The following is a 72,089-nucleotide window of genomic DNA, read 5'->3' as shown; positions in this document are numbered from 1 at the left end:
CCCAGGGAGGGGCATAAGTAGGCAGCGACCTCCTAGCTGGCCAGCTCGGGTGCAGTGGTACCAGTTCCTAAGTGCCTGAGCCCTTTGCTCACCGGCAGGCTAGGCTTGCTTATGTTCTGGGTCAAACCTGACTCTGTGGCAGCATGCAGCCACCTCCCTGCTATGGATTGCTGGGCCAGTCTTGTTGGATATTGGGGAAGTTCTGGACCAGCCCAGTCTCTCTGCAATGTCTTTCTTTTTCCAGCACATGGCCTCTCTTTTCTGCAGAATGTGGCTTCCTGAGCAAAAAGATTGGTTACCTTTTGTTGGGACTCCTCTTCCCTCCACAACACATACTACATATATGTGTGCACATGTGTGCATGCACACACACATACGCATTCTTGGGCTATTTTCTAACTGGCTTTATTGTAGACAAAGTAATATTTTCCTAACTGGTTTTATTGCAACCAAATTAGAAGAGGATGACACATTTTATTGTGCTCATTCCTTCATTCAACATCTATTTATTGAAAACTTGCTATGTCCCAGACACTGTTATAGGTTTTAAGAATATGGTAGTTTAGACAGATTTTTTTAAAGCCCATAGCCCCAAATCTGACATTTTACTGGGGGGACACACGCAATGAGCATATAACAAATAAAATAAATTTTAAAGATTTTATTTTTTATTCCACAGAGATCACAAGTAGGCAGAGAGCCAGGCAGAGAGAGACAGGAGCAGAGAGCCCGACTTGGGGCTCGATCCCAGGACCCTGAGATCATGACCTGAGTTGAAGCAGAGGCTTATCCCACTGAACCACCCAGGTGCTCCCCAAATACGTTTTAAACTATCAGGAATTTATAGCTGCTCCGAAGACACCTAAACCAGGGTGAAGGAGGACGTGGGTTCACACTTGATCTTAGCCAAAAGGGCTAGAAGTGATAGGACGTGGGTTCAGAAACATTATATCCCTGAAGAGGGCAGACTAGCAGATGAGAGACCTGGGGGCCAGGGCACACAGGACTAATGGCCCAAGGACATATTAATGTTCAGTGACATCCAAATCAACTGGTTTAGCAGATGGATGTTCTGTTTGAGAATGGGTAATAGCACAAAGACACTTAAAGAAAAATGAATTTCATCAACAGTGGTGGGGGACTCCGGGGAGGAAAGGAGGAGCCCTGCATGGGGCTGTCAGAAAGGCCAGGGTCTCCAGGGAACTGGTTTCTGGCATGAACCCCCCCACCTGGCCCACACAGTCCTGCATTCCCAGCATCCTTGCTCTGGCTGGCTTCCCCTTCATAGGCAGCCACACTTCCTCCCCTCCCTTTACCTCCTGAGTTTATAATCTATATTTGCCATCTTCACTCTTGAGTCACTTACTCCTCAGATCCTTGCAATCTGGGAGTAATAAGAATGTCCTCTGAAGCAAACAACCTTTCTCTCTCCATGCTTTGGTTCTGGAAAAGACCTTGTGTAACAACAGTCAGGCAGTACCCATCTGTGAACTCTCCAGAGATGGCACTGGCCCACCTTCTGCCCCTGTCCCACTGGACAGGAGACTTCCTAAAGAAGGACAGTGCTTTGAGGATAGCCTCTCCCCACAATACCCAGTGAACCAGCCTGGGGTCTCACTTCACAGGTTGCCATGAAGATGGAATGAGACAGCACAGTGCCTGGCACACAGTAAATGTTGCTTAAATATTAGCTGCCATTGTTATTTGTTATTATTAAGTACAGGGTAAGCACCTGATATATTTGTGAATATTTTATAAAAGTTCTTCTGATTTCATCCTCACAAATACCTTAAAGTGTGCATATTTTGTATCGTTCCATTTTTATAGATAAAAAAGCTGAGGCTCAGAGAAGCTGAGTGAATGTCATAGGTCACACAGCAGTTATGAGGAGGAATTGAAAATCCATGCCAGGTCTGTGTTGCCTGGTGTGTGCTCCTTCCTTTCTGGGCATGGTGACCAATAGGAGGAGTGGAGGATGGAGAGCGTTCCATCTTCTCCATGGATAGAGACCCTGGTGTCTCTTTTCTCTCTTCTGTTGGTTGTTGTTTTCTCTTCCAGGGAGCTGGGGAAGGGGTATTGCAGGAGGCAGCATTGTACCATGAGTTATGAAATTATGCCTTGCAGTTAGAGCATAGTTGGATGCAATGAAACAGAGTTTGTATTGGAATCTATTATGGTCCCAACATAAATTAATTATAACCCTTCTGCTTGAGGGAAGCTTCATATATAATTAATGTTTGTTGGGTGGAAGGTGGAGGGAGCCAGGAAGTGTAAAGGATCTGCCACCTTCAAGAGGGGCCCAGCAAGGGTGGGGTTAAAATGATTCTCTTTGTTGAGGTTCATATTGTCAGAGACCCTGTCAGTCCTCCTGTTTGCTCTAGTAATGGTGCCACTGCCCAAGCCCTCCCAGGTGCTGGGCACATCATATACATCACCTAGTTCAATCTCCAAAATAGTCTCATAATGTCTCATTGGCCCCAGTTTACAGACAAGGAAACTGAGGTTCATAGACTTGCTTAAGGCAATGGAGCCAGTGAGGTCTCTGCTCCAAAGCCAGTGTGACTGCTTCACCTCCCACTTCTCAGCCTTGGACACTGGACACCGTGGTCCATACTTTGACGCTTTTTGCTGAGTAATTTCGATTAAATCATTTAGTCAATTTTCCAAGGCCCAGCTCTTCACTCTGGAAAGAATATCTAAGAAGAGCTGCCTACTCACAGTAAGCTGGAAGAATCCCAGTTGGGTATGCTCTTTGCTCTCATTGCTCATTCATTGTGTGCCCATTGTGAAAAACCAGAGAGCCTGTCCCAGGAATGGGGTTTCAGCTCTGGTGCTGGTGATGGGCTGTGCTGGCATTTAGGGAGTGCTGGCAGCTCAGAGATGGGTGCATGTAGAGCTGGCTGCCCATTTTGACTGGGAAGGCCCCTCTTGTTGGGACCATCTGGGCCTGGGGAGCTTCCCAGAATGCTCCCTTAACGCTGAGTGACTGGGACATGTGATAATAACTGTGAGAGCCAACACTTACCCAGTGCCTTCCCTGTGCCAGGCACTGCATCAGAGTTTTACAAGCACAAGTTCTGATTCTCATGAGTAACCTATGGGTGGGCATCCTCACCTGAGCATAGAGATGTTAAGCAGTTTGTTCCAGCCACACAGCAGGCACATAATGTAGCTGGGACCTGGGTGCAAACAGTCCCAGCCCAAAGACTTACCAAAGTTATATTGAACTCTGACACCATGATCCCATGGTTCACCCATTACGATTATGGGTCATGAAAGGTACTGTCATGACATTGTGACCTGCACAGTGGAGGCAATCTTTTCCTCCATCCTGACGTTATCTGCTCTAGAAGAAACATGCCCTTTTCCTAATCGTTCTCTACTGCATTGATGGCTCTTATGAGTGCAGTTTTTCCTAAAAAAAAAAAAAAAGGAGGAACTCCTGCCCCACATTACTGTCTTACTCTCTTGCCTGAATCATTGGACTACTCTGAAGATGTCATCATCTGAGAAATGGGGGCAATGACATCAACCTCAGAACTGCCAAGGCCATTGCACAACAAGCAGGCAATAGATGGCAACTGCTGGTCATGGAAGGTAGCATCCATATGGGCTGGGGGAGGTTTGAATGTGACCTGTGACAATGAGTAAAAGCTGCTTACAGAATGACAAGGAGAAGCCATCAGGTGTGCATGAGGATGTGGTGTGTGCACATGCATAAGTGTGCATGTATATGTGGGTGCATGTGTGAGAATGTGTGCACAGACATGTGAGTGTGTCTATGTGTGTCCATGTGTATGTATGCACACTTTTATGTGTATACATGTAAGGAAGGGAGCACTGAGGAGAAGCTGAAGTACTCAGGTGGGTAAGGAGGTGGAAAAAGGACACCAAGCCCATTTTGTATCTAGGGGAATAGGCTGGGAGAGGAGTCTGAAGCCTGAATACAAGGGCCTGGGTGCCAAAAGTCCTTTCTCTGCCTCCCTCTCTCTACTAACTGCTCTGTGAGTTGAAGCAGAAGCCCACACACCTCATTTGGTCCCAGCTGGAGGGAGGTTGGATTTAATTACATGAGGCTCAGCCACTGGAAAGTGTACATTCCTTTCCTTCCTCTCTCTCACCTCCCCTTGCCCACCCAGGGCCACTCTGATTTCCATGAGCACACCAGGGTCAGGCCTGCGGGCACAGAAGCAGCCAACCAGGGTGTGTGCAGAACCACATGTGAGGATGTGAGGACAGAGTGCCTGGAAGCTAAGCATATCCAGGTAACATCTGTTTGCCCTTTGCTCTGGAAACTGCAGCTCTATTAAGTTTTAGGAGGCTGAACACTGAGCTCAGGAATCAGAAATCTGACCTACTTTCACCTCAAAGCATCCTCATATACGCTTCTGTCATCCCAGCTCCTGGGCCTTGTTTCATCTGCCTCATTGGCAGGTAACTTTGTCCTTGCTGACTGCAGGCTACATTTTTTTTTCCAGCTGTGAGACCCTTCATTTCTCCCTCCTAAACATGGCCTTTTCAGAGATGCAGAAACTCAGGCCTCAAAGATTTTTTGATAGCCTCCAAACACAATGTACAAATCTCTATGACTGCCCTGATTCTGTCCATCAACTTGTATTAAGTAAAGACACATAAGAGACATGGTGTCTTATCTTGAGTAAAGCAAAATCTGATGAAAAAAAAAAAAAAAACACAACTCAGTGGAAGCAACACTGGTTTAACCACTCTTCAGCTCCCAACTTTGGGCCGTTGCATGTGCTTGTCTGCTGACCTGAGTACAGTTCTCTCTGCCTAGCTTGCCTACTGACATCCTTGGTATAGACTCTGGGACACAGAGAGGCTTTCCTGTCCCCCTTTATTTCTCCCACTTTCCTGTCCTCTGCCTCACTGCTTTCATGACCACCGCAATCTGAGTTTATTTTGTGTTTGCTTATTTATTTAGTACCTGTCTGCCTACTAGACTGTAAGTTTCCTGAGGACAAGGACCTGGTTGGCTCTGTACTTGATAGCCAGGGCTAATTATCAGTTCAGGCACACAGTGGAAAGCAGATAAATGTTTGTTGAATAAATGGATCAATGAATGAATGAGAGTGATTGAAGGCATGTGGTCCACTGGTCTGCCTTCTCCTGTGTGGAAATGGGAAGGAAAGTACTCTCTGAGAATCTTGAGTTGGAACTGAGACATTGGCTTTTTCTTGCCTTCAGTCTCCAGCAGAAAAATCAGCTCTTCCTGATTCTTGAACCTGCAGGTTTTCAGACTGCAATTACACCATAAGCTCTTCTCCTTCACAAGCTTTCAGACTTGAACTAGAACTACACCGATGGCTCTCCTGGGTCTCCAGCTTGCCAATTCTAGTATGTTAGCCTCCATAATCACATGAGCCAATTCCTTATAATAAATGCCTGCACAGATTAAATAGATAGATAGATAAGCCTGCCTATCTATCTATCTATCTATCTATCTATCTATCTATCTATAATCTATCATTATCTATCATCTATCTATTTATCTATCTATCATTATCTATCTCTATCTATCTATCTATCTATCTATCCATACTTGGGTTTGGCAATGACTTTTTAAGATAGAATACTAAAAGCGAGGTCCATAGAAGAACAAATCGACAAGCTGGACTTTAAAAAAAAAAAACAAAACAAAAAAAACCCAAAACTTCTGCTCCATGAGAGGTACTGTTAAGAGAATGCAAAGACAAGCTACATACTAGGAGAAAATCTTTGCAAAACACATATCTGATAAAGGACTGCTATCCAAAAATATAAATGACTCTAAAAACTCAACAATAAGAAAATAAACAGCCTAATTAAAAAATAAAGCTAAAGACTAGAACACATACCTCACCAATTATGATATGCAGATGGTAAATAAACATATGAAAAGATGGTCATCATCACATGTCATTAAGGAATTACAAATTAAAACAATGAGATACACCTATTGGCTAAAAGCCCAAACATGACCATGCCAAATGCTGAAGAAGATGTGGTGGAGCAACGGGAACCCTCAGTCATTGCTGGTGAATAAAAAAATGGCATAGCCACTTTCAAGATAGTTGAGAGTTTCTTGCAAAACCAAACGCACTGCAACCACATCATCAAGTTATCATGTTCCTCAATATTTACCCCCATGAGTTGAAAACATGTCCATACAAAAACCTGAACATGAATGTTTATAGAGCTTTATTTGTAATTGCACAAATCTAGAAGCAACTCATTTGTCCTTCAATAGGAGAATGCAAAATAAGTTCTTGTGCATCCATATAATGGTGTGTTATCCAGTGATTTAAAAAAAGGGGGGGCACCTGGGTGGCTCAGTGGGCTAAGCCTCTGCCTTCAGCTCAGGTCATGATCTCAGGATCCTGGGATTGAGCCCCGCATTGGGCTTTCTGCTCAGCAGGGAGCCTGCTTCCCCCTCTTTCTGCCTGCCTCTCTGCCTACTTGTGATCTCAATCTCTCTCTCTCTCTCTCTGTGTGTCAAATAAATAAATAAAATCTTAAAAAAAAAAAAAAAGAATTAGCCAGCCATTTTTAAGAGATGTGGAAGAAATGGAAATTCATATTACTAAGTGAAAGCAGACAATCTGAAAAAGCCACTATATGTGATTCCAACTATATGACATTCTGGAAAGGAGCAAACTGTGGAGACAATAAAAAGTTTATAAGTTGCGGAGGCTTGGGGGGAGGAAGGGAGGGATGAATGGGTGAGGCCCAGGGATTTTTGTAGCAGTGAAACTATTCTGTATGACACTGTTGATAGGTCCGTGATCAAAGGAGCAAGACTGATACAAAGCAAAGGTCAAGCAAAGCTTTATTTCTTGCCAAGCATCGAGAATCAAACCAACTGGTCGGGGCCGCCTCTTACAGAGAGGGCGACCCCTCCTTGCCTTACAGACTAACTTTTAAAGGGCAAAGGCCATGTGGTTGAGCCTGGCCATGCACAGTTGGCCAATGAGATTGTAAGGCACAGAGAAAGCTGCACAGTCATGCTAGGTCACACACAGGTGGCCAACTGAATTACAATTTACCTTATAGTAGATATTTGAACTAGCCTATCACCTTGGTCAGAATTGGTGCCCAAAAGGCACCCAAAAGGCGGGGCGCATACTCCTTGGTAGCTAGGGAGACAGTATGCTCGCCCCACTGATTGGATGTCTCCACCTGGCCTGACCCACCCTTGTATTTGGGCTCTGTTACCTGGGACTGGTTGACCATATTTTTTACTAGTTTCCCAGACTTGCTTTTAAGTAAGTCCCCTGGGTGGGGGCCGTGGGCAGGGTCAGTTTAAGTTTTACTGCATAAACAACAAAATGGCTGTTCGACCGAGATGAAATTGCTCTGGCTAAATAGACCTTTACACCGTAATTGTGGATGCATGTTGTTATACATTTGTTAAAAACCCATAGCATGACAACATAGAGGGACCACTAATGTGAACTGTGGACTTTTAGTTCATAACAAGGTATCGATTCTGGTTCATCAGTTGTAACAAATATACCACATCAAAGCATAATAACCCAAACTGGTGAGGAGGGGGACAGCATAGATGGGAACTTCCTGTATTTTCTGCTTAGTTTGTCTGTAAACCTAAAAGCTGCTCCAAAAAGTTTATTACTTAAAACAAATAAAACAAAAATCAAACAGGAAAACCTGCCCATATGATTCTCCCTGCTGCCATGGCAGAGACTCTCCTCCACTCTCCCAAGTGAATATTCATTCTCCCTCTAAAGTTAGGGAATGAGTGACAAGGAAGGTTTCGTGGTCTCAGCTAATGGTTCCAGTGACAGATATGCAGGGCTCATGCATCATTGTAATGCACTGAAATCCCTGGCACTTTTGATCAAAGGCTGAATAGTGTGTGTGTGTGGGGGGGGGGGGGTTGTATCTGACAACTGGCTTGAAGTTGTGGGTATTTGGTTAGGCAAACACATGGCTTTCCTGGGGAGGGAAGTTCTTCTGTGTTGACCTAAGCACTGAGATTCAGGATGTCTAGGCAGCATGGGATTTGTAATCAGAGACAGAGGCTTTGTTTGGTGGGGGGGGTGGGGGTGGGGGTGGGGGAAGAAGGAAAGAAAAGAAAAGAAAAGAATGCCCCAGGGACTAGAGAAAAAGCCTCCACATCCACTGTGACTGCAGCTCAAGAGAAGATCCAGGCCTTAGACCCATTGTTCATTTGGAATTTATTGTTTCTCTTCTTCCTCAACTCTTATTTATCTGCTACTTGAACAGCTTTTTTTTTTTTTTTTTTTTAAATCTAACATGTCCAATTTTGTATCACTGTATACTGGATTTGGACCTGTCCACCTGGACCCAGACTGTGACTTCTTTGCTTCTGCAAACCTCTAATGTGTGGTGCATGGAACCATGCCCTCCCCACTCAGACCACAAGGATGCACCCATTTTGGTTCTCCTCAGGCTCCCATTATCCAGGGACAGGGCGGGGGTAACACAGTTTGTAGCAAAGCTCAACACACAGAGGCTTGACCCCTGAGGCTGACATAACAGAGTTTAACAAGCCTTTAGGTTATTGTGCAGGTGGAAGTTTGGGTCAGAAGGTTGCAATTATCACTTCTTTCTTTCTTTCTTTCTTTCTCTCAATAGCATAGGTCTGCAAAGAGGCTGGATCACAGAGACTGAGATTTGGGAGGAATAAATGTATGAGACTTTTTTAAAAAGCTCATTTGCATGAAAATTTTAGGAACAAAGCAAGGTAATCAAATACTCAGGATAGTTTGGTGCAAATAAGAGGGTAGACTCCTAATTGACCCCTAATGTGATCATTTCCAACTTGGTTCCTGGCACTCTTGTTACCAACCACAGATAATTCAAGCTAACAAGGCCTCTAAGACCATCCCCTTTCACTTTCTTTTACAGATGAAGAAATTAAAGGCTGGAGAATTGAAGGGACAAATCTCAAGGAAGCACAAGCAAGTGGAAAAACCAGGGCTAGAATCTAGTGTCTTCTGGCTCCCACCAGTACTCCCCAGGCTACTGCTTGGCCTCTTGAGTCACATGGTCTCTCAGGAGGGGAAGGAACAGAGCTTAGCTCAGGGCAGGTGAGGCAGACCAGGATGTGGTCTGGTCAGAGTCCCATAGCCCAGAAGTAGGGTTCTATAAAACAAGATGCTGTGATCATCTCTATTGATGTAAGTGTCAACTAAGTGGGAATAGAGGGCAGAAACTTTGGCTTTACAGGTGACACAAACTGTGGTCAAAGAACCTTGAGATTTACTGCACTGAAACATATTTGATCTTGTTGAGGTCAGGAGCAAGGTTCAATACTAAATTACATAACACTGGGATGTGCTGGCTCTTTTTGCATAATTTGTATGAAAGCTCTATGAACTCGAGGTACAAACGTAGATACAACTAATTCATTTTTTTTCAATCAAATATTGACACTTGAAATATTGTTGGTAGGAAATTAAGTCTACCATTTATTTTTTTAAAGCTTTCTTTATGAATTGTCTGAGAATTCTCTAGGGCATTTGAAGCTTATAAAACTAAGTTCTCTTTCCACACAGCCGTTAGAATGAAGGCGTGATCTCTGTGCCTCACTGCCACATGGTGTCGCTGTTGAACACTGGTTCTGTGTTGTTTTCAGCCTGAGGGTTGCTGCTGTGGTCGTCCGGCTGGGAGCCTGTGTGGTCCAGATGTTTATACCTGATACAACCATCTTCCCCAGGGAGAATGAGCTATCCTCTGGGGTGAGCCTGACTTGGGCTGTCTACCTGGCTCTGCAACTTCATGCCTGGAATCCCAGGGTACATGGTGTCATCTGGGGTGCCAGCTAGTTCCAGAAGGTCAAGGGCAGAACTCATCCATGGACTCATGCATCTAGAACCACAGCCTCCTTCTCAGAGAGCCATCTTAGGGGTTAGGTAGTTTTCCTTTTTAAATTATCAAGCACAAACAACAACAACAATGCTCAGATAGGGAGCCTAAATTGGAGATAATTGATCTGGAATAGGAACCAAGTATCAGCATGGAAAGATTTCCTTGTAATTTCAGGGAGCATTTCAGGTTTCAGATCATTGTTGTCAGAGAACAGAAAAAAAAATGGGTCACTCTACTTAGTCTAGAATGTACCCCCACATCTTACTCCTTATCCCTATCAAGAGGATTTAAGAATGGGGTAGATTTCCAGCTAGTTCTCTTGCTTTAAAAGCCTGGGTCAGATGAGAGACTGTGGACTCTGAGAAACAAACTGAGGGTTTTGGAGGGGAGGGTGGGAGGTGGTTCGGTGAGTGTGGTGGTGGGTATTATGGAGGGCACGTATTGCATGGAGCACTGGGTGTGGTGCATAAACAATGAATTCTGGAACACTGAAAAGAAATAAGCAAACAAACAAACAAACAAAAAAGAAAACGTGGTATAGATACACAATAGAATATTATGCAGTCATGAAAAATAATGAAATCTTGCCATTTGCAATGACCTGGATGGAGCTAAAGAGTATTATGCTAAATGAAATAAGTTAATCACAGAAAGACAAATGCCATGATTTCACTCATATGTGGAATTTAAGAAACCAGACAGATAGACAAAGAAAAGAGAGAGAGAGAGAGATAAACCAAGAAACAGACTCTTAACTATAGAGAAAAAACTGATGGTTACCAGAGGGGAGGTGATGAGGGTATGGGTGAAATAGTTGATGGGGATTAAGGAGTGCACTTGTCATGATGAGCAGTAGGTGATGTATGGAAGTGTTAAATCACTATATTGTACACCTGAAACTAATATAACATTGTATGTAAACTATACTCAATTAAAATGAAAGAATCCTAAAAATAAATAAATAAATAAATAAATAAATACATACCTGGGTTGGTGGGGCTATGGTGTTCAGATAGCCAACCAAGGGAGACACAGGCCTTGGGTGATGGATGAAATCATTAAATACATAGAGGTGTTTTATCAGCTGCCTGACTAGTTAAGGAGGATCTTCTTGTTTGCAAAGTATTTAAGTAGCTTTCTTATTAGCATACATATTATTTTCTATTATCATTATTAAACTAACATGGATGTATTTTTTCCCCACAAAATGTGCTTGGGAATGAGCAGCTATGTATTAATTCAGAGGCTGGTGGAGGAGCTTCTGGACCTGTCTCCAGACACTGCTCCCCTCTCCAGCAGGCAGTGGTGACAGGCCCAGTGGAGTTGTAATGGGGAATGGAGGAAGGAGAGAGGAAGGAAGAAGGACTTGTAGGGAGAGATGGGGTAGCTCAGGAAAGAAGAGAAAGAGAGAAGGGGAAATGGCAAGATATAAAGAGAAATAGAGAAGAAAAAGATACACATACAAACTAGAAGAAATAATAATACCCAAGTTTGATACAGCATTTTGCAATCCTGCCAAGTTTATGATTGTATTTGACACTGGCTGGGCCTCTAAGATAGAAAGGTCAAGAAAGGCATTTCTCCTGTTATTCTTATGAGGGAATTGGAACTGTGACAGGACATGCAATCCTTTTCCATGAAGTTTGACTCAGAGGAGCAAGGGGAGGACATGATTGTCTTCTATGGCATTCAAGGGCCTTTCGTTGAGAAGGCTCAGAGTTAGCATGGATCATCCTACTATATGCCAAGTGCTTTACAAACATGATTTCATTTTATCTGCCCTTTGAGATGATGATGACCCTTCCTGTTGCGCAGATGAGGACAGTGAGGTGGGACAAGAATTAACCAGTGTTGGGAGCACCTGGCTGCTGGAGAGTGTGAGTCCAGCCCCTGACTCCTGTTCTTCCCAATGAGCAACATGACCTCCTCTGATAGGAGGGTGGAGACCCGTTGCTCCAAGCCACTGGAAGACCCATTTCCAGCTAAGGTGATGACAGAATTTTTATCCTTAGAGCTACTCATGTATGGAAGGAATGTCTTGGGGAAGCAGAGGGTTCATAGAAGGATTTAATCACAGGCTGGCAAGCACTAGCCTGGAATGGGCAGTAAAATGTGTGAAATTCAGACAGGAGGATGACCAGATGACTTTACCTCCAAGGCTGGGACCTTTTGTCTTTGAGAAACATCATGACGTACTTTCTTCCTGAATTCTATTAGCCATCTGAGCTGGGAGTAGAGGTGGGGTCACCTGACTTTCAACTTCATCTGGATGCTTTCATGAAAGTAGAGAAGAAAAACAAACAGTAAGGGGCTCAAATGAAGGAAAACACAGAAGTGAAAAATAAAGTGCCAAAAAAGAAATACAGGGGAGACATTTGCCTTATAGACCAAGCCATCCTCTCTGATGGGGATATTTGTGCCCCTCTCTGATATCAAAATATTTTGAATATTCTTTTTGTAAAATTAGTTGTTATTCCACTAAAATTTATTCTACAGTAAAAAATCCAACTGTTAGATATTCATTTTTTGGACTATACAATTTTCCAGCCTAAATGTAGATACTTCTGAGAGAAATAATACACAATTGTAATCTGGAGGAGTTGGTTTATCAGGTCCTCTCCTCAAAAGAGAGCAAAGTGGTCTGGAAGTGGAAGGTAGACTAGAGGTATGGGCTAGAGGGGACAGGTGTGGTGATAAGGCAGGGAGACGGCTACCGGAGACGTGTTGCCAATTTCTAAGCATCACTTCCAAGAAGTATTTCTGGTCTCCTGTCTCTGAATAAAGGTGACCTCCAGTCAGCCAGGGCTGTGAAGTTCTGATAAGACTCAAGGGACATGAGCAGAGGGTATCAGAGAAACCAAGGTGAGAAGGAAGGACAGAAGGCAGTCAAGATTGTTGTTCCCATGAAGAGAAGCCTGAGGAGATACTGAGTGTCTTTCTTTAAGTATGTGAAGGATTGTTCTGGAGAGGGGAAGGTGAAGAGATTTTATTTAAAACCATGGATCAAGAACTAAAGTCAGAAATAATGAAGGACTTCCCTAATCACACGGGATGTGAATGCTGGCATGGCAGCTACTCACCAATTCTGGGACATGGTGGATGCAGGGAAGTGTCTGAGCTCTGTCAGATGACCTGGCACATCCTTGCCCTGGGAGGGACGAAGGATGTGAACTAGACAGCCTCCAACTTTGGGGAGCCTGTGATCCATGACCCTTCCTGGACCCAGATGCTGGCTACTGCTATTCCAGGGGTGAGTTGTCAGAAATAGAGACTGTTTCTCTGTGGGGATCTGCACAGGGATCAATGACAGGCTGGCTGAGTAGAGGGGAGGAAGGAGGATCAGAACAGACAGCATGAACTTTGTAGTCAGACCATGCTTTGCTCTGTGACTCTGAGCAAGTTACAGACCTCTGAGAGGGTTTTCCCCATGTGTCAGATAAGGACCAGGATAGCCCCTGCCTCCCAGGGCTGTGGTGAGAGTAGAATGAGGTCCCACTTGGAAGGTCTTCAGAGTTCCGTCACTGAAGCACCACTACTGTTGGACATGGCATTCCCACAGCATCCACAACGCTTGGTCCTCTCTGGACTCCGGTCTGTGTTCAGTGTTCAAGCCCTTCCACCATCCCCTGGCTCTACCTGTCCCTGTCATGAGCCTCTGCTGGGCTTATAGCCATCAGGACACTCTTCTCTGTGCCCCTGAAACTAGGCTACAGGTCCGGGCACCCACGTTTAGCTGCCTCCCCACCATCACATGCCTCACTATACTCCTTTACATTATGGGGAGGAGCCATGCTCCTGCCCTGCTCTGGGCCCCCTGCTGTCCCATTGCCGCTGGTGGCCTTGCCATTTTGCAAGTAACTCTGATCTGAATTCTGCCTGCCACTGCTGAGCACACTGGGACCAGCCCCATGTCCTCCTCCTCCCAGGTGACTGGACAGGACTTATTTAGATCAGTGTGGCCACTGACAGCACAGTGGCTCAGAGAGAGATGACATTCAAGCAGCTGTCCTCTTGACCCCCTTCCCATGCCCCAAACAAGCAGCCCTCAGGAGGCACTAGATCTTCCTTTCTACCTCCTAAAGAAGAGGGCATAGGGAAGGAGGCAGACACCACCACCATCACCACCCCTCCCCAATTTCCCTTTCTTTTCCATTTGGGGCATATAAAAATAAAAATAAATACATAAATAAATAAATAAATAAAAGACTAACCTTCTGGCCAATCGCAGTTTAGCTACCCTGCAATTAAACAAATCCACAAACCCGCAACACATATTTACATCTCATTAGCAGAAGCCAAATGCAACAACGGCATTAAAATTAAGAAATTAGGCCCAATTATCCTGTCGGCAGCAGTTGGGGGAAGTTGTCAAGGGCTGGTTTATTCATTAGTTTGCACAGAAGTTCAACGGCTCCCTAATTGTGTGCTGCTATTTTTTACCCCCTCCTCCTCTTGCTTAAAAAAAAAAAAAAAATCATTTGAGGTTTTCATTTCTCTGCAGTGCAGCAGCCTGCAAGTGTTGGCAAGGCCAAACCCAGGGCAGGCCTAGGAAGGGCTTGTGCCCTCTCTGGATTCTGTGTCATCAGGGCCCAGCCAGGCTGTGGCTGAGCCACAAGTGACTAGGAGGTTAGGAAGGCCAGGACACATGCTCAGATGCTGTGTCCCCACAGATGCCCTCTGGGTCCCTGGGGAGGGCTTTTGATGGGCCAGCACAATTCCCCCAGGCTTACTGCCTTCAGTGCTAGACCTATGGGGCTGGAGTCCACTGGGCCACTGTGTCCAGGAACGCAACATCCTCCTCCCCTTGGGCAGGCAGCTGTCAATGACCTCAGCTCTCAGGTCAGTCTCTGCTTGATCAGAGGGGGCACCTCATGAATGTTTGGTGAATTAATGGAAATCTTGACAAAGCTCTTTACTTCAGGGGAGAAGATTTATTTTGCTCCAGGCTATGCCCAGGTAGGTAATCTTGGGCTCCAAGGGTGGTTGCAGGGTCCTGGCCAGCTTCAGGGAGATGTTTTGATTGGTGTGCCCTTCTTTTTGGAAGCTTCTGCTCTCCTCTATTAACCTATACCCTTTTGGCTTGCCTGTTGGGGACTCTGTTGGCTTCTCCCTCTCCTGGAGAGTTGACTGGTCTCCTCTGACCACCTTGGGCCTTGAGGAGCTATTGCTGTCCCCACCCCCACCTCAGGCCCCTCTGCCTCCTGTGCTGTCTATGGGGATATGGTGCCTGTGGTCCACTGCCTTCTGCACTCTTCTGTGCCCTGGGCTGGGGCTCCTTTGTCAACATCAGCCTGTTAGGTTTGGCTCATCAGTGGAGTTACAAGAAGTAGAGCAAAAGAAAAAAAGGTTTGCTCGAATTTCTCTTTTCAGGTGGGCACTAACATACTTCTTAGAATACTCCCAGCAACCTGACTGCTCCCTGAAGCTGGGCTCTAGCTTGGGGGTAGCATAAGGGGCCCAGATTTGGAGTTCAGAGAGCTGGTTCTATTCTTGCAGCAGCTGGAATTTAAATCCTATGGAGCCTTTCTTTCTTCCTTTTTCTTTCTTTTGTGTTATGTTAGTCACCATACAGTACATCATTAGTTTTTTTTTTTATTATTGTGTTATGTTAGTCACCAGAAAATACATCATTAGTTTTTGATGCAGTGTTCCACGATTTATTGTTTGTGTATAACACCCAGTGTTCCATGCAGTCTGTGCCCTCCTTCATACCCATCACTGGGCTCACTCATCCCCCCACCCCCCTCCCATCTAAAACCCTACATTTGTTTCCCAGAGTCCATAGTCTTTCATGGCTCATCTCCCACTCCAATTTCTCCCCCTTCATTTTTCCCTTCTCCTAATGTCCTCCATGTTATTCCTTATGTAAGTGAAACCATAGATAATTGACTTTCTCTGCTTGACTTATTTCATTTAGCATAATCTCCTCTAGTCCCATACATGTTGATGCAAAAGTTGGGTATTCATCCTTTCTGATGGCTGAGTAATATTCCATTGTGTATATGGACCATATCTTCTTTATTCATCCATCTGTTGAAGGGCATCTTGACTGTTTCCACAGTTTGGCTATTGTGGATATTGCTGCTATGAACATTGGAGTGCATATGGCCTTTCTTTTCACTACATCTGTATCTTTGGTGTGAATACCCAGTAGTGCAATTCCTGGGTCATAGGGTAGTTCTATTTTTAATTTTTTGAGGAACCTCCACACTGTTTTCCAAAGTGGCCACACCAACTTGCATCCCCGCCAACAGTGTAAGAGGGTTCTCCTTTCACCACATCCTCTCCAACATTTGTTGTTTCTTGCCTTATCCATTTTTCCCATTCTTACTGGTGTAAGGTGGTATCTCAGTGTGGTTTTAATTTGAATTTCCCTGATGGCTAATGATCATGAACACTTTTTCATGTGTCTGTTAGCCATTTGTATGTCTTCTTTGGAGAAGTGTCTGCTATGTCTTCTGCCCACTTTTGGACTTGATATATTTGACCAAATCATAGCCAAGAACTTCCTTAATCTGGGGAATGAAGCAAGTAGTCTTGTCCTAGAGATAGAGAGAACAATCCCCAAGATCAATGAGGGAAGATCAACCCCCAGGCATGTAATAGTAAAACTCACAAATCTTAGAACCAAGGAAAACAGTTTCAAGGGCAGTCAGGGGGAAGAGATTCCTTATGTACAGAGGGAGGAACATTAGAATAATGTCAGACCTATCCACAGAGACCTGGCAAGCCATAAAGGGCTGGCAAGACATATTCAGGGTACTAAATGAGAAGAATATGCAGCCAAGAATTCTTTATCTGGCAAGGCTGTCATTCAGAATAGATGGAAAAATAAGAAGCTTCCAGGACCAGGAAATACTGAAAGCCTATGTGACCACTAAGCTGGCCCTGCAAGAAATATTAAGGGGGGTCCTATAAAAGGAGAAAGACTCCAAGAGTGATACAGAACAGAGGTATTCGGAGACAATCCATAGAAACAAGGACTTCACAGGCAACATGATGACAATAAAATCTTATCTGTCAATAATCACTCTCAACCTACACAGCCTAAATGTTCCCATAAAATGGCATAGGGTTGCAGATTGGATAAAAAGACAAGTCCTGTCCATATGCTGTCTACAAGAGACTCATTCTGAACTAAAGATACATCTAGACTAAAAGTGAAGGGATGGAGAACTATCTTTCATGCCAATGGATGTCAAAAGAAAGCTGGGGTAACAATATCAGACAAATTAGATTTTAAGCTAAAGACAGTAGTTAGAGATACTGAAGGACACTATATCATTCTTAAAGGGTTTATCCAACAAGAAGATTTAACAATTGTAAATATCTATGCCCCCAACGTGGGAGCAGCCAACTACATAAACCAACTGTTAACCAAAATAGAGACATATTGATAATAATATGCTAATTGTAGGAGACCTTAACACTCTACTCTCAGCAATAGATGGATCAACTAAGCAGAAAATCAACAGGGAGCCTCACTTTTCTTAGCTGGCAAATGGTACTAGTGTCCTACCTTCCTCAGGGTCATTGTGAGTGCTTCACAAATATTCTGGGCCTACACTGTTGTTGTCCAGCTCTTGGCCCCCATGAAAGTTGTTAATGTGTTCTCAAGGTGAGACCCTCAACAGAGAAACCAGCATCAGTTTGTCAACAACATATGATCTCTGGGTGGTCCACCTCTCCCTGTCCAAATGGAAATTTTTCACATGTTTCCAAGTCACTGAGTCCATAGATTTTCCCACAGTCTCCTCAAAATTCTAGTCCAAAGGGTTCAGATCAAGAATTTTGTAAATATTCTACTACTTTATTTAGTATCTTTTTAAATCAGTGCTTGTAAACACATGCATTTCAAACACTACTGGAAATAAATTAAAGTATTAATCAATAAAACACTAAATTTAACATTTGTCTAGTGACTGTTACAGGAATTGCAAATATGCCCTCTCCCTCCCCACAGTGCCTCTCCCCACACTTAGATATGTGCTGCCATTTTGAATGGCTAATAATGAAAGAACTTTCACTGCTAGCATTTTCTCCTCCTGGGGCTCTACTTTTTATCTGTCTAATTTTATCCTGAAAATTCACTCATTCATTCATTCATTCACCTATCTAATATTTATTGAACATCTATTATTTTTCTGTACCATGGTCAAGGCTAGAACTAGTCAAAGTCTACACAGTGCCTGCATTTGAGAACCTTACAGCCCAGAGGCAGACACAGAGAATGGCAGTAAAGTATGGGAAGTGTGGGATGGGGGTAAGTCTGTGTGTTGCTACTGGGGAGAACAGAAGACAGACCTCTTTTTCCTTCTACTGAGTCAAGGAGGGCATCCAGTAGAAGAAAAAGTCTCAGCTAAAACCTGTCCTCTCTCTATCCCACCAGAAATCTGCAGGACACACTGTTGTACTCATCAGTGTTCATCCTGTCTCTAGGTTTGAGTAGCCAGTTTCTGCTCTGTACTGGAGAGCAGGGATGGGGACTGAGGGTCATAGGGATTTCTGGAGTTTAATATAAGATGAAGGCAAAAACAGTGAAGAAGAAGTTGACCCTCTTCTGTGCATTAAATGTGTAACAATTGCACCATCAAAACACTCTTTTTAATCACCTTCACTGTGGTGATACTACCCCATTGCACAGGACCCCTTATCAAGGACAGAAATGCCAAATACTAGGATAGCATTTGATATATATCTAAGACTTATCTTTCTAATTTACATATAACAGCTCTTAAATCCTCCAAAAACCCTATGAACAAGGTCCATTATTATAATAACCATTGGAAAGGTGAAACAAAGTTCCCAAGAAGCCACTTAACTTCCCCAAGGTCACAGAGTGGGGAAGCCATGGGTCTGGATAAATTTTTCTCTAGAGCATACACCCACCACACCCTACTTGGCTTCCTGCTTCAGACTGCTACACACAGAGTAGCAGTTACTGTTGATTTGCCATAGCCACAAAATCCCTTGGGTTCGTGCTCATGGATGCTGAGTCTTCTTCAGGGAAGAAAAGGCCATTTATGAAGGGGGAGAAGGACTAGTCACGAGGAGAGTGGTTTCTGACCCTGACAGTGGCCTTATTCCCACTATACAATGAGATCTCCCTATTTGGTAACCATGGGGCATTGAGCACACTCTACCTACTCTCTAGCTAGATTGTTATGTCTATGAGTTTCTCAAGGATGGGAACACAATTACTCATGTCTGTTGTCTCAAGCCCCATATTAAGGACTCAATACATTTTAATATTTTCAATGAATTATCTCAGATGGAATTTTAGAAAAGAAGACCAAGGACTCCTCATACACTGCTTAAATTTCTGGACTAGTCCTTTATAAATAGAGTGGGATTCCCACTGTCTTCATAAATAAGGATTGAAGTTCTCCTCTGTGAGATGCCACTCATCCCCATCTTTAAGAAGCTCACAGCCTATGGACAGAGACAGCATGGTGTTAAGAGAGCTACTCCCATTGACCTACAATAAAATCACAGTGTATCTGGGCTTGAGACTTTGGATACATTATTTAACTTATGACTTATTTTCATCATCAGTAAGATGGGTTTGATCATGGTACTTGCCTTGCAGGGTTGCTGTGGGTATTAAATTATATGAACTCTTTAAGGTACTTAGCATGTTTTATACAGAGTAAATGCTTAAAAGTTGGGAGAGTGATAGAGAAAGAGAGAGAGAGAGAAAGAAAGAAAGAGAGAATCTTAGCCTATGGAAGCATAGCAAAAGGAAGGACCCAGGAAAAGAAAGGCTTTTTAGAAGATGGGGCTTCTAAGCCATGTCTTGAAGGAAGAGATGGACCAGCAGAAGCCAGGGAAAGGAAAGAGTGCCCAGGAAAGCTTTGAGGCACTAAATAGCATGGATCTTTCAAGTGTTAGAGAGCAATTCTGTGTGGCAGTGTGGGGGGAAGATAAGCAGGAAGTAAGGCTGGTGACATAGGAGGGGACCCTGTCTGCCACACTAGGAAGGTTGATCTTACCCAGCTGACCATGTGTAACCTTCAGGAGTTTGGAATGGAGCAACATGATGAGATTTCCTGGAGCCAGTGTGACAGATGGGTGTGTGTGAGTGGGGAGGGTGAAGGTCAGTGTGATAGTCAATGATGAAGGACATGGGGAAGCAGAAAACACGGATTTAAGTGGATCTCATGAGATCAGCAGAAACAAGGGCCTGTGGCGGTGGTGGGGGATGACTGCAAGGCTTCTAGCTTGGGTGAATGGTGTGAAAATGAGCCCTGAATGAGAAGTAGGTTTTGGGGATAGGTGATGAGTCTAATGCTGGATGTGTTTGTTCTGGGACTTTCTTAGATCATCTAAGTGAAGGCTTCATCCTCCATCCCTTCACATTCTTCCCTCCTCCAAGTGTTCAAATTGACACGATGTTGCTAACAAGAATTATCTGGGGTAGGGAGAGAGGTGCTACAGGGGGAGAGAGTAGACGAAGGTGTCAGAGAGGTTTGACTTTGACCACCTAGGAGCTGGCCTAGGAACCCCACACTTGTCCTATAGCTGCACTTTAATCCCTGGTTTGTTGGCATGAATGTTTTTGTCCCCAGGAATTGGACCAAGAGAGACACATAGCTCCTTTGAGCTAAATCTCTTCCATGTGCTGAGGAAAACTCCAGGTACCCCAGCTACTGGCACTAGAATTGAGTTGCTTTTTCTATGAGTTGTTATAAAGAATTTCTAATAGTTTCTAGCCAATGAGAAAGAACACAGAAACCTCTTTTCTCTTTCCCTTTGCCCACATAGCCCCTACTTTGTGACCTCACCTGGAGCATTCACTGGCCAAGGAGTTCAACCCTCACAGCTGCACCAAATCATTTGGCATGTGGCCTCGCATAGAAGATTGTCCCTTAGGGTACTAGTGCTGCTCAGGCATCCTACCAGACTTTGGAGGGTACAGGAGAGAAGAAAGGAGAAATTACAAGTTTATAAGAGTCTTCTTTGGCTCCATAATAATTAAGAACCTATATTTCTTATCTACTTTATTTCACTTTCTGCTCTGAGCTTGGAGCCCAGGTAAGCTGACAGATGCAGGGACAGGGAGCATGTCCTATGGACACCCAGTGTGAGATGCCAAGAATGGTAAGCCAGAGAGCAGAGATACTACCATCTTTGTATTTATTTATTTTCTATTTTGGGGAGAATTTTGATGACTGCTTCAATCTTCTTACTGGTTATGGGTCTGTTCAGGTTTTCTATTTCTTCTTGATTCGGTTTTGGCAGTTTATATATTTCTAGGAATGCATCAATTTCTTTCAGATTGTCAAATTTGCTGGTATAAACTTGCTCATAATATGTTCTTATAATCGTTTGTATTTCTTTGGTGTTGGTTGTGATCTTTCCTCTTTTATTCATGATTGTATTAATTTGGGTCCTTTCTCTGTTCTTTCTGATAAATCTGGCCAGGGGTTTATCAACCTTAATTCTTTCAAAGAAACAGTTCCTAGTTTCATTGATTGGTTCTACTATTCTTTTGGTTTCTATTTCCTTGATTTCTGCTCTGCTCTTAATTATTTCTCTTCTGCTATGTTTAGGCTTTCTTTGCTGTTCTTTCTCCAGCTCCTTTAGGTGTAAGTTTAGGTGGTGTATTTGAGTCCTTTCTTGTTTCTTGAGAAAGGCTTGTATTGCTATATACTTTCCTCTCAGGACCGCCTTTGCTGTGTCCCAAAGATTTTGAACAGTTGTGTTTTCATTTTCATTTGTTTCCACTAATTTTTTAAATTTCTTAGTTGACCCATGCATTCTTTAGTAGGATGCTATTAAGCCTCCATGTATTTGGGTTCTTTCCAAATTTCCTCTTGTGATTGTGTTCTAGCTTCAGAGCATTGTGGTCTGAAAATATGCAGGGAATGATCCCAATCTTTTGGTACCAGTTGAGACCTGATTTGTGGCCCAGGATGTGATCTATTCTGGAGAATGTTCCATGTGCGCTAGAGAAAAATGTGTATTCTGTTGCTTTGGAATGGAATGTTCTGAATATATCTGTGATGTCCATCTGGTCTAGTGTGTCATTTAAGGCCTTTATTTCCTTGTTGATCTTTTGCTTAGATGATCTGTCCATTTCGGTGAGGGGGGTGTTAAAGTCCCCAACTATTATTGTATTATTGTCTATATGTCTCTTTGATTTTGTTATTAATTGGTTTATATAAGTGGCTGCTCCCATGTTAGAAGCATAGATATTTAAAATTGTTAGATTTTCTTGTTGGACAGGCCCTTTAAGTATGATATAGTGTCCTTCCTCACCTCTTATTATAGTCTTTAGCTTAAAATCTGATTTATCTGACATATGGATTGCCACCGTAGCTTTCTTTTGATGTCCATTTGCATAGTCACCACCCCCTCCCCCCACACACACTTTAAATCCGGAGGTGTCTTTGGGTCTAAAATGAGTTTCTTGTAGACAGCATATCGATGGGTCTTGTTTTTTAATCCATTCTGATACCCTGAGCCTTTGGGTGGGGGCATTTAGCCCATTTACCTTCAGGGTAACTATTGAAAGATATGAATTTAGTGTGATTGTATTGCCTGTAAGGTGACTGTTACTGTATATTGTCTCTGTACTTTTCTGATCTATCTTACTTTTAGTCTCTCTCTTTGCTTAGAGGACCCCTTTCACTATTTCCTGTAGGGTTGGTTTAGTGTTTGCAAATTATTTTAGTTTTTGTTTGTCCTGGAAGCTTTTAATCTCTCTTTTTATTTTCAATGACAGTCTTGCTGTCATTTTCTTGGCTGCATATTTTTCTCATTTAGTGCTCTGAATATATTATGCCAGTCCTTTCTGGCCTGCCAGGTCTCTGTGGGTAGGTCTGCTGCCAATCTAACATTTATACCATTGTTACAGACTTCTTGTCCTGAGCAGCTTTCACAATTTTCTCTTTGTCACTGAGACTTGTAAGTTTTCCTATTAGGTGATGGCATGTTGATCTATTTTTATTGATTTTGAGGGGGGTTCTCTATGCCTCCTGAATTTTTATGCTTGTTCCCTTTGCCAAATTAAGGAAATTCTCTGCTATAATTTGTTCCAATATACCTTCTGCTCCTCTCTTTCTTCTTCTTCTGGGATTCCAATTATTCTAATATTGTTTTCTCTTATGGTATTGCTTATCTCTCAAATTCTCCCCTCATGGTCCAGTATTTATTTGTCTCTCTTTTTCTCAACTTCTTTATTCTCCATCATTTGTTCTTCTATATTGCTAATTCTCTCTTCTGCCTCATTTATCCTAGCAGTAAGAGCCTCCATTTTGGATTACACCTCATTAGTAGATTTTTTTTTTTAATTTCAACCTGGTTAGATTTTAGTTCTTTGATTTCTCCAGAAAGGGATTCTTTAGTATCTTCCGTGCTTTTTTTCTAGCCCAGTTAGCACCTTGATAATCATCATTCTGAACTCTAGTTCTGACATCTTATTAATGTCCATATTGATTAGGTCCCTAGCCATCAGTACTGTCTCTTGTCTTTTTTTTTTTTTTTTTGAGGTGAGTTTTTCTGTCTTGTTTTTTTATCCAGTTAAGAATAGATGAGTGAAGGAACAAAATACCAAAAGGGTAGCAATGACCCAATAAAAATATATACTAACCAAATCGGAAGACACCCAAAAATAGGGGGAGAAGAGATGAGGATATGAGGAGATATATATATATATATATATATATATATATATACACACACACACACACACACACACACACACATATATACAGGTGAATAGAACAGAGCCACATACTTGATTTTGGTTATATTTTGGTTGTTAGAAGAAACTCCTTCCCAGAATTTTAAAGAAAGAAAAAATATATATATATATACACACACACACACGAAAATAAGGGTAAATGTGATGAAGGGATAGAATATGACTGTAAAGATGAAAATTTAAAAAGATTCTAAAAAAGGAATTGATAAGAAGTTGGTTGAGAAAAAAAAAAAAGAGGAAAGAATGGATCAGGCTGGAAACTAGAACAAAGCTGTGTGCCAGAGTTAGGGTATATTTTGATCTATTAGAAGAAACTATCCCAAAATTTTAAAGAAATTAAAACCTATATGTATGCAAAAAATAAGTTTAAATACAATGAGGGAATAGAATATGGCTATAACAATGAAAATTTAAAAAGATTTTTTTAAAAGGTATTGATAAGATAAAAAGAATAAGGTAAGATAAGATAAAAATAAGATAAGATAAGATAAAATAGGGTAAAAGAGGAAAGAAGAAAAATTTAAAAAATAAAAAAAGAAAAAATTAACTTTGAAAGGCTAAGGAATCACAGTAAAAAAAAAAAAAAAAAATTCCATGAATTCTATGTGCTGTATTCCCATAGCTCTGAAGTTTTGCAGTTCTCGTTGACCAGTGAATTTGGTCTTGGCTGGATGTTCTTGTTGATCTTCTGGGGGTGGGGCCTGTTGTGTTATTTCTCAAATGTCTTTGCCCCAGGCAGAATTGCACCACCCTTCCCAGGGACTAGGCTAAGTAACCTGCTCGGTTTTGCTCTTGTAGCTTTCGTTTCCTGAACACTTTCCATACAGCTTTGGAGGATGGGGATGAAGATGGTAGCCTCCCAATCTCCAGCCCCATAGGAGCTGAGAGCTCAGGGCCCCACTCCTTGGTGCACCCTCAGAGAAAAGCAGTCAATCACTCCCGTCTCCTTGGTCTCTGGCCGCACTTTGTGCTCACCCAGGCTGTGACCCAGCATTTTTATCTCTGGTGCACAGCCCCATTTGGAGTCTCCAAACCCAGCACATTCCTGCAGCGTGCTTCCATGCTGCTCCTTCCAGAGGATGAAGGAGGGGGTCTTTCCAGATCTGCCACTTGCAGGGTCCCTGCTGAAAGAGCAGTGGCCCCACTGTGCCTCAGGTCACGGTTTAGGGTAACCCTGAGCTGAGAGCCCACTCCTTGGCTCTGACTCTTCAGCCAGCCTCCCTGCTCCAATACTTGGGAGCTCTGTCTGCCATACTCAGACACTCCTGGTCTTTCTGTGACCTCGCAGGTCCTGAGACCACACAGTCCCTAAGAGGGCTCTACCCCCCGCTTAGCCTCTGGAGCAACGTCCCTTAGTTGAGTCAACATCTAAAAGTTCTGATTTTGTGCTCCACTGCTCTATTACTTGCCAAGAGCTGGTCCCTTCCCCCATGGTCCATCTTCCCATATATCACCTCAGATTCACTTCTCCATACATCCTACCTTCCAGAAAGTGGTCGCTTTTCTGTTCCTAGAATTACTGCTCTTCTTCTCTTTGATCTCCTATTGAGTTTGTAGGTGTTCAGAATGGTTTGATAACCATCTAGCTGAACTCTTGGGACCCGATGATATTTAGGTCTCCTACTCCTCCATCATCTTGTCAATTATAAGCATTTTAAACCTATTAAATGTGTCCAGCATGCCTCTTGATCTCTGGATGTATTCTCCGCTCTTTTTTCTTCATGTATTTTTCTTTGACTTCTTTTATAGTTCACTAATCTTGTATTTGGCTATATGCAATATGATTTTAAATCTATCAGTTAAATATTAATAATAAATACCTAATAACTGATTAATACTCAGATATTGCATTTTTACTTATGTATAGGTTCCAATTACACATGTCAAAATAACTGTTTTCATTTAAATTGTTGACTTTTTCCACTATTCATAGCTTTATTATCCAGAGTTTTAAAAGTTTTTGCTGCTAACTCCAATACCTGAATCATTGGGCTGTTTTTTCTGTTTATTAGGAAACTTTTTTTTAGTGATTTTGTGTTTTATCCTGTGCTACATATTGTACATAAAGAAGTTTAAAGACTGTAGGTGATGTTTTGATTTTTTTAAGTTGTTGTTTCCATTTTCCTCCATTATGCAGAAGGGGAAAAGACTCTCTCTTCAATAATGGAGTAAGTTGAATTTGGGCTAGATTATAGTTTAAATAAGACCCAGTTTTCAAAAGACTGGAACAGAGAGACCTATATTGGGAGGTGGCAAAAATATGTGGGGACTTTCTCTGAGCTCTTTTCCAGTCTGGAAGGCTTACAGAGGGTAAGAAGTGGATGGAACTAAAGGGTATTATGCTAAATGAAATAAGTCAATCAAAGAAAGGCAATTATCATATGATCTCTCTGATATGAGGAGTTTGAGAGGCAGGGAGGGGGCTCATGGGTGTAGGGAAGGAAAAAATGAAACAAGATGGGACCAGGGAGGGAGACAAACCATAAGAAACTCTTAATCTCAGGAAACAAACTGAGGATTGCTGGGGGGTAGGGATGGGGTGCCTGGGTTATGGACATTGGGGAGGGTATGTGCTATGATGAGTGCTGTGAATTGTGTAAGACTGATGAATCACAGACCTGTACCTCTGAAACAAATAATACATTTCTATGTTAATAAAACAAAAAATCACTTGGTGGGGGGAGCTATGTTGGTATGCTGAAAAATATCCAATGGGTCAAAAATAAAGCAAAAAGGGAGCAATTGAGAAGCAAAACCCAGAGGGAAAAATGGAAAACAAGGGACAAAGTGGCATATTTAGGCCTGACCATACATTCAATGTCAACAGACTAACCATTCGATTAGAAAACAGAGATTGTTAGACCAGATAAAAAGACAAAACTCATACTATATAGAAAGCATAAAGTCTAAATTAAAAAAAAATAAGCAGAAAGAAAAGGGAAGGAAAATGTACACTTAGCCTCCCTCTGTTTTGCTCTTGTCCTTCCGGGGTGTCCAGTTCTGCCCTTCAGTGTTCCAAAGCTTCTGATGCCAGCCTAGGAACCCAAGAAAACTCAAAACCCACAAGTGTCTTATGGGGGAGAATGGCAGTGTTTTCAGGAAGGCCTTGCTCCTTCTGGCACGCCTTCATTTCCTGAGTTTAGCAAGACTTCTTCAGGAGACTTCACTCTGATTTTTAGAAGATTTAGGCCTATCTCTGAATGACCACAGTCTCCATCACTGACCTCAGCAAATGTCCAGGTGTGGGTTCACAGTATCTCAAATATCCAACTTGTTGTATCAGCCTTGGGAGCTGCTGAAAGGCTTGCTAGATATTCTTTCTTCCAGCAGGTCTGGGCCAGGCCCTGCCACTAAGCCATGCCCATTGGGAAAAAGACCTTGTGATCCTTAGCTCACCTAGCAGGGTTCTTTTCTCTCTGGAATTTTGGTGCCTTAAAAATATATTTGTAATTTATCTTGTTCTTTATTTCTAGTATTCCTGCTTATTTCACTCATTGCAGAAGAAGTGTTTTCCCATGATGACCTGCTACAAGTGATCCCATTGGAGTTCACCACAATATTGAGGGTTGAGGGAACTGGATAGGTATGGATGAAGATGTGAGCTGAAGACCTTCACCTACAAGCACAGGGTGAGGTGGACATATTTCAGCTCAGTGCATGGAATCCTTCCAGAATCTTCCAGGGCATGGCAGGATTCCAATTGTTAAACAGATTCCAATTGTTAAAGTTCATGTTCCATCCACAATGCCATGCTGCCTGCCTCTTGGATGAGTCCCCAGGGGAGAGTTATCCTACTGTAGAAGAGAAGTTATTTCTGGTTAGTGTGATGTACACAGCCAATATGAGATTTTGAACATAGAATGGGTTCAATCCGTGGCTCTGCCATTCACTAAGATGTAGTTTGGGATAAGGGATGCAAGCTTCTGCATCAGTTTTCCCAACTGTGAAATGGAGAAAATAGAGTTAGGTATCTATCAGGGTTGTTGTAAGAATGAAATGAAGAAGAGTGTGGAGAAGGTATCCTGTCAGTTGCAGCCCTGGTCCAATGGGAGCTCTGTCCATCTTTATAAAAGCACAGATATTGCTGTTCCTTAATCTGGTAACCATAGGAGTCTTAGTCTGGGAAAATGACAATATCATTCTTTTTTATTCTGAATTAGTAATTCATTTACTGGTTCCAACAGTTTTCTTCTTGGATCAAAATGGTATTCAGAGGTTAGGTCTTTCAGACTTAAACATTGTAAGGAAGACTGACAGGGGCTGATGGACCAGAAGCAGTATTTTGGACTTGGATCATTGGGAAAGTCTGAGAAGTCGAATTCAATCTCAAACTGGTTTGAGAAGCAGGGTATCTACCATGTTTGGGCATTTTCCTGGAAGGCACATCCTGAGGGGTCCCTGGGGAGCATCAGAGGGAGAGGTCCTGCAGCCCCACCACCGAGCAAACCTCAGCAACTCCAGACCATGGTTAGAATTGCTGAAATGAGCCCTTTCCCTACTGGATCAACAGCCCAGTTATTTTGTCACTGAAATAAAGTGTCCAATTTCTCCTGCAGTTTTTAGGAAGCTGTTTTCAGCTGAGTTTCCAGCTGGATTTATTTTTAAAGCTTATTCGTCAGGTCATGGCTGGAACATGCTGAAAGGCATCCTGGGCAATTTTTCCTCTGGCCCATGCTTCTCCACTCTCCTCATCCCAAGGTACTGGGCTGCATGGGAGGCAATGGAGAACTTGGGGAGGCTGAGCAGGTCCCAGCCAGTCAGGCCAGGCCTTGCCAGATGTTCTGTGCCAAGACTCAGGCTCAGAGCATGACCTGTGAACTGCTGATAGGGATGGATCCAACGCATCACGGTTTCCTGCTTCAGTCACTGAAGTTGGCTGTGGGGAGGGCATAGACATGGCAGCCGCACCCGCACGGAATGCTTCTCCCACACCATTTGTCTGTCCTGTCTCCTCATATACCCAAGTGCGGCTCTTCTGGGAAACAGTCTGTGCCCTGGGTCCAAGTGTCCACCTGCCCACTGACACCCATGCTGCCCAGGCCTCCAAAATCAAGGGGTAACTGCACAGTGCTGAGCACCTTGCTCCAGTCAAAGTCATGTGCTCTAAATGATGGCACTGTGTCACACCAGTGCTTTGATACTTTTCATCACCCCTGCTTGGGGCTGTCCTTATTCTCAGACTTGAGATAAGAGAGAAGATGTAGTAAGGCTGAAACTGCTTAAAGTAGACAGTGGATTTCCTGCACCTCTTTCTGGGCCAGACTTAGCAAATTAAGGGCCAGATAGTAAATATTTTAGACTTTGTTGGCCATATGGTCTTTCTCACCACTACTAAACGCAGCTGTTGTAGAAAAATCAGCCATAGGCAGTCTACAAAAGCATGGGTGTGGCTATGTTCCCATAACACTCTTTATAACACAGGCAGTGGGATGGATTTTATCTGAGGTGTGGTGTGTGGAGCCCTGCTCTGGGCCTGCACCAGCCCCCTCACACTGTTTGGTGCAGAGGTTCCCAGGAGGTGCCCACCCCATGCTACCGGTCGAAAGCCTGTGGCTCAGGCCTTGGCCACCCACACTATCCTAGGGAGACACATATTGCAGGATGGATGCCACTGTCTGGGAGGGTAAAGAACCTGTTTTTCTGATCCTGGCTTGTGTCTCACTTCCTGGTACAGAAGATTCTCTGAGACCTTCAGGGTTTATGGCCCTGAAATAGAAGGCCCATGGCAGGAATCATTTTCACAAGCTCTTCCTTCTGCTTTGCTCTGGCTCTCTTCCTATCAACCCCTGCTCTGTCTACATCCAGAAACTGGCTTCTTTAAATTTTGTTTCTTGTTTAATTGTTTATGGGAAATTTAACTTGATATGACATGCACTTATTAAACATCTGTCTTGTGCAATGCATCAAGCTGTGTAGTCATGGACCAAAAGCAAAACAACAGCAGTGAAACAACAGTGTAAGGACAGTAGTGAGAGGCTGGCTGAAGACAAGAGAGTGCACACAGAAGGGTGGAACTGGTAGATCCAGGCTAACCCTAACCCTCTCTCACCAGGCCTTGAGTCACTCTATCCAAACAGAGTGAGTTACCTGCAGGTGGGTCAATGGGCAGCCAGGGCTCTCATGGGAGCACCCATCTATGTGATCCTTGACCCTATTGATCCTTGACCCTCCCATTGGTGAGGATCTTCTGATGGGGATTTCCCATTTCCAATTATATCCACACACCTTGTTCTCTTGAGCCTAGCCCTGTTGCATAACTCACTAATGATGTGGCCTTGAAAATTCTATTCAATCTCTCTGTGCCTTGGTTTCCTACTCTGTACTGGGGACAATAACTCCTGCTTCATAGGTTGTTTTGAAGATTAAGTGAAATGATGCTGTGGAGTGCTTACATGGCTCAGTAGGATCCTCAGGGTGTGGTTACTGCTCTTTCAGCCCAACAGTTATCCTGCGAGACAGGCAAAGCAGGTTTCACTTTCACCAGATGACAGAAGAATGATTCAAGACTCAAGAATAAAATGACTTGTACAAGTGAATTAGTAGGTGAGATTCTCCCCAAATCTGTTCCATCAATAGATAAACCAACCATGTTATATCCATCAAATAACATACTTCTTAGCTATTAGAAAGAAGTGAGTTAATACTCTGCAGGTACTGATCTGGAACAATCTTTATGAAATTGCAGAGAACAAGCATCTAGGGTACTCATGCCATGCTCCAACCATATCCCCAGTGCACCCAGTTGGATACAGGCCTCCTCTATGGGTCTGGCTTAGGGACTATTTCAGGGGTTGCTCTTGGCACAGAGGATAGAAGGGGCAACAGTGGGGTGGCCAGCTCTGCTGGGAAGGAGGGGAACAGTCTTGAGGACAACCAATTAAACCTAATTTAATCTGTGGAAATATTTGATTACACCAATGTAATTTATTATGCAAAGTTGCCCTTTCTGACAAATGGAAGCTGCTTCGGTAAGTAGGATTGTAACAGAAGGGGTTTCAGCAGGCAAACAAACGCAGCTGGGAGCCTGCCCATGGCTCTCTTCTCTGCATCATGTGCATCAGGCAGACTCAGGGAGAATGCCCTAGAGGGAGTCAGAACTGCACCCTGTGTGACCTGTGTGACCCCTCCTCATCGCCTTGTTGGCCGGCACGGCTTAATAAGAACAGGGTCTATGTTTGCCCAACATTTTAACATTCACAGCAATCCTTCACATCCAGTCTTTACTGATTCTCACAATAAGAAATCCCCTTATAGTAACCGATCTTTCCATTGAATTGGTATTTTTATATTTTAAAGCCTTTTCATATTTACGCTCCTGCTGGTGCCTCACAATACATCTGTGAAGTTAGTGAGACAGGTATTCTTATCCTTGTTTGACAGATGAGGACAGGAGGCAGGGAAGGGTTAAGTGTCTGCCAGGTCACCCACTGAAGTCACCCAGCTGTGTTGTTGACTCTGGAACCCAGATTTGAGCCCCCAGTCCAGTGCTCCCCCTTTTGCCTCATGCGAGTTCACATCACTGTCCTTTAAAAAACATGGAGGCCTATCCCAGGAGATGAGGGGGGCAAGGCCAGATCTAGTTAGATCAGTGGAGGAAGGCTACCCCTCTCCTCCTCAAAGGAGGAGGACTTCACAAGGCATATGAGGTCCAAGTATTACCAGAAGCCTCTGCCAAAGCTGGTCCTCACCCCTTAGTAGTATCTAGGGGAGGGAGGAATGCTGTCTTTTTCAGAAATAATGGATTGCAATAGGAAGAATATGGGTCTTGCAAGCAGGAAACCTGGCCTGGCTGTGGTGTCTAAAATACCCATCACTTTGGGGTGCCTGGGTGGCTCAGTTGGTTAAGCAACCAACTCTTGATTTTGGCTCAGATTATGATCTCAGGGTCATGGGACTGAGACTCCCATTAGGGACAAGTCTGCTTGTCCCTCTCCCTCTGCTTCTCCCCTCCACTGCCTCAAAAAATAAATAAGTAACATCTTTAAAAAATTAAATACCCATCACTTTTTTAAAAAGATTTATTTGTTTTAGAGAGAGAGTGTGTAAGCCAGAAGAGCAGTAGAAGCGGGAAAGAGAATATCAAGTAGACTTGTAGTGAGTGGGGAGCCTGATGTGGGGTTCAATCCCATGACCCTAAGATCATGACCTGAGCTGAAACCGAGAATCAAAAGTCAAGAATCAAGATTCTGTCCCCCGGACACCCCAATACCTGCCACTTTTGAATATGTATTGTTTGGTGTGATATCTGTTTCTTAATTCTTCCTCACAAAACACCATGAATAAGTGATACAAAGCCCATATTCAGGTAGGAAAACTGAGTCCCTGAATGGCAAATGATGTGCTCAAAGCTCCCAACCTCACAGTTGTAAAAGCTGGGGTGAGTCATATCTCCTTTCTGGGCCAGTTTCCTCATCTGTACTGAGACTGGATGTGCTTCTTTGTTCTGGGAGGACACTTGGAGCTTTAGTTGTTGTGCTCTGGGCCTCATATTTCCCAAGAGGAAACTGACAAAAGTGACCACAAAGGGCAGGCAACCTTCCGCTTTATGTTGGGGGGATGGCAGTGAGGAAAGCAGGGATGGGGACCAGTATTGGGGCACGTCCTGTGACACTTGGACCCCATGTGGCTTATAAAGTCCTTTGAGGAGGAGAGGGGCAGTCTTCCTCCCCTGGAGTTAGCCAGGTTAGGCCTTGTCCACGGAGCAGATAACGGACCTTTCTGAGTTGCCCATCTCCTACTGTCAAAAAGATAAAGTCTTCACAGATTGCTTTGCAAAACCTTTCCTGATGAGGAAACTAAGGCCCAGAAAGGTTAATTAACTTGCTCAAGGTCACACAGTAGGTTAATAACAGACCAACAGAAACAACTCCAGACTGAGGTGTCTTGATATCTGGTCAAAAGATGTCTCTATGACTCAACTTTCCAGGATCCTCTCTGGCTGTCATTTTTCTGGACAATCACATTGCTGGTAGAAGAAGTGAAGCTATAAAAATATTGGGACAATTTGATTTAAGCAGAGGTTTTTGGTGTGGAATTTTTAGAGAAAGTCATGGATAGTGCTGTCCAAGGCTAACAACTTCATGCCAGCTTGGGGTTGTCAGTGTTCTCAAAGCATCCCCAAGTGCCCTCTTCTTCCAGGATCCACAAAGCACTTCCAAGCCTGCAAAGCCTGCAGCAGGGACCAGACCCTCATTGCCTCTAGGATAAAGAATGTCCCCTGTTGGGGCAGCTGCAAACACCAGGTAGAGAGAAAAGAAAGCAGACCCCTAGGAATGGAACTGTATGAAATTTGCCATAAACAGGAAGGAGGGGGAGCCTTCTGACAAGTTTGGGAACCAGTACAATCCATGGACTTAATTGTTTTCCTTTATCTCCATGTGTTGATGCTTATTATTTGGCTTATTATCTGATGGTTATTTAATCTATATTTTATAATTACTTCCTTTCTGTCTTCACTCGGATGGTCATGCTTTTTTCTTGTTGCATTGAAGTACTGACCTACATTTTGCAGGCACAAAAGTCAGTTACATTGCCAGCATTCCCAGTGGTGTTTTGTGACATGGCTCAGTAGTGGTCTGGATGCCTAGACCCCCCAACCTCCTGCCTTGGTAACTCTCCTGTTCCTGAGTTTTGCCCATTCCTTGTCTGCTAGGACCCGAGAAGCTGAGGAGGCCAGAGAAGAGGGAAGAGAAGCCTTCCTTAGGAGGTTTGTTTCCTAGGGAATGGGAGGTCTCTGGGGGGTGGGCGGAATGGGAGGTGGGGGATAAGGTGGGCAGTGTGTCTGGCATGGGGTGGAGAGTAGTGGGGCAGGGCATTGTATTGGAATGGTTTCAGGGGCTAGATTTCACGGCATAATCAGAAGTGACCTGGTACACAACATGCCATGACTGCTTGACCTGTGCCTTGGACAAGTAGAAACCACACTCTCTAAGTGGTAATTAATTGTGTAAGAGCCTGACAAGTTCTAGGGTACACTTATAGGCAAAATGGGAAAAGTAGTTAAAATCAGGGCTTTTTCAGAAAATTCAGGCCATGCTGTTGCTATTCTTAGGCAGTCTCTTGGGTTTCTATAGCCAGCACAAAGGGAAAGAAAATTCTGTGACTGAGTTCCAAGTCTGGTTTCGCTATTTCCATGCTGTGTATCATTTGGCAAATCACTTGACCTCTCTGAACCTAAATTGTTATTTATCATGGGGATGATAATGTCTGAGAGGATTATTATGAAGATCCTATCAGCTAAAGCGTAGATAACCTTTTCTATCTGAACTTAGGAACCAGGAAAATTATCTAAGAAGATAATTGTTGATCTACTTTAAAATCTGCACTGTCAGTAAGTGCTATGTCTAACTCGAGATGGAGCAGATTCAGATCACGCTGTCCCTTTTGCTGCTACAGCTGTCGCTGAACCTAGGAATCAAACAGCTCTGGATGGTGAGGGACACTTGTCTGTGAATGTGTTTCATAAACTCAAAGTGCTAACAAACATTAGCTCATCCATTCAGTCATGTAAATGCATGTTTATCAAGCTCCTGCTGTACGAGGAGCATTGTGGCGGGAACTGGGAACATAGCGGCCAATGAGATCCAAGCAGTCCTGCTATGTGAAGCCCCAGGCTGGCCCGATATGGAACATGGTAGACTGGCTGCCAGAGCTGAGAGGATAGGACCAGCCTTGGTGCATGCTCAGAAGAGGACACCTAGCCCAGACCTGGGGTCAGAGAGTGCTTCCCAAAGAGAGTGACATCCACACTGGAAAAATGGGGGGAGGCAGAAGCAGCCTGTGAAAGTCTCCAGGGCAGATTCCTTCATCTTCTGGTTTGTCCATTCTCTCACTCATTCATTCAACAACTATTTATTGAAAGCCTGCTGTGTGGTGGATGCTGGATCTACAGGGTGGTATAAGGCAGGAACTTGTCTCTGCCCTCACCAAGCCTCACCCTGGCTGGAGAAATGCAGGAGTTCAGGTAATACTAAGTATTACTACAGATAAGCTCCAAACCTGGTACCATAATGCTACATAGCTTCATTATTATTCACGTTAAGTTCAAAATGTGTCCTTTGAGTTCATCTGCATGAGGATGACAGAGAAGGGAGGGGAGCATGGAGGATGGTGCTGGGCCATGACTCCCATCACTTCTGCTCTGCACATGAGCTGAGCACATCTACCTACCAGTCAGGAGCCAGGGAGGCCAGTTCATCTGAAGATCCTGGAGGAAGACAAAAGAGATTTCCTGAACATGTCTGCCTTAGGAGAGTGATAAAAATCTAGACAATTAACATGATTTTGGCCTAGTAATAACTGCTATGAAGAAAGAGTGATTGACAGGAAAGGACCATCCCTCTGTGCCCACGTGACTGTGGGGGTCTTTGTGTGACCATATGGCTGTGGGTCTGTGTCCTTGCTCCTCACGTGTCTCTGTGTGTTGTGACACTGCCTGTCACCTGCTCAGGTCAATTCAGGAGGCAAAGCTCTGCTCCTGATGTGCCCCGAGGTGTGACTGCCTGGGAGTGTAGGACAGGCATTGAGGGGTCTGGGAAGTGTGGACTCTTGATTGAGTCTGATGGGCATTTGGCTCAATCAGGAATTGGGTCTCTACTACCCACTCCTAAACCTGTGCCATGCGGAAGCTGCGTACTTCTCGTTGCCCCCTCCATCCTTCTCCTGGAAATTCCGGTTACAGCCAGGAATTTGGCTGCTGCTGCCTCCTGCAGGGAGCTGGTCTGGGTGTGCCTAGAGTGACAGGAGGAAACAGTGGGGTCAGTGTCCCTGCCCCTACCCAACGGCAGGCCACAACACCCTGAGCCAAACTGGCAAAGCGTGCCCTTTGCAGTCAGTACTGTGCAGAGATAATTGTGAAGGTCTCACTGAAATCATCCATTCTGAACATGAAGGAGACAAGCCTTGACAGGCTAGGGGTGGCGATGGCACCAAGTGGAATCCAGTCTGCTTTAACATTCAGAGAGCTGGAGGCGATTTCAGTCTGAGGTAAATGAAACGAGAGAAGCATATTCCTGATGCTGACTCACACAGCACTGTATTTGGAGCCTTAATGATGATAAATCAATGATCTAGAAAATACAATCCCTTTCCTGTTAACCAGACAGGCATACACATTCTCCCCAGACTGCAGAAGGTAAGCACCCAAATTTTCAATTAGTATTTCATATCCCACAACTTTATAATTGTGAATAATTAAACTGGAACACAGCACACATACGCATCAGTGCCTCAAACCGAAATGGTGGGTCATGCAGAGACCCAGTGCCAAGCCCTCCTGGCAGATGGAACCCTTTCTGAAGCAGAGACTGCAGGGGGTCAGGAGGAGCTCCGAGGGGGATGGGTGCAGCCCAGCTGAAGGCCACCTGGAACGTGGGGAGGAACCTTGGTGCAGGGCCCCCTGCAGCAGATGCTCATGTCTCCCTGCTCATCCTTCAAGCTTATGGGGACCCTGTGGAGACCCTGTAGGAGGTAGTCTGAGTTACAGCAGGGGTCTGGGGGATTGCTACTCTTTCCCCACAGAGAATATCCCCCAGCACTCCGTGTCCTTCATCCTGTGATGCTGTTTGCCATCTAGTCTCTGGGGAGGGACATGTGGACACTGTCATTTTTTTGCAGTGACAGCTTGCTGGCAGGGAGGGTGTCAGGAGCACCTGACTTGGTTCCTAAAGATTTGAGCCCATCCCTGGCTCCTTCATGCTCATTCCAGTGTCCTTCTTTCTGTTTAAGTGCCAGGTTTATGTCTCTGAAGTGGGCATAAATGTTCCTATTTTCCTGTCTGCATTCCTGTGCATATCACATGAATTCATGGAAGTGGAAATGCCTTGTAAATGCCCACTTTGTGTTTCTGAAGGAGGGTTGCTTAGGCTATTCATCTGGAACTTGTACTACATGTAGATCCATGGCCTGAGACTCTTCATACCAAGTCTCTCAGGAAAACCTCCTTGTGCATGGTGGGCAGAAAAATTAGCCCTGAGGATGTCCATGTCCTAACCCCCAGAATCTGTAAATATGTGACCTTACATAGCAACAGGACTTTGCAGAAGTGCTTTATGTTAAGGATAACTAGAGTGTCATGGATTAGGGCAGACTCAATGTAATCACAAAATTTATAAAGTCAGAGAATTAGTGTCATATGGGAGAAAGAAAAAGTGTCACATTTGGGTAATAGATGTGAAACCTAATGAAATATGTTGTGCAAGCTTGAATCTAATGAAGTGTCTCTATGTGGGGGAGCTGAGGATGTTCACAGAAGTGAGAGAATGTTCTAGATTGAGTAGAAATTTCAAGTAAAGATGAGGTTGGGGGTGGGAAGCCAGTAAGGATAAAGGGAAAGGCACATGCAAAGACTGCTGTGCAGGGGAACATGACACACAATGGTGATTGCTTTCTCAAATTATCTCTCCATCACCCCACAACTGCCTAAAGATAACAGAATTTTGTTTTTCCAGTTTCTTTTGTGCATAGTTCTTGGGACTAGGACCTAATCATATTCAAAGGGAGCTTGAGGGAAAGTCAGATGGAGAGCTTTGGAGAAGGTTTTCTTTCTTGATAAAATGGTTGTAGGGAAGAAAATGTCTCTTTTCTTTGTTTCTGAACGTGGTCCTCTCACATATCAAGCTGGGAACTGATGAAACCTTTCCGTAAACGTGAACATCTCTGAAGATGCAGAGTGGAAACATGAAAGGTGGGCCGCCCCCTGATGTCATTGTTTAGCTGCTCCACCAACCTAGGTGGGCACTGCCCTACATGCAGACTTGTGGTTAGAGTCTGAGAGAAGGACTGTCCTTATAATTATGTCTCTGTTAACAGATTTTCCTATTACAGCTGAAAACACACTAACTGTGGTGGGGGAAGAAAAGTATGATAATGGGAGGCAGGCTGTTAAGGAACTAATGCTACACTGTCCACCCCAGATTTGTGTGTAGGTACTCCACATCTGGGGACATGTTTGGAGCCGAAGTTCCTGACCCGGCCTTCAGCCATCTCAGACTGCATTAGTACCCTCTTTTGGATGGCAGATTTCATTCACAGTCCAGTGCATTGTGTCTGAATCTAAGATAAGAGCTGCCTCTGCCATGGACTGCTCACTCATGTCCTACAATACCAGATCAGGGTGGGCAAAACCGGCCCTTCTCAAAAGCTCAGGTGCTGGGGCGCCTGGGTGGCTCAGTGGGTTAAAGCCTCTGCCTTTGGCTCAGGTCATGATCTCAGGGACCTGGGATCGAGCCCCGCATCGGGCTCTCTGCTCAGCAGGGAGCCTGCTTCCTCCTCTCTCTGCCTACTTGTAATCTCTGTCTATGAAATAAATAAATAAAATATTAAAAAAAAAAAAAAGCTCAGGTGCCATGGTTACATTCCTACCATCTGTTTAGAAGTTGAAAAAAAGTTACCTAAGCAAGCAAACACACACAGGGTCTCATGCACACATAGGCGCACACACACTCATGTACACATATACACATGCTCCCTGTATATACACACATGCAGAGGCACACACATACATGAAAGCACAGATGTGCATACTCACACACACATGCATGTACACACTTTAAGGGATTTCCTGTCGAATTCATAACTGTATCTTTTGTTGCTTGAAATAATTAAGAACCAGAGAGAGAAACAATTTAAAATTTGGTCTCAATAATTTGAAATTTGGTTCTTACAAAGTCCAAAACTTACCTGTAGAGCAATATTTTAAGGATTTATTTATTTTATTCGAGAGAGAGAGAGCAAGGAGAGGGGCAGAGGGAAGGAATCTTTAAGCAAATTCCTCGCTGAGCATGGAGCCTGACATGGGGCTTGATTTCATAACCCATGAGATCATGACTTAAGCTGAAACCAAGAGTCAAACATTTAAATAACTGAGCCACCCATGTTCTCCCATATTATATATATCTTTTTAATTAAAGAATAGTTGACATATATTAGCTTTAGGTGTAAAATACAGTGATTTGACAATTTTGTACATTATGAAATATTTACTATGATAAATTCAGTTGTCATGTCATCATACAAAGTTATTGCAATATTACAGATCACATTTCCTAGGCTGTTACCTATTTATTTTGTAACTGTAAGTTTGTGCCTCTTAATCCCCCTTCACCTATTTTGCCCACCCACCTCCCCCATGGCAACCATCAATTTATTCTCTATATTTATGAGTTTCTTTATTTGTTTTGTTTTTTAGATTATACATATAAGTGAAATCTTATGGTATTTATCTTTCTCCATCTGACTTATTTCATTTAGTATTATATTCAACTCTTTGTTGTTGCAAACGGCAAGATTACATTCTTTTTTATGGCTGAGTAATATTCCATTATGTATCCATACCACCTCTTCTTTATCCGTTCGTCTATTGATAGACACTTGGGTTGCTTCCATATCTTAGCTATTGTAAATAATGTAGCAATAAATATAGGGGTGCATATATCTTTCTGAAATAGCTTTTTTGTTTGTTTTCTTTGAGTGAATATACAGTAATAGAATTATTGGATTATGTGATATTTCTATTTTTAATTTTTTGAGGAAGCTCCATACTGTTTTTCACAATGTTGCAGCAAATTATACTTCCACCAATAGAGCATGAGTGTTCCTTCTTAACTATATCCTCACCAATGCTTGTTATTTCATGTCTTTTTGATACTAGACAATCTGACAGGGTGTGAGGTAATATGTCTTTGCCATTTTTATTTGCGTTTCCCTGACCATGAGTGATATTGAGGATCTTGTCATGTGTTTGTTGGCCATCTGTATGTCTTCTTTGGAAAAATGTCAATTTAGCTCCTCAGCTCATTTTTTAATTGGATGATGATGATGATGATGACTTGGTGTTCAGTAGTGTTAATTCTTTATATATTTTGGCTACTAATCCCATATCAGATATATCATTGGCAAATATCTTCTCCCATTCAATAGATTGCTTTATTATTTTGTTGTTGGTTTCCTTTGCTGGACATAAGCTTTTTAGTTTGGTATAGTACCAATTGTTTATTTTTGCTTTTGTTTCTCTCACCTGGGGAGACATATCTAGAAAAATATTACTAAGACTGATGTCCAAGAGTTTACAGCCTATATTTTCTTTTAGGCATTTTAGGCATTTTATGGTTTCAAGTCTGTAATCCATTTTGAGATTATTTTTGTGCAGAGCACTTGTAATCCAGGGTCACAGTGCAGAGGACAATCCACACCATATTTCCTGTCCCCTAGCCTTCTTTGTGGCATGTTAATGCAGCATCATTACAAGGTGACACTGCATGAGGCTGAATGGCATGCAGGGCCTGAGGTGGACTCAGTGTGGGGGAAAAGGCACAGGGCTGAAGGTGAAAGGATTCTCACCTTCACTGACATGTCCTTCACCTTGGCCCATGGTCTGGATGAATGATAAGGTAAGACTGTATCTGGGCCTGAGGTCTCTTCTTTCCCCATTTCCCCATTTCCTACTTTTTTCCTTTTTCCCTTGTTCCCTCCCTCCCTTCTTCCTTCCCTCCCTCGTCCTTCCTTCCTTCCTTCCTTTCTTCCTTTTTTTTAAAGATTTTATTTATTTATTTGTCAAAGAGAGAGTGAGAGAGACAGAGGGCACACAAGTAGGGGGAGTGGCAGGCTCCCTGCAGAGCAAGGATCCTGTTGTGGAATTCCATCCCAGGACCCTGGGATCATGACCTGAGTTGAAAGCAGAGGTTTAACCAATTGAGCCACTTTGCTTTCCTGCTTTGTTTCTTAAAAGATCCTTATAAACCAGGAAGGTTTATAAACCTTCCTGGTTTATAAGGATCTTCCCACAACTTCCCACAAACAAGGACTCTGTATCTTGCTGACTTTACTGGTTAAGTAATGCAATTCTTCCATCTAAGCCTCTAGAATTCCCATTCTATTGCCATCCACTTTTCTTTCTTTCTTGGATGTTTTTCTCTACCTTCCTTCTTTGCTAAACAGAATGTTTCTTTATGTAACCCATGCCTCACACCTGGTGAGGAAGTATTTCTGTCCAGTGGTGGTATTTAGTTAGCTCTCCAGCAACACTGGCCTGGTCACAGCCCTTGCTGGGACACAGACTTGGGGTCATAGCTCCTGCTGGTGGTCAGGCCCTATGAAACCAAGGGAAATTACCTGTTTCTCTGCTTTTCTGGAATTCTAGTCATTCTTTAGCTCTGTCATCTTACAAAGCCAACTTTGTGGTTCTTAGGTCATACTTTAGATTTCACCGTAGATCTTGCACAGGGAAAATCTTGTATCACAGGGTTTTTGTGTTGATTGAATAAGATAATGTAAGAGAATGTGATGTAACAAGTAGAACACAATGCAGACATCTGGTTTTATACTGGTACAGGAAGAACAGAAAGAATGGAGCTCCCTTGGCAGTTGGGAGTAGAAAGGAAGCCAGCCTGAGTAAGGGAGGATCACAATATCTTATTATCTGTTTGGAAGATGCTCTCCATTTCTAGTGATCAGCACCCTTCCATCCCTCTTATGGCATTCTGGTAGATAAAGCAATGCTTCCCCCTCCCCCCAAGGCACAATAGGGCCCAAAGAGCAGAGAATGGAAGAAGCTGCTCTGTGCCAGGAACTGCTGCAATTATGTCACAAGCTCCAGGGTATTTAATCCTCCTGGCAGCCATGGGTCATCATCTCTGTTTTGTAGATGAGGTCCCTGAGGCAGGGGAGTGATGCTTCCCATCTAAGTTTGCACAGCTAGCAACTAGAGAGTCTGGGATATGAGGTAGTCTGACTCCATACAGCATGTTTAATAGGACACTGCCTCTGTGCTAGGCTGCCCTGCTATGGGATGTCTCATCTTGGATGACACACTGGCACCTCAAACCCTAGGGATATATAGAAATCAACACATTCTGTCAGCAAAAAGGTTTAGGGGACAGGAGAAGCTGGCTCAATGAATATTAAGAGAGCTGAAGAGAACAAGACAAATGGGTCTAAAACTTGGTTTCTCCTGATTTCTAATCTCTCAAAGTACACCTTCAAATCCTGCACCTGTGGCTCTATACCTTGCCAGAGGTGTCAGCTCTCAGCCTCCAATTCCTAACTCTGTGGAGACAAAGGAGACAGATGCACAAGCAAGAAGCTCAGGGGTAGAGGGGAAGAAGATGGGTAATGGTTGGTAGGAAAAGAAAGTGGTTAAAATGGAGAAGATAGGGTTGGATAGAAAGAGAGGAAGGGTGGTAACAGTGATGGGGATGAGAGGAAGGAAAGAAGGTTAGGATGGGAAGGGAGGAGGAATAGTGATGGGGTAGAGGAAGGTGAGGAGGGGCTGGCTGGGAAAGGAGGAAGGATAGTAATGGGGAAAAGAAGAAAGAGAGGAGGAGGGTCTGGATGGGAAAAGAGGAGGGACAGAGAGGGAAGAGGAAGGGGAATAGGAGGGTGGGATGGGAAGGGAGGAAAAATGGGGACAGTGGTGGGTAGGAGAGGAAGGGAAGGCAGAGGGTCTGGATGGGAAGAGAAGAGATGCAGTGATGGGGTAGAGGAAGGAAAGGCAAAAGGCCTGGATGGGATGGGACAAGGATGAAGAGAGGGGTAGAATGCAATATGGGATGGTCCTACGGCAGGCAGGACATGCAGACACCCAGAGAAAGAAGGAAACAGGACAGGGAAAAGTGCTACATGGGTAAATGGACATGAGAGCCACCTGGAGAGTAACACTGATGTTGGCTCCCTGTCCACAGATGCACTATAACTTCAGAGGAAATTCTGAAGAAGGACTCTGAAATTCTGGGGTTTAAGGATAATGGCTTGATTGACAGGAGGATTGAGGAAGACAAGGTTTGGAGTTTGTCAGGTCTGGGAGTCAGGAGAGCTGTTTCTCTGTGGGCCAGCTCTAAACCTCTCTGGCAGGCAGCCTGGGAAGAGAGGGTGCACCAGGCTAGGGAGCAGGAGACCTGATTGGCTTTGCCCAATCTGTGTCCCAGGGCACTGACCAACATCTCTCTGTGTTTCAGATTTCTGTTTTGATGAATGAAGGTCTTGGGTGAATGTGATATGGTTAATTCATGTGCCAACTTGGTTGAGCCATGGTGCCAAGATACTTGGTCAAACATTATTCTGGATGTTTCTGTGAGGGTGCCTTTGCATGAGATTAACATTTAAATCAGTGGATTTTGAGCGAAGGAAATTGTACTCCATAATGTGGGTGGGCTTCATCCAATCAGTTGGAGGCATGGGTAAGTACAAAAGTCCGACATCCCCAAGTAAGAGGAATTCTACAGTGGACAGCTTTCAGACTCAAACTGAAAATTCCACTCTTTCCTGCTGGCTCACCCCACGTGTTTTGGAACTGCCAGCTTCCATAATCACATGAGCCAATTCCTTAAAAACAAATCTCTATAATATTGGTTCTGTTGGTTCTGTTTCTCTAGAGAACACTGATGATATGGCAAGTAACCCTAGAGCCCTTTCCCTCTTTGCAAGTCTGTGTTCCTAATGATGAGGAAGCTCAGACTCATCAGAGGGCACCATCTGTCTGGTTCAGGGGGCCCTAACAGAGACAGATGACAGAGCCCTTGGCAGACCTCCCTGTCCACTGTGAGGAGTGATGTTCTGTGAGTGCCCTTCTGATGGGGTCTCCCCATTCTTCCCATTCTTCCATGCCCTGCCTGACATCAGCTTGGCCTCTACAGAGGTCTGTGAAGACTCAGTCAACAGTGTGAAGGTCTCTGGCTACATTCTCCATTTTGGCTCTCTTCCAGGAAGCAATCACTCATGTCGCTATCCTCTCCCTCACCCAGGGAGTACCAAACTTAGAGTAAGAAACACATATGTCTTGGTCCTTTTGGGCTATTATTAAAAAGATACTACAGACTGGGAAGCTTGTAAACAACAGGAATCTATTCCTCATACTTATGGAGGCTGGAATTCTGAGATCAGGGTGCTAGCATGACTGGGTTCTGGTGAGGACCATCTTCTGAGCTGCAGACTGTACACTTCTCACCATGTCCTCACAGGAAAGAGAGGGGTGGAGAGCATTCTGAGACCTCTATTTTCTTTTCCTTTAAAGATTTATTTACTTATTGGAGGGAAGGGAAAGAGAGGATCCCAAGTGATTCTCCACTGAGTGCAGAGCCCAACTTGGGGCTCAACGCAGGGCTAGATCTCAGGATCCTGACCGGAACCAAAATCAAGAGTCAGAAGTTTAAATGACTGAGCCACCCAGGTACCCCTCTGAGGCCTCCTTTATAGCAGCATTTATCTCATTGATGAAGGCTCCACTCTTCTGACCTAATCACCTTCTACCTCCTATTACCACCACAATGGGAATTAAGATTTAATGTATGACTGTTGGTGGGAATGTAAGTTGGTGCAGCCACTTTGGAAAACAGTGTGGAGATTCCTCCAAAAATTAAAAATAGAGCTACTCTATACCCCAGCAATTGCACTACTGGGTATTTGCCCCAAAGATAAAGATGTAGTGAAAAGAAGGGCCATATGTACCCCAATGTTCATAGCAGCAATGTCCACAATAGCCAAACTGTGGGAAGAGCCGAGATGCCCTTCAACAGATGAATGGATAAAGAATCTATGGTCCATATATACAATGGAATATTATTCAGCCATCAGAAAGGGTGAATACCCAAATTTTGTATCAACATGGATGGGACTGGAGGAGATTATGCTGAGTGAAATAAGTCAAGCAGAGAAAGTCAATTATCATATGGTTTCATTTACTTGTGGAGCATAAGGAATAATATGGAGGACATTAGGAGAAGCAAAGGAAAAGTGAAGGGGAGGGAAATCAGAGGGGGATACAAAGCATAAGAGACTGTGGACTCTGAGAAACAAACTGAGGGTTTTAGAGGGGGTTGGGGGGTTGGGGGTTAGGTGAGCCTGGTGGTAAATATTAAGGAGCACATGTATTGCATGGAGCACTTGGTATGGTGAATTTTGGGACACTGAAAAAATAAAATAAAATTAAAAAAATTGAATCTTGGAACACTACATCAAAAACTATGAGGTATTATATGGTGACTAATATAACAGAATAAGAATTTAAAAACCCCTGATATAGATTAAAAAAAAAAAGGATTTAATGTGTGGATTTGGGGAGCACAAACATTTATACCATAGCAACATACTTCAAAGAATTCACTAGTGTGGTGTTTTTCACACTCAGCTTATCAGAGCTGTGGTGATTTCAAAGAGGAGCCTCAAACCAATCAGAGAATGTGTGTGCATGTGGATGTGTACTTATGTGTATATATGTGTGTGTGTGTGTGTGTGTGTGTGTGTATTTCTGCTTCAAATGAAGCAGCTCTGTTTTAATCAGTCTTACCTGGTAGGGCAGAGTTTTATCTTTTGTGAAGATATATCTGGGATTCTTATCACCCTTGGAGAGTTACATACAGAGGAAAAAAAAAACAAAACCTGTGAGTATTAACCACAGTTCTTGTCTTTCAGAGACTCGGTGCGTGGTAGAGAAAGAGACCTATGGTCCATGGAATACTTCCCATGTGGCAGGCACTATACCAGGTGTTTGGAACACAACATTGAGGAAAGCAGATGTGACCAAGCACATGCAAAGCTGGCATGCTGGCATTCTCACTGGAGGGGCAGACAAGAAACAGGAAAGGGCTACAGGCACACCTCAGAGATAATGTGTTTGGTTCCAGAGCATTGCGATAAAGCAAGTATCACAATAAAGTAAGTCAAGTGAAATTTTTGTTTCCCAGTGCATGTAAAAGTGATGTTTATACTATGCTATAGTCTATTAAGTGCACTAGCATTATGTTTAAGAAACAATGCACAGGGGTGCCTGGGTGGCTCAGTTGGTTAGGTGACTGACTTTGGCTCAGGTCATGATCCTGGAGTCCCAGGATCGAGTCCCACATCGGGCTCCCTGCTTGGCAGGGAGTCTGCTTCTCTCACTGCCCTCTCTCCTCTTGTGCTCTCTCTCTCAAATAATAAAATCTTTTTTTAAAAAAGGAAAGAAACAATGCACATACCTTAATTAAAACATACTTTATGACTAAAAGATGCTAACCATCATCTGAGCTTCAAGTGAGTCATAATCACTGATCACACACCCTGTAACAAATATAATACTAATGAGAAACTTTGAGATATTATGAGAATTACCAAAATGTGACAGAGACACAAAGTGAGCAAATGCTGTTGGAACAATGGCATGGATCAACATGTTCAATGCAGGGTTGCCACAAACCTTCAATTTGTAAAAAATGCAGGATCTGCAAAGCCAGTAGAGCAAAGTGCAATAAACGAGGTTACGCCTTAATTGAATAGCCTGTGAATTACAAGCTGGGAAAATGCTGTGTTGGAAATAAAAAGGGTAACTGTACAGTGACAGAGAGAAAGGGGTCTATTAGATGGGGGAGTCCCGGAAGGTCTCTCTGAAGGAGGGATGCTTGAATTAAGACTTGAGGTATGACAAGAATGTGGCAGGGGGATCATGTGTGTATCTGTGTGTGTGTGTGTGTGTGTGTGTGTGCATGCGCACACACACACTCGGGAAGGGGAAGAGCAAGGCACACAGCTGTGCAAAGGCCCAGAGGCAGAAAAAATTTGATCTGTTTGAGGCCCAGGAGGGAGGCTGATGTGAATGGGGCTGTGAGTCATGGAATAAAGTGCTGAAATATGAGGTCCTGTAGGGCTGGATAGTTTAGGATGGAGCAGGCTGTAGGAGAAGGTGAGTTCTCTTCCTGCACTACAAACAGGGTCACCCCTGGTAGCAAAGGACTGGGCTGGAAGAGAGAGAAGGAATTTCTGCCATTTGAGCTGGATTTTGAAGACCAAGGGGAGTTTGCTGGATGAAGAGGGGCACAAAGAAGTCCCTGAAGCCTAGGGAAGTGGGCACAGGTTCTGGAGAGGGAAGCACTTGACAGTGGAGACATCAGGAAGGGGTGCAGGTTGGGTTGAGGATTTTGGACTTTATACTGGAAGGAATGGAGAACACTGGAAGGTTTTTACTTGGCCAGAGCTCCCCTTAAATCAGGAGGTGCATTGTGCAGGCTCTCATCCCAAGAGGAATGGATGTGGGCAGTCTTGGCTGTGACCCAGGGCAGAATGTGTTGGGGCATAGACATGTGTGAGATCCTCAAACATGCAGGTGCCCTGTGCATCAAGAGGGGTTGGGAAGAGGCTCTCTTGGAGTCCTGCCATATGTGTACCTCAGGGAGGGACAGCTTAGGAATCAAGAATTAGGTATTCTGTTAGGTTACAGGGAACCAGTGCTGATCCTGGCCCAGTAATGACACAGCTGTGTGTCCTTGTATACATCTGAGCACACACACATGGGGCTGGAGAAACGTGCATCTACACATGTCCAGATGGATCAAAGATTGTTCCCACATCGAACATGTGTCTGAGTGCACACCCATGGTGACATTGCTGTGCAGGTGTCAAAGACAGGGTGTCTGCGTGGAATACTACACTGTTACCTTGGTGGTGTTCTATGTACTTCTCTCCACATAATGATTATAACATGACTTAGCAATTATTTAGCATGTGCCAGGCTGCATTCTATGTAGTTTTCAGGCCTTATCTCCTTTATTCCTCCCAACAACACTGGGAGGCAGGTTTCATTGTAATTTTACAGAGGCAGAAACCAAGTCACAGTGAGGTGACATAATCTGCCAGTGCTTGTCACAAGGCCCGTTAGTGCTGGAATTCATGCTTTCGATGAGAGTGCTGTGGCTGCATCTTCAGGTACACATGTCAATGGACATAATCATGCATGTGTGCTTCTTCAACAAGGGAAGAGAAAAAAAGCAAGAGCTGTATTTAATTCTTTTAAAAATATTTTATTTATTTATTTGATAGAGACAGCACATAAGCAAGGGGAGCTGCAGAGGAAGAGAAAGAAGCAGGCTCTCTGTGGAGCAGGGAGCCTGACGCAGGTCTTGATCCCAGGACCCTGGGATCATGACCTGGGCTGAAGGCAAATGTTTAACCAACTGAGCCACCCAAGTGCCCTTATATTTAATTTTTAAAAATATTTCTCAAATAGCGGTCTCTGTGGGTTTGTAGCAGCCTAGAAGTCTGTACCCAAAACACACTTAGTCTTGGTGCCTCACTTCAACTATAGACAGAGAATCCTCATTTAATAAGTATACCCTTTGCCTGGTACATTTTGGGTCTGCATAAATACACCCACCTTTGCAAATAAAACAACCGTCCCCTAGCGTCTCCTGGCCCACCAGAGCTGGATGCTTCATCAGGAGAGTTATTCCTCTGATTGAAAGATTCTTTAAAATTTATCTCAGTACTTCTAATAATCCTAGTTGACCTGACCAGAGAAAAATCTGACTTGGGAATTGAACTGTGGATCTGTTAATTGAGAGTTGAAGCTGGAAGCTTTAACATGTACCCCCGAGGAGAGGAAGCACTTCCTACTTCTCTTTATGCTTTCTAAACGTATTTTCTTCTCTTCATTCCATATTTCTCTTGGCAAGTGAAAGGATTTCTTATTTTTCAACCACTGCAAAGGGCAGTAATGGACCTCCACAAGTTATGATGGTAGAGAAAAATCTTCACCAGTCGGAATGAGCCAGAAAGTGATATTTATGTGAAAGATAAAATACACTTTGCAAGAGAAGTGAGAATAAATGGGTTGCTCTATTTTTTCTAGAAAACCAAACAGAACCAAGCAAATCCAACATAATATTCAGTTATGTACACAGGTATCTATTGCCCCACTGGTCCAGAATTTGGGTTTTGGAATCTATAATGGCAACTTGGTGTCCTTGATGCCAGGCAGGTAGAACTGATAATAGAGAAGCCATTGTTTTGAAAACAGAGGTAGGACGCAAAAATTTTACCTTGCAGAGCACATTTTTCTGCAGATGGCTTAAAGTATTTTAAAATAATTTAGTATTTCCCAAATCCATTTTGTTCTTACTTTGATATATCCCAGGACTGCAAAAATAATTTTGATTTAAAATAAAAGAGACTCTAGTGTCTAAGTCTGGTGACATCTGCCTCAGGGGAATGAATATTTACCCCCACCAAGCCTGACCCTGCTGCCGCCATGTGGTCATTACCTGGAGTCACAGCACACTTCCCTTGAGGGATTTTGCCTCTGGAGCTTTAAAGCCATTCAAGAGCCCATCACCCACTGGTTAAGGGTGGTGCTTTAAATGAAAAGACTTTACACCAAGTTCTACCCAAATTCTCGTAGGCATAAGGAAGCCTGTGAGCCATCTCAGGAGGTACAGTGTTCTAGATTTTCTATTTCATTTCAAAAAGAGGATGGTTGTGTGTTTTGTTAAGTCTAACTGCATTCCCTTCTGTGACTATTTGAACCCACTTTTCTTTACTCAGATCCCTGGGAACAAAAGGTTACACTATTTTGTTCTGTCCCAGTACATGGTCACGCTGCTCTCCCACAAGTTCCTCACCCATCACTTCTACAGTTCAGTTGTTGGCCTTTTGATCAACTTCATCTGGCCATAATTTGCATTCAACAAGAGTTATCAATTCTAGGTGTATATTTTGATGAATTTTGACAAGTGTGCAAAGTAGTATATCTATTACCACAATCAAGTATGGAAGATTTTTCTTATGCCCCAAATCAGTCCATCCCTTCTTCTGACCCCTGGGTATTGGCAGCCATTGATTCTTTCTGTCACTGTATTTTTTTTCTTTTGTAGAGCTCATCCACTTTGAATTACACAGTATGAAGTATTCTGTGTCCATGTTCTTTCATTTAGCATAAGGCTTCTGAGATTTATTCCTATTGTTACATACATCAATTGGTCTTTCCTTTAAATTGCTGATTAACTTTTCATTGTACAGATATGTGACATATTTTGTTCATTCTGTTTTTCCACAGTTTTAGGCTATTATAAATAAAGCTGCTGTGAACATTCTGGTAGAAGTAAATACATAGGATTGTGATTGTTGGGTCATATGGTAAGTGTATATTTAACATTTTAGCAAACTACTGATTAGTTTTTCACAGTGCCTGTACATTTTATTCCCACTAGTAATGTACAGAAGTTCTAGCTGTTTCACACTCCTGACAAAATTTTGTATTGTGAGGCTTTTACATTTTGGTTATTCTAGAGGAAGTGTAGGGGTTCTTCATTATGGTTTTAATTTACATTTCCTTAATGTGTAATGATGTTAAGCATGTTTGTCATTTACATATTTTCATTAATAAATATCAAATATTTATTATGTTATCTACATTCTGATTATTGAGTTGTGAGAATGTTTTATACTACTGAAATCAAGTATGTGTTTTGTAAATATTTTCCCCAGTCTGTATGTTGCTGTTTCTTTTCTTAATGTATTTGAAGAAGCAAAATTTTAAATATATGAAGTCCACTTTATCAAAATTTCTGTTTATACTCCACATTCTTGTGTCACGTTTGAGAAATCTTTGCCTAAGCAAAGATCAAAAAAAAATGTTCCCCTCTATTTTCCATTAGAAGTTTTGTAAGTGTGGATCTTACATTTCAGTCTATGACAGATTTTTAATTACTTTTTGTGTACAGTATGAGATTAAATAAAGGTTAATTTGCTTATTTTTGCATGTAGATATCCAATTCTATAGCAGAATTTGTGGAAATGACTACCCATTGATACATTAGGGTCTTTGTAAATTAATCAGTAATATAAGTATATGTCTATTCTGTACTCTATTCTGTTTCATTGATCAATACCATACTGTCTTGATCATTGTAGGTTTAAAAGGACTGTTGAAATCCGGTAACAAAAGGTTTCCATCTTTGTTTTATCATTGAAGATTATTTTGGTTACTTCAGGTTTTTGCATTTCCTATAAATATTTTTTGACTGACTTCTTTCACTTAGGGTAGTATTTCCAGGTTCATCTATTTTGTAGCATCTGCCAGTACTTCATACATTTATATTGCTAAATAATATTTCAGATCATGCCTATGTCACTTTTTGTTTACCATTCATCAGTTGATGGACATTGGCATTATTTCTATTCTTTGGCTATTATAGCTATTGCTACTATAAACATTTGAATACACATTTTTGTGTGGAAGTGTGCTTTCTTTCCTCTTGGATACACACACACACACACACACACACACACACACACACACACACACCTCTGAGTGGAAGTTTTCTATCACATGGTAACCACATGTTTTAACAATTTGAGAAACTGTCAAACTTTATTCCATAGCATTGCATCATTTTATATTCTCACCAGCAATGTATGATGATATCAAATTTTCCAATTCTTGTCAACACTTAAATTGTCTGTCTTTTTAACTATAGACATCTTAGCATGTGAAGTGGTATCTCATTGTGGTTTTGATTTGCATTTCTCTAATGACTAATGATCATGATCATCTTTTCATGTGTTATTGGCCTTTTGTATTTTTTTTTTGGAGAAATGTCTATTCAGACGTTTTGCTCATTTTAAAGTTCATTTTGTCTTTTTGTTACTGAGTTGTGGACATTCTTTTATAATCTAGATACAAGTCCCTTATCAGATTTATGAATTGCAAATATAATCTCCTATTCTATGGATTGTTTTTTCACTTTCTTAATAGTGTCCCATGAAATGTGGAGAAAGGGGAACCCTCTTACACTGTTGGTGGGAATGCAAGTTGGTGCAGCCAATTTGGAGAATAGTGTGGAGATTCCTTAAGAAATTAAAAATAGAGCTTCCCTATGACCTTGCAATTGCACTACTGGGTATTTACCCCAAAGATACAGATGTAGTGAAAAGAAGGGCCATCTGTACCCCCAATGTTCATAGCAGCTACAGTTGCCAAACTGTGGAAAGAACCAAGATGCCCTTCAATGGATGAATAGATAAAGAAGATGTGGTCCATATACACTATGGAGTATGATGCCTCCATCAGAAAGGATGAATACCCAACTTTTGTAGCAACATGGACAGGACTGGAAGAGATTATGCTGAGTGAAATAAGTCAAGCAGAGAGAGTCAATTATCATATGGTTTTACTTATTTGTGGAGCATAACAAATAACATGGAGGACATGGGGAGTGGAGAAGGGAGTTGAGGGAAACTGGAGGGGGATGTGAACCATGAGAGACTATGGACTCTGAAAAACAATCTGAAGGTTATGAAGGGGTTGGGGGTGGGAGGTTGGGGGAGCCTGGTGGTGGGTATTATGGAGGGCATGTATTGCATGGAGCACTGGGTGTGGTGCATAAACAACGAATTCTGTTTCACTGAAAAGAAATTAAATAAAAATTTAAAAAATAGTGTCCCATGAAGGACAAAATTTTGATAAAGTTCTATTTATTTATTTATTTATTTATTTATTTTATTATTATTTCTTTGATTAAAATAACAGAAGTTTATTCATTCATGGTTCTGGAGGCTACAAGTCTATTTTTTTTAAAATTTTTTATTTCTTTTCAGCGTAACAGTATTCATTGTTTTTGCACCAAACCCAGTGTTCCATGCAATACATGCCTTCCATAATACCCACCACCTGGTTCCCCCAACCTCCCACCCCCCGCCCCTTCAAAACCCTCAGGTTGTTTTTCAGAGTCCATAGTCTCTCATGGTTCACCTCCCCTTCCAATTTCCCTCAACTTCCTTCTCCTCTCCATCTCACCTTGTCCTCCATGTTATTTGTTATGCTCCACAAATAAGTAAAACCATATGGTAATTGACTCTCTCTGCTTGACTTATTTCACTCAGCATAATCTCTTCCAGTCCTGTCCATGTTGCTACAAAAGTTGGGTATTCATCCTTTCTGATGGAGGCATCATACTCCATAGTGTATATGGACCACATCTTCCTTACCCATTCGTCCGTTGAAGGGCATCTTGGTTCTTTCCACAGTTTGGCGACCGTGGCCATTGATGCTATAAACATTGGGGGTACAGATGGCCCTTCTTTTCACTACATCTGGATCTTTGGGGTAAATACCCAGTAGTGCAATTGCAGGGTCATAGGGAAGCTCTATTTTTAATTTCTTGAGGAATCTCCACACTGTCTGAACATAGGCAGTAACCTCTTCGATATCACCCACAGCAACTTCTTTCAAGATATGTCTCCAAAGGCAAAGGAAACAAAAGCAAAAATGAACTTTTGGGACTTCATCAAGATCAAAAGCTTCTGCACAGCAAAGGAAACAGTCAACAAAATGAAGAGGCAACCCACGGAATGGGAGAAGATATTTGCAAATGACAGTACAGACAAAAGGTTGATATCCAGGATCTATAAAGAACTCCTCAAACTCAACACACACAAAACAGATAATCACGTCAAAAAATGGGCAGAAGACATGAACAGACACTTCTCCAATGAAGACATACAAATGGCTATCAGACACATGAAAAAATGTTCATCATCACTAGCCATCAGGGAGATTCAAATCAAAACCACATTGAGATACCACCTTACACCAGTTAGAATGGCCAAAATTAGCAAGACAGGAAACAACATGTGTTGGAGAGGATGTGGAGAAAGGGGAACCCTCTTACACTGTTGGTGGGAATGCAAGTTGGTGCAGCCACTTTGGAGAACAGTTTGGAGATTCCTCAAGAAATTATTTATTTTATTTTGATTAAAATATAATTAACATACAGTGACATATTAATACCAAGTGTACAATTCAACAATTCTACATATTTCTCAATGTGTATCAAGATAAGTATATTCTTAATCCTCTTTATCTATTTTACCCTTCTCCAACCCACTTCCCCTCTTTACTTAAGAGTTTAAGTACCAATTTTTTTTCTGTACTTCAGTTTATTTTTTGTCTCTTCTTCCTTTGTTTTGTTTCTTAAATTCCACATATGAATGAAATCATATGATATTTGTCTTTCTTCATCTGGCCTATTTTACTTAGCATTATAGTCCCTAGGTCCATCCATGTCATTGCAAATGGCAAGATTTCATTTTTTTAATGGCTGAGTACCATTCCATTGTATATGTTTACCACATCTTCTTTATCCATTTATCTGTGAATGGACACTTGGGTAACTTCCATATTTTGGTTATTGTTAACAATATTGCAATAAACATAGGGGTGCATATATCTTTTCAAATTAGCGTTCTGGTTTTGTTTTGGTAAATACCCATAGTGGAATTACTGGATCATATGGTAATCCTGGTTTTAATTTTTTGAGGAATCTCCATATTATTTTCCACAGAGGCTGTACCAATTTGCATTCCCACGGGAGTGAGCAAGGGTTCCTTTTTCTCCACACTCTCACCCACACTTGTTATTTTTTGTGTTTTTTGATTTTAGCTATTCTGGCAGGTGTAAAGTGATACCTCATTGTGGTTTTGATTTGTTTTTCCTTGATGATGTTGATGTTGAACATCTTTTTGTGTGTATGTTAGGCACCTTTATGTCTTCTTTGGAAAAAGGTCAGTTCCTGTCCTCTGCCTAATTTTAATCAGATTATTTATTTTTATATTTTGGTGTTAAGTTGTATATGTTCCTTTTAAATTTTGGATATTAACCCATTATCAGATATATTATCTGAAAATATCTTCTCCCCTTCAGAAAGTTGTATTTTTGTTTTATTGTTGGTTTTTTTGATGTGCAAAAACTTTTTATTTTGATATGGTCCTAATAGTTTAATTTTGTTTTTGTTTTCCTTACCTGAAAAGGTATATCTTAGAAACATATTTCTACAACAATGTCAAAAAACATTACTCCTTATTTTTTGTTCTAGAAGTTTTATGGTTTCAGGTGTGGGGAAATAACAACCAACACCACACAATTGTAAAGGGTTATTATGGAATATTATGAAAAATTATGTGCCAACAAATTGGACAACCTAGAAGAAATGGATAAACTCCTAGAAACTTGTAATCTTCCAAAACTGAATCAGGAAGCAATAGAAAATTGAATAGACTGATTACACGTGATGAAATTGAATCAGTAATTTAAAAAAACTCTGAACAAATGGAAGTCCAGGGCCAGAGAGCTTCACAGATGAATTCTACCAAACATCTAACACAGAGTTATTACCCTGTTCTCCTCAAACTATTCAAAAGAAGAAGAAGAAGGAGGAGGAGGAGGAGGAAGAAGAGGAGGAGGAGGAGGAAGAAATTCATTCTATGAGATCAGCATTACTGTGATACCAAAACCAGATAAAGAAACTACAAAAAATAAACTTATCTTTAATAATATCTCTGATGAACACAGATGCAAAAATACTCAACGAAATACTAGGAAACTGAATTCAAGAATACATTAAAAAATTATTCACCACAACTGAGTGGGATTTATACCAGGAACTGCAGGGTGGTTCAATAGTCACAGCTCAATCAACATGATACACCATTGATACACCAATTTAGCAAGAGGAAGGATGAAAACCATTTAATCATCTCAATAGATGCAGAAAAAACATTTGGCAAAGTACAACATTCATTCATCGTAAAGACTCTCAATGAAGAGGGTAAGGAAGGAACACACCTCAATATAAAAAAGGCCACAAACTGAGGTTGTGGAAAGGGATATGGGTAGGGGGATAAGGTAACTGGATGGTGGGAATTAAAGAGGTGATATGATGGCCACTGGGTGTTATATTCAACTAATGAATCATTGAATATTATATCAAAAACTAATAGTGTACTATACCTTGGCTAACTGAATTTTTTAAAAAGGCAAAAAATGAAAAACGCACAGCTAACAACATACTCGATAGTGAAAAACTGAGAGTTTCCCTCCGAAGATCAGGAACAAGGCAAGGATGTCCACTCTCACCACTTTTATTTAACATCGTACTGGAAGTCTCAGCAATAGCAACCAAACAAGAAAAAGAAATTGGAAGGAAGAAGTAAAACTTTCACTATTTTCAGATGGCATGATACTATACATAGAAAACCCTAAAGATGTCACCAAAAAACTACTAGAAGAAATATATAAATTCACTAAAGTTGTGGGATAAAATTTAATATACAGAAATCTGTTGCATTTATATATGCTAATAGTGAAGTAGCAAAAAAGACATCAAGAAAACTATCCCATTTACAGCTGTACCTAAAGTAATAAAATACCTAGGAATAAACTTAACCAAAAACATTTAAGATTGTATTCTGAAAACTATAAAACATTGATGACAGAAACTGAAGATGACATAAACAAATGGAAATACATCATATATGCATGGATTGAAAGAACCAGTATTCTTAAAATGTCCATACTGCCCAAAACAATCTACAGATTTGAGGCAACGCCCATCTAAATACCAATATTTTTCACATTACTAGAACAAATAATCCTGAAGTTTATATGGAGCCTTAAGTGACTCTAAGTAGCCAAAGCAATCTTGAAAAAGAAGAACAAATTTTTGGAAGTATCACAATCCCAGATTTAAGATATATTACAAAGCTGTAGTAAACAAAACAGTATTCTGTTCTAGACACGCAGATCAATGAAACAGAAAAGAAAATCCAGAAATAAACCTACAATTATAGTCAGTTAACCTACCACAAAGGAGGCAATATACAATGGGGAAAAGACAGTCTCTTCAACAAATGGTTCTGGGAAATCTGGGCAGCTACACACAAAAGAATAAAATTGGACCACTTTTTTTTTTTTTTAAAGACTTACTTAACTAATGAGAGAGAGAGGAGGGAAAGAAAGGGAGAGAGAGAGAGAGAGAGACTGACTCCCCAGCAGACTTCCTGCTTGAACGTTAGATCATGACTTGAGCCAAAATCAAGAGTCAGATGCTTAATCAACTGAGCCACTCAGGTAGTCCTGGACCCCTTTCTTACACCATACAAAAAATAAAATGTTTTGCTACTATTTTGTTGAGGATTTTGCATGTTTCTTTATAAAAGATAATTGCCTGTGGTTTTCTTTTTTTCTCTTCCATGGGTCATATTTACCTGCTTCTTTGCATGTTTAGTAATTTGTGACTGGGTGCTTTTTGTATTACATGTTACATTGTAAGTACCTGGATTTATTGCATTCTTTTAAAGACAAGTAGACTTTCTTTTACAGGCAGTCAAGTTACTTTTGTGTCAATTTGGTTCCTTGGAGGCCTGGCGTTAAGTCTCCTTTGGATGGGTCTATAGTAACCTACTCTAGGGAAAGTTCAGCCTTACTGCTGAGGTTTGTCTCCTCCAACATCTCCACTGCATGTCAATGTCCCACTGAATTTTAGATGTTTACTGAAGACTCTTCATTATGGCTGGTTGTAATTTGCTGTGGACTGTATGTTATACATTTAAACCTTAACCTACAATATGATGGAATTTGGAGGTGGGACCTTTGGGAAATAATTAAGTCTTGAGGGTGGAATGTCCTCATAATTTGTTTAGAGACCTTATATGAATAGACCTGAGAGGCTTGCTTCCTCTGTCTCTTCTCTGCCATGTGGGGATGCAGTAAGCCGATAGCTGTCTGCAAACCAAGAAGTAAACACTTACAAGATAAAGATCCACTGGTGCTTTGATCTTGGATTTCCAGGCCTCCAGAACTGTGAGAAATAAATATTTATTTTTTAAGCCACCTAGTCTGTGGTAATTTATTATAGCAGTCCAAGCTGACTAAGACATAATTGAACTTTTCTCCCTTTCTTACAAGAGTACCAGGAACTTTCAACTTATAACTCCATGATCCTTTTCAGCCAGCTGTGGAGATTCATTCTAAATATTCACATCCTAGTACACAACAAGTCTCAAGGATATGCAGATTTCTGGAGCTCTTTTATCTATGTAACTCTGGATGAATGTACCTCTCTGGCTCTAACCTCTGTCTTCTCAGCTCAGTAAGGCCAGCAGGTTTTGTTTAGATGTCCCTTCCCTCACTGAATCTTGAAATTCTTTCTGGACAGAACTGTAGCACAATCATAGGGCTCATCACGTGCATCTCTATCCTCTCAGGCATCATCAGCTCTGCAATAACAGTTATTCAATGTCTCAAAACAGTTGTTTCGTATATTTGGTCCACTTGTTTATAGCAGGAGGTTAAATATATTTCTTGTTGCTTCATCATTGTCAAAACCAGAATTTCATCATTTTTTAAAAATGTAGTCCTTGTCAAAAATAATGAAAAGGCTGCCTTGGAAAGTAAAAAGGAAATTTCTGAACACCTCAGGAAAGGAAACCTCTATATTTAAGCTCTTGTAGGGTTGTTACTAAGAATGGGGGATGATTTGATAGTCAAATGATTAATTCTAGTACTGAAATTGTCTCTGGTTTTTCCTTGCGAAAATGACAATAGATTAAGTTACCTAAGGGATTAATGCAGCAGTAGACAGTGACTAAGACAGAGGCTTAAATATGGTCTCAAAGCATACTGAAGATGAGCTTCCTTATTCCCTTATTGGTAGCATGCTCCATTAATGTTAATTGCATGTGTGGCTGAATAAGCAAATGATTGAATTAATACATGTGTTATGAGCTTGAACTCTATAATAAAGAGATCTTTGTACTTTAGGAAGTTACAGATCTTACAATGGTGGGTGGTTTAGGACTAGAATTTCACAATTAATAGTATTCTAAATAATTTATTTTATCCATCCTTATCATCTTATAAATAGGAAGGTTAAGTGACTTGCCCTGGGACACATGCTAATTAGTGAAAAATCAGGACTTACCTTCAGGTTTCCCAACACCCATTTGAGCGCTCTTTCCAGTACATCAGCTTTTAAAGGTTTAGATCACAGCCAACACTTAAGAGTCTCAGAAGAGAGCATAGGCTGGGGATCAATATGTCACAGACTCAGGGTCTGATCTAACCTGCTTAAAGTGCTGTTACTGTTCCATGAAAAATATTTCTCTTCTTGCCACTCCTCATCTCCTGATGAAATCAAATTCTCCTTGTAGAGAGAGGTCCTTCGTGACAGTTCTTTCTATTTCTAATATGAAGCTTTACCCTGCCCCTGTGTCTTTATTTCTATTTTTGTAATATAGATTTACAACCATTTGTAGTCTTTAAACAGGAAAAATGAGGGTCATTGCTGCCAAATCTCCCTCTTCTCCTGTTCCTTTGGACACTACATGCAAAGGCAGTAATGCACTGGCCTGTGGTACAGTACATCCCAGTCAGTGGGGTCTAAGAAATTGTACATTAAATAGGTCTTTATGGGAGACAGAATTTTTCTTACTCAGGAGGTTGGGCAACCAAAATCTGTTGTCCAAGCTAACATTTTTTCTTTTAGAGGCATCTTGACTCCTCTTTTCATTCAGCCTGCATCACCAAATAAGAAACATTTAACTAGAGGGCTAATTCTGAAACTAAAAGTAAAACTCCGAAAGAGCTTCCTAAAATGTAAATATTCTTAGTAATTGTCTCAGGGTTATGCCTTACTTTTAGCTAACACATTAGCCATTGCTCTGCTGTTACTTAACACTTTGGGATTAGAGGGAATAGGGACAAGAAATGGGAATAAGGGTGGAGTGAATGTGACCAAATGGGACTATCATACTGGAGGCTGGGCAAGAGGAAAAGAAATGTGGCATTTCAGAGAAGATGCCCAGACACAGCTTGCTTCTTATCATTTATCCTTCTGCTTAGAGCCTGCTCTGGCCTACAAACATTTACCTAGGCAACCTACCTGTGCCTTTCAACATTGTTGGGTTCAACTCCTATGCCTCTTATGTCCTAGACATTCAATTTCTTATTCACTTTTAAAAAATTTTCCTAGAAGAATTCAGATTCCCCAGGACACCCTGTTCTACAATTTAATAAGCCTTCCTCTCTGAAAGCTTGCATTTATTTATCCTTGTTTGTTTAATAACATCCAAATCCCCCTAAAGCTAACTTTGTTTATTTCTTCTGCAAATGGCTGTTGGCACAGCTCTGGGAATATGTTTAACCTCTCTGTGCTCACAATGGATTTTGAAGTCAGCATGCCAGTGTTTGTATTCCTCTTTTCTCTTTGTTTACCACATCTATCTGTTAGCTGTACTACCACAGCAGGGTACGATAAAATATGGAGTTGATATACTACACTCAATAGCAAGGAATGTTATAGGAGACACAGGGCAGCAGACTGCCATTGTACAATCTAACATAATATAATTGCTGTTTTCCTCATGTGCGGGTGGGCAGGTGGGCCGCACAGAGTTCCCAGCAGCAGGGCTGCAGTTTGCCTCTCAAAGGTCTGGACACGCCATACTTATTCTCCAGTAGTCAGCTCATTGTCCTGTGTACTAACACTTGCCTGAATGTGCTGACTGGGTTCATCTGCCCTCCAGATCCAGGCCTGCAAAATTCTGTGTGCCCTGTTCTTGTTGGGCTCTAGGCTCCACCAATAGAGAAAATGTATAACAAAGGAGGGGGGGTGAGGAGAATGAGGCAAGGATGTCAATTCCCTCTCTCTCTCTTCCTGTAGTGTCATCATGGGGTACTGGCTGCTTGCTCTCCTCTATGAAGGCATAGCTCTTGTTAGGTAGCTCTTTCCATATGACTTCTGTCTCTAGGTTCCAGCCCTGCTTCATTTTCTTCCTCACGTGTAGGGCAGGTAGGGTCGGGGTGGGGAGCCCTACTCTTGTTTAGTCTTGGGAAACTTGATTTATTTTAGTGTTTTCTCTATACTCTGTCCTCTTTGGTATCAAAAGTCCTCAAATGACCACTTTGAGTGTGCATGAATCTATTTTCTGTCTGATGCAATTGGTGTCTTACAAAAGTTTGACTTTTGTTAGTGAATGACTAGCCTATCAAAAGATCACCATGACTCAGTGGGCATGCTAGGGTATTGCTGGGATAGAGAATTGAGGGAATTTGTAGTACAAGTCCCAAAACAGGGAAACACTTTGTATGGTTCCCTTTCTTTCTCTTCTTCCAACCATTCCAAATGAAATTTGGAGAAATCACAGTTAAGGGCAGGTCCTCCAAGGTCTGCCTGAAAATATGGGGGAGAGAGGGACACTCTCTTTTGCTTAGTGCAGATGGGAGTTTTGTGGGATATGAGGAAATTTATTCCTTCTTCAGGTTCCAACTAAAGAAATCGTGGCAGTGAAGAAGAGCATGGCTCTACAGTCAGACCCCCAGCTCTAATTCCAGCTCCTCTACTTATGCTCCAAGTCCTTGGAATGAGTTATTTAACTCCTCTCTGTCTCAGTTTCATCCTCTATAAAAGAAGCATGATTCTACTATCTGCTTCAGAAGATAGGATTAAATGAGGTAATAATGTAAGGTGCTTAGAACAATCTTAGTACAGAGTCAGTGCTCAATAAATGCTAATGACTCTTCCTTCTCTTCCTACTCTTCTTCCCTTACTTCTTCTTCCTCCTTCTTTTATCCAACTTCTCCAGGAGACATTGGCCTATCTAGGACCCTAGGGTTTGGTGAGGGCTCTACAATGGATGGGTGTGGTTTCTAAGGTTATAAGTTTCAGTCCTGAATTTCTCTCCATCTTTTATGTCACTGCAGAGAGAGGAGTTTTATCATTCCCAGGCTCCATTTTACTGAAAGCTCCCTCCTTAAAAGGGAAAAATTGAATGCAATGATGGAAAGGAAATGCAAGTTCTCCACATAACTTAGACATAGAAGAAACTATCCTAGTGTTTAAGAACACGTCTGTTTTTGTAATGTGCCACCTGCTTTCTTTATGGGTTTACAGGAAACCTTGCTTAGAGGTGATAATATTTATGGGAAAGTTCTTTTACTTCATTCAGCAGTCAAATAGGAAAAACAAAACAAAACAAAACACCTTTTTTTTTACATTAAAAAAAAATTTTTTTTTACATTAAAAAATTATTTTATTTTTTCAGTGTTCCAAGATTCATTGTTTATGCACCACACCCACTGCTCCATGCAATATGTGCCTTCCTTAATACCCACCATCAGGCTCACCCATCCCCCCAACCTCCTCCCCTCCCAAACCCTCAGTTTGTTTCTCAGAGTCCACAGTCCCTCATGGTTCGTCTCCCCCTCCAATTTCCCCCAATTCACTTTTCATTTCCTTCTACTAATGTCCTCCTTGTTATTCCTTATGTTCCACAAGTAAGTGAAATCATATGATAATTGACTTTCTCTGCTTGAGTTATTTCACTTAGCATAATCTCCAGTCCCATCCATGTTGATGCAGAAGTTGGGTATTCATCCTTTCTGATGGAGACATAGTATCCCATTGTATATATGGACCATATCTTCTTTATCCATTTATCTGTTGAAGGGCATCTTGGCTCTTTCCACAGTTTGGCAATTGTGGCCATTGCTGCTATGAACATTGGGGTACATATGGCCCTTCTTTTCACTGCATCTTTATCTTTGGGGTAAATACCCAGTAGTACAATTGCAGAATCATAGGGTAGCTCTGTTTTTAATTTTTTGAGGAATCTCCACACTGTTTTCCAAAGAGGCTGCACCAACTTGCATTCCCACCAACAGTGTAAGAGGGTTCCCCTTTCTCCACATCCTCTCCAACATTTGTTATTTCCTGTCCTGTTAATTTTGGCATCATTAGCCATCAGGGAAATCCAAATCAAAACCACACTGAGATACCACCTTACAAAAAAACACCTTTTGATCCTAATGTGCCTTGAAATTCCAAAGCATGTTCCACCCACTCTGCACTTGTTTTCTCTGTCCAAGAATTCATATGTCATTTGGGTCCCTGTTTGGAGGGTACTTTCCCAAGGAGTCTATACTCAAGTGCCTTTCCAAGGGCTTCAGCACTGGCCTACTTGCCACTCTTTCTGCTCACCTCACCTGGCTTTTCTTCCTACTGAATTTTAAATTGTGTGTTTGTTTATTGTTTTCCATCTTCACTAGAATATAAGCTCCTTGGGAACAGAAAAAGCTTTTCCTGCTCGTTCACCATGTGTCTGGAGGTGTTGGAGAATGTCCATTTTCTCTCTGTATCGCCTCTGCTCTGTGTTGTGGGAGGTGGAACCATTCAAAGGCAACCATGGAGACTCCAAATCTCAGGCCTCAGTCACCTCCAAGGGGGGCTCTAGAAGACCAGAGGGTCTTGGTCATTCTTGGTCTTGGCAGTGCTCCTTTGGGTCTACTGGTCTATTTCTCCCTCAACCAACACTGCTAGCCCATGGAGATGGTACCATCCCTTATTGATTTCCCTGACCTTGCCTACACATATCTTTTTTTATTAAATTCCTCATATTACCCCTCAAACTGCCCTTTTGTTTTAAGCCTGAAACTGACTGATCTTGACAATTGTTCTTGACATATATCAAAGGCTCAAAAACATTGATTGAATATTTCCAAATGATTGGAAGCTAGGGAGAGCAAACATACTTGTTCCATAATTCCAGCAGGAATGCTTTCTTAAATGGAGAGAGATTACCATAGTGTCAACTAACATATAGATAGGAGATGAATCCTCAAATTATTTCAGAATGTAGAAAAAAGTGGTTTCAAAGTAATTATGTTTCTTGTATTTCTAATCAACCAGAAAAGAGAATATATTTATAGATGAGGCTTTTCAAATGTCTGAAATAGCTCCTTTTTAGTGCTTTTGCTGCTACTTGTACATTTTTTCTCATTTTATCTTCTTTAATCCCTAAAAGCTCCAATACACATGTTTTCATCCAAGTCCTCAAGGAGTTGAATTAATATCTGGTTTTTATCATTAACTTAACCATTACACCCTCTGGGATGCCACAGAAAGAAGCATCTTTCCACACCCCCAGTTTCTTTGATGTTGCCTTTTTCTTGATTAACAGCTAACCAAGTTGTGCTAGAAAATATGCTAGTTCTGATCCTGGAAGGAGTTTTGGATTTACAAAGCATAGTCTCCAGAATCTCTAATAATTAACTTTCCAAGTTAGCTTCCTCAGGCCCTGTGCCGGTGAGGTAGGCTGGAAATTTTAATGGGGAAGTGCCCACAGCAGACATAAAGCATCTTCCTTTCCATTTCACTATGTGCCAAATTACAAAACTCTGAGGAAATTAAAATAGATACTCCTGAAAGAATTCTGTGTAAATGTGGCAGTAGTTCTAGCTTGGGTTTTGAATCTCCCTTAAACCATTCACAAAAATACACAGGGCGAAAACCAGAAATGTAAGACAATATATACAACAAAACTAATTGACAAGCCATCCCTTGTACCCACAAAATGTGTTCAGGTACAGAAAGCCTCAACTGTTCCAAGTCCTCTGTGGTGTCCATACTGTTTGGGATGAAACAGGAAAGTAAGAGGGTGTCTGACGGACCTAATAGCAGAACTCATAGCAGCCAATAAGTGAACACTGGTAAAAACAGTAGGGCAATTTGAGAAGAGCTGCTGGAACTAGGATGGCTTTGGCCTGCTTTAATTCAAAAGTGAATGCAGGGGATGTTCTGTAACATTTTAAGGACTCGAGCGATCTGGGCCTCACCAACTATGAAACTAATCAGCTTAAGAGTCCTTCTGGAATAGAGATTCACACAAGGATACAACCTACTGGGAAGAGAAGCCAGACCAAACAGAACAGGGATGATGAGGCAAAAAAATGGGAGGTTCAGATGAAAGTTGGGAAAGGGATGGGGTTTGGTGACCACAGAAAGTACTAAGCCAATGTTTTGCCCATTTTACTAAAGCAGCAGCAGCAGAAAAAAACAAAAACTGTACACATGAAGCTAAAAATGTTCTCCTGATCTCCCTTATAAAAGTCTATAAAAACCAGTTTAATATAAATATGAAGAAGAGAAAAAGATGATAGTTGAATCCTATATAATATTTTTAAGAGAAATGTAAGGAACAGGATAACATCCTTACAGTCAAAGAAAGAATATCAGAAATACAGGCTTGTAAAATAGAGGAAACTATAACCTCATATTTTAAAACAAGTTCCAAATACTTAAGGAAATAATGTAAGATATGAATAATCAGTATAAAAAAAGAATTAGAAAAGTCTCAGAAAGGAGGCAATGTAAGTGAAGAAAGAAGTAGATAAATTTAAAAATGAAGAATGAACTGAAAGAAAGGGAGAGGCTGAAAAGAAGGAGAAATTAATCATAACCTTAAATTTACTCAACAAGCACAGATAATTTCCAAGATTTTAGATTAAAGTGTGAAAAGTAAAATAATAAAGATTCTATCATGTAACATAGAATATCTTTATGAACAGAGGTGGAAAGGTATGAAACACAGAGCAAAAGCCTAATAAATTGGGTCACATTAAAATGTCACAATCAGGTAACACTGCATACCCACTAGAATGGTTAAAACAGAAAACATGCTGCTTTCAAGTGTTGGAGAGCACATGGAACCACTGGAATTTTCATTCCTGAGGGATATGGAATATGGATTGGTCAAACCAGTGGGAACAATGGTTGTGAACAGCTGCTGAAGTGTAATGTATTTATATATTATGGTGATCCAGAAATTACCCATCAGAAACACACAATACATCAAAACTCAGCCACATAGAAAACTGGATGTGGCAGCATTATCATTAATAGTGTCAAATATTACAACCCAAATAGGGAAACTACCCAAATATCCATGAACAGTAAAAAAATATTATAGTGTATTCATATGATGGACTACTACACAAAAACAAGTATACGAGAAACTGATGCTACACCCAACGATAAGGATGCATATTACAAACAAAATGCTGAGGAAAAAAAAGCCAGACACAAAGGTGTATATACTGCTCTAAATCAGTCTCTGATTTAGAGAAATCAGTCACCTCTAAATCAGTCAAAATGAATTTATTTTAGAAGTCAGGACAGTGTTACTGTTAGAGAGGTTGTAAGTACTTACTGGAACAGTGTTGGGGATTCTATTTATTGTTCTTGGAGTTGGTTGTTTACATGGGTGTGTTCTCTCTATGAAACTCATCTGAGCATACATATGTTGTTATACTTTTGTGTAGGTATGTTACTTATCAATTTTAAAGTTTATGAAAAAAATCATGAATATTGAAACATATCTTGATATCTCTGTAAAACTTATATAAACAAAACAAAAGTCAACAGTAGAAACACTTCATGAATCAAGAGATTTTTTTTTTTTACATACACGATTGCACTTATGAATTTAAAGTTAGATTCTTACTCACTCTGATTATCTACTCCTCAGTAACAAATAGGTACTGCTATTAAAAAAAACAAAAACCAAAAAAACCAAACAACTCTATTAGGATTCTATTATCAGTCCTCATTAGAATTTAAGCATATATTAGTCAGGTATCCATTAAAAAAGGATTTTAGATGAAAATTTCAAGGTGTTAATTGATCCCTCTGGAACAAATGAAGTTTCTTTCCTTTTGTAGTTTCTTTGAAGCTTTGATTGGCTTCAACAAAGAGGCAACCATTGATGTAAGTTGAGTCCCAATCTAATTGTTTGAATGCATAAAAGATCTTAGTGAGTATACTCAAAATGAGATTGACCTGCATTTCATGGACTTTATGAAGTTTCTTTTTTTTCTGAGATTTATAAATTTCCTTTACTCTGTGGAATATTTTCTCAAGACTGTATGGTATATTCTAATTTAGAGATGGCCATCAGATCATACTGTATTAGAAGCTGTAAGTGAGTGACTTTGCAAGCTGACACTCTACCACAGACTAAGTACATTTATATGATGGAATAGTATATACATCCCTAGGTTGGAGATGTCAGCTCAGTGTGGACACCATATTTAGACAGTATTACAAGTGATGTGTGTTCCAGAGCTAGGTAAGAGTCACAGTTAATTTCCCAAGGCCCTGTGGATATAATGACTAAGATGGAGTTAATTTTATATTTCCATCTCAGAAGTAAGATAAATAAGATACAAATATTCAATAATCACAAACACTTGAATTCTCTTTTATAAAGCCAAGTCTTCACCAGGTGCTGGGGATACCAAAATGAACAGATCTTGTCCTCAAAATGAATTCATAATCCTGCAGAGAAGACAGACAAGCAAACTTGCAAGTGGAGTTTCACAGAGTGAAGTCTACCACTGCGCTTATGTACCATTTAGTTCCTGACTGTTTGACATCTCTCATCATATCAGCAGCACAAAATTCTCCACCTTCTATTAGGATGAGGATGGAGGAATGGAGCCTGAATATGATACATCCCTGGCAACTTGGACATTGGCCAGCCTGAATCACATACCATATGCTCCCCTCTCAGAGATGACACTAGTGGGTACTCTACAAAAACAACTCAACAAACTCATATTAAGTGTCTACTATGCAGGATCTATGTTAGATAAGGGAGTGTGTGTGTGTGTGTGTGTGTGTGTGTGTGTGTGTGTGTGTGTGCTTACAACAAAATTGTGTATTCTAAAACTTTTTACATGAATTCTGATCCTGTTTTCACAACCTTGTTCCTTTCAGGTCCAATTTATTTCCCTCTTTCCAATATTCATGTATTTTATTTCTTTTTCTTTTTTAAGACACTGGTACAATATTGAATAGCAGCAATCAAAATAGGCATGCTTTTCTTCTTTTAAAAATTCACTGTAAAGATGATATTTGTTTGGGGGGTTAGATCTATAAAAATGACAATTTCATATGTTTCAACATTATAGATATGATTTATAAGATTAATAGTATTTCTTTCTATTCCTAGTTTGTTAATCTATTTTGTTTTTTTAAATTTTTATTGTGTTATGTTAGTCACCATACAATACATCATTAGTTTTTGATGTAGTGTTCCAAGATTCATTGTTTATGCACCACACCCAGTGCTCCACAATATGTGCCCTCCTCAATACCCACCACCAGGCTCACCCATTCCCTCCCCCATTCTCCCAAACTCTCAGTTTGTTTTTCAGAGTCCACAGACTCTTGTGGTTTGTTTCCCCATCCAATTTCCCCCAATTCACTTTTCATTTCCTTCTCCTAATGTCCTCCATGTTATTCCTTATGTTCCACAAGTAAGTGAAACCATATGATAATTGACTTTCTCTGCTTGAGTTATTTCACTCAGTATAATCTCCTCCAGTCCCATCCATGTTGATGCAGAACTTGGGTATTCATCCTTTCTGATAGAGGTGTAATATCCAGTGTGTATACGGACAACATCTTCTTTATCCATTTGTCTGTTGAAGGGTAAACTGTGTCTTTCCACAGTTTGGCGATTGTGGCCATTGCTGCTATGAACATTGGGGTACATGTGGCCCTTCTTTTCACTGCATCTTTATCTTTGGGGTAAATACCCAGTAGTACAATTGCAGAATCATAGGGTAGCTCTATTTTTAATTTTTTGAGGAATCTCCACACTGTTTTCCAAAGAGGCTGCACCAACTTGCATTCCCACCAACATAAGAGGGTTCCCCTTTCTCCACATCCTCTCTAATACTTGTTGTTTCCTGTCCTGTTGATTTTGGCCATTCTAACAGGTGTAAGGTGATATCTAAATGTGGTTTAGATTTGAATTTCTCTGATGGCTAGTAACGATGAACATTTTTTCATGTGTCTGTTAGCCATTTGCACGTCTTCTTTGGAGAAGTGTCTGTTCATGTCTTCTGCCTTTTTTTTTTTATGATTATCTGTTTTTATGGGTGTTGAGTTTGAGGAGTTCTTTATAGATCTTGGATATTAGCCCTTTGTCTGTAGTGTCATTTGGGAATACCTTCTCCCATTCTGTGGGTTGCCTCTTGGTTTTGTGGATTGTTTCCTTTGTTGTACAGGAGCTTTTTTTTTTTTAAATTAACTTATTTATTTTAATAAACATATAATGTATTTTTATCCCCAGGGGTACAGGTCTGTGAATCGCCAGGTTTACACATTTCACAGCACTCATCATAGCACATACCCTCCTCAATGTCCATATCCCCACCACCCTCTCCTGTCCCCCCGCTTTTGATCTTTATGAAGTCCCAAAAGTTCATTTTTGCTTGTTTCCTTTGCCTTTGCAGATATATCTTGAAAAAAAGTTGCTGTGGCCAATGTTGAAGAGGTTACTGCCTATGTTCTCCTCTAGGATTTTGATAGATTAAGAATCTATCAAAAGAACGTTGAGTTCTTTTATCCATTTCAAGTTTATCTTTGTGTGTGGTGTGAGAGAATGGTCTAGTTTCTTTCTTCTATACATAGCTGTCCAATTTTCCCAGCACAATTTATTGAAGAGACTGTCTTTTTTCCACTGGATATGTTTTACTGCTTTGTCAAAGATTAGTTGAACATAGAGTAGTGGGTCCATATCTGGGCTCTCTACTCTGTTCCACTGGTCTATGTGCCTGTTTTTTGCAAGTACCATGCTGTCTTGGTGATCACAGCTTTGTAGTAAAGCTTGAAATCAGGCAATGTGATGCTCCCAGCTTTGTTTTTCTTTTTGAACATTTCCTTAGCAATTCTGGGTCTTTTCAGGTTCCATACAAATTTTAGGATTGTTTGTTGCAACACTTCGAAGAATACCAGTGGAATTTTGGTTGAAATGGCATTGAATGTATAGATTGCTCTGGGCAGTATAGACAATTTAACAATATTTATTTTTCTGATCCATGGGCATGGAATGTTTTCCCATCTTTTTGTGTCTTCTTCAATTTCTTTCATGAGTGTTTTGTAATTCCTTGACTACAGATCCTTTACCTCTTTGGTTAGGTTTATTCCCAGGTATCTTATGGTTCTTGGTGCTATAGTAAATGGAATCAATTCTCTAATTTCCCTTTCTATATTTTCATTGCTAGTGTATAAGAAAGCAACTGATTTCTGTGCATTGATTTTGTATCATGCCACATTACTGAATTGCTGTATGAGTTCTAGTAGTTTGGGGGTACAGTCTTCTGAGTTTTCCATAGAAGGTATCATGTCATCTGTGAAGAGAGAGTTTGACTTCTTCATTGCCAATATGAATACCTTTTATTTCTTTTTGTTGTATGATTGCTGTTGCTAGTACTTCTAGTACAATGTTGAAAAACAGTGGGTTGTTCACTGTGGGTTTTTCAAAGATAAATTTTATAAAGTTGAGGAATGTTCCCTCTATCCGTATACTTTGAAGAGTTTTAATCAGGAACCGATGCTGTATCTTATCAAATGATTTTTCTGCATCAATTGAGAGGACCATGTGGTTCTTCCCCCTTCTCTTATTGATTTGTTCTATCACATTGATTGATTTGTGAATGTTGAACCACACTTGTATCCCAGGGATAAATCTCCCTTGGTCATGGTAGATAATCTTTTTAATGTAGCCTCTTTTAATGGATCTTCTTAGCTAGGATCTTGCTGAGAATCTTGGCATCCATATTCATCAGGGTTATTGGTCTGAAATTCTCCTTTTTGTTGAGGTCTTTGTCTGGTTTGGGGATCAGGGTAATGCTGGGTTCACAAAAAGAGTCTGAAAGTTTTCCTTCTGTTTCTATTTTTTAAATAGCTTCAGGAGAATAAGTATTATTTCTTTGAATGTTTGGTAGAATTCTCCAGGGAATCCATCAGATCCTGGGCTATTGTTTTTTGGGAGGTTTTTGATCACTTCTCATTACTAGATATTGGTCTATTCAGGTTGTCAATTTCTTCCTGATTCAGTCTTGGAAGTTTATAGGTTTCCAGGAATGCCTCCATTTCATCTAGGTTGCTTAACTTATTGGCATATAACTGTTGATAATAATTTCTGATGATTGTTTCTATTTTTTTGGTGTTAGTCATGATATCTTCCCTTTCATTCATAATTTTATTAATTTGGGACTTCTGTCTTTTATTTTGTATTAGTTTGGCCAGTGTTTGATCTTACTGATTATTTCAAAAAACCAGCTTCTAGTTTCTTTGATGTGTTCTACTGTATCTCTAGTTTCTAACTCATTGGTCTCTGCTCTAATCTTAATTATTTCCCTTCTTGTGTGTGGGGTTGGCTTAATTTGTTCTTGATTCTCCCGTTGTTTAAAGTGTAAAGGGACTTGGTGTATTTGGGATTTTTCATTTTTTGAGGGAGGCTTGGATGGCTATGTATTTCCCCCTTAGGACCACCTTTGCTGTATCCCATAGGTTTTGGACTGGAATGTCTTCATTCTCTTTGGTTTCCATGAGTTGTTTAAGTTCTTCTTTAATTTCCTGGTTGCTCCAAACATTCTTAAGCAAGGTGGTCTTTAGCTTCCAAGTGTCTGAATTCCTTCCAAACTTTTTCTTGTGGTTAAGTTCCAGTTTCAAAGCATTGTGGTCTGAGAATATGCAGGGAATAATTTCAATCTTTTGCTATCCGTTGAGCCCTGATTTGTTACCCTGTATGTGGTCTATTCTGGAGAAAGTTCCATGTGCACTCAAGAAGAATGAGTACTCTGTTGTTTTAGGGTGGAATGTTCTTTATATATCTATGAGGTCCCTCTGGTCCAATGTGTCCTTCAAAGATCTTGTTTCTTTGTTAATTTTCTGCTCGGATGATCTGTCCATTACTGAGAATGGCATGTTAAGATCCCCTCCTATTAATGTATTCATATCAATATGACTCTTTATCTTGATTAACTGTTGTCTTATGTAGTTGGCTGCTCCCCTATTGGGGACTACATATTTATAATTGTTAGGTCTTCTTGGTGGATAGATCCTTTAAAAATGATGTAGTGTCCTTCTTTATCTCTGACTACAGTCTTTAGTTCAAAATCTAATTTATATGATATAAGAATTGCTACCCCAGCTTTCTTTTGAGGCCCATTGTCATGAAAGATGCTTCTCCACTCCTTCACTTTCAGTCTGGATGTATCCTTAGGTTCAAAATGGGTCTCTTGTAGACAACATAGGGATGAGTCCTGTCGTTTTATCCAATCTCCAACCCTGTGCCATTTTATGGGGGTGTTTAGACCCATAAAGGAGTGATTATTGAAAGATACATTTTTATTGACATTATGTTGCCTGTGAAGTCCTTGTTTCTATAGATTGTCTCCATAAATTTCTGTTCTATGACACTCTTGGGTTCTTTCTTCTTTTATAGAACCCCCTCCCCCCCCTAATATTTCTTGTAGGGCCTGCTTGGTGGTCCCATACTCTTTTAAACCTTGCTGGTCTTGGAAGATCTTTATCTCTCCATCCATTTTGAATGTCAGTGTTCCTGGATAAAGTATTCTTGGCTGCATGTTCTTCTCATTTAGTGCCCTGAATATGTCTTGCCAGCACTTTCTGGCTTGCCAGGTTTCTGTGGGCAGGTCTGACATTATTCTAATGGGCCTTCCTCTGTACATAAGGAATATCTTCCCCCATCTGCTCTCAAGTGCTTCTGTCTAAAATTATGATTCATCAGTTTCCCAATCAGGTGTCTCGAGGTCTTTCTAGATTCCATGATCTTGGTGGATGATCTTTCTGTCTCTAGGACATGAATGATGGTTCCATTCCCCAGATTGGGAAAATTTTCATGAAGAATTTGTTCAACTATATCTTCTAGTCTTCTCTCTTTCTCCTCTCCCTCGAGGATCCCAATAATTCTGATGTTGGATCATTTCATGGCATCATTTATTTCCCTAATTCTGTTTTCATGGCTTCTAAGCTGTTTGTTTCAGGCCTCCTCCTGATCCTTTTTCTCTATCATTTTGTCCTCTAGATCACTAATTTTATCTTCTGCTTCAGTTACCCTAGCTGTTAGAGAGTTTAGATTAGATTGGATCTCATTGATAGCATTTTTAACTTCTTCCTGGGCAGCTTTCACTTCTTCCCTAATCTATTCCATATTATCATCAATGGTTTTCTCCAACCTAGCCATTGCCTGGATAACTGTTACCCTGTATTCCCTTTCAGACATACTGTTTATGTCCGTATCCAATCGCTCTGATAGAGAGGGCACAGTCTTTGAATTTTTCCTCTTTTTGGCATTCCTC

The sequence above is a fragment of the Martes martes genome (genome assembly GCF_963455335.1).
Source record: "Martes martes genome assembly, chromosome: 10".
In the NCBI taxonomy this organism is placed as follows: domain Eukaryota; kingdom Metazoa; phylum Chordata; class Mammalia; order Carnivora; family Mustelidae; genus Martes; species Martes martes.
Note: the sequence above shows the minus strand (reverse complement) of the source record.